Raw genomic sequence first — 60,948 nt, forward strand, 5'->3', positions numbered from 1 at the left:
ACAAGGATGCCAAATCATCTTGGATCTGCTTTAGCCAGATCTGCTATGCTACGGCCTATTACCTTATTGCATAGGATTTAAGGGCCATCGCATTTGATCTGTTTCCCTATTGCTTAGGGGGTTTTGATCCGTACATTCAACCTGTTACCCTACTGCTTAGGGATTTAAGGGCTGTAAATTTGGCTTGTTACCCTACTGCTTAGGGGGTTAATCCCGTCATCTTCGATCTATTTCCCTACTGCTTAGGGGGTTAAGATCTATAAATTCAGTTTGCTCTACTGCGGCTTCAGAGAGATGAGACTTGCTGGATTCGATCTGTTCCACTGTAACTTCAGAGAGACAAGATCTGTAATTTTCAGACTATTACCCTACTGCTTAGGGGTTTATGGTCTGTTTCGATCTGTTTCCATACTGCTTAGGGGGTTAAAATCTATAAATTCAACCTGTTACCCTACTGCTTAGGGGGTTAAGGCTTGGTGAATTCACTGATTCTAGGAACATGACCTGTAGAATCAGTTTCATGTATTTATGCTTATGCCAAAGAATTAGGATGCTATGATCAAAATGAATCAAATGCTCCTAATTAGATGCATTATGAATGATCTTTGAATGTATGGGTGCAACATGTTGTAAGCGTGAATCCTTTTTAATGTTTAGATGGCCATTGCTCTTTGTTCATCAAGGTTCTTTCACTGAAATGGTACTCTATCTTCTTGTTCAGCTCAAAATTTGAACAGAAAACCCAAAGAGGCAGTCCCAATTTAAACTCTTTCTTCTCACATGCTTCGAATCTTTGAGTTTGGTTAGTTCTAAATAATAGTCCTGTTCTAGGTCCCTATACTATTTAGAAACTTTCAGAGTAATATGCAGAACTCTTTTTGCGAAAATGGCTTTTAGTCCATTAATCATCATTTCAATGCAAAATGCTTGAAAAATATTATAATGATAGAACTGAAATTTATCAGAAACAAAATTTGAAGGGAGTAGATTCATCACGGTCAACAAACATTGCTGGAATACAAAATGAATAAGAAGGGAATAGGTGCCCCAGATATCGCAGCGTGAGCTTCTCTGTGCTAACTTCTTGAGGACTCCCTTTTTGCCCGACATGTGTTTAGGGGATCTAGAGTACCCTTGTAGATGCCCCAAGACGTAACATCTCTCTTCCTTGTTAATTTGGGTATCATTAGACCATCGCATGCTCCACTTTTGATCAAAATTTGAATCACCCTTTACGGGTTTTCAATTCAAAATCCCTTTGGTCCCAAGGTTCTCTTTGCGAGTTTTCACCCTGGCCTCTCCTTTTTTTTTGGGTAAAGTATTTTTTAACCGAATCTGAATTCACAGGATTGGGTAAAGTCTTGCCATCCATTTCGGCCAATATCAATGCTCCTCCCGAAAAGGCTTTCTTTACCACATAAGGTCCTTCCCAATTCGGCGTCCATTTTCCCCTGAAATCCTTTTGTATGGGGAGGATCTTTTTCAATACTAGGTCTCCCTCGTGGAATTCTCTAGGACGGACCTTTTTGTTGTAAGCTCACATCATTCGCTTTTGGTACATTTGACCATGACGGATAGCCCTTAGCCTCTTTTCTTCAATCAAATTCAACTGGTCATATCGGGACTGGATCCATTCTGCTTCATCCAACTTTACCTCTGACAAAACTCTGAGGGAAGGGATCTCGACCTCGATAGGTAAAACTGCCTCCATTCCATAGACCAATAAGAAAGGCGTTGCTCCGGTGGAAGTCGTGACAGACGTTCGATAAGCATAGAGGGCGAATGGTAGCTTCTCATGCCAATCTTTATAAGTTTCTGTCATCTTTCCCGCGATCTTCTTGATGATCTTATTGGCTGCTTCGACTGCACCGTTCATCTTCGGGCGATACGGTGAAGAGTTGTGGTGTCTAATCTTGAACTGACTGCAGACCTCCGCTATCGTGCTATTGTTCAAATTCAATGCGTTGTCAGATATGATCCTTTCTGGCATTCCATATCGACAGATGATTTCCTTTTTCAGGAACTTGCTACTGCTGATTTAGTTACATTGGCATATGAAGCGGCCTCCACCTATTTGGTGAAATAATCGATGACCACAAAGATGAAACGATGCCCATTTGAAGCTTTTGGCGAAATTGGCCCAATCACATCCATGTCCCACATCGAGAAAGGCCATGGCGAAGTCATGACATGCAGAGGTGAGGGAGGTACATTAATCTTGTTTCCATAGATTTGGCACTTATGACATCTTTTAGCATAGTTAATACAGTCTCCTTCCATGGTGGACCAATAATAACCGAACCTCATAATTTGCCTGGCCATTGTAAAACCATTAGCGTGTGTCCCACAGACGCCCTCATGGACTTCTTCCAAGATTTTCTTAGCGTCAATAGCATCTACACATCTCAACAGTACCTGATCCTTCCTTCTTTTGTATAGGATCTCCCCGTCTAAGACATAATCACTGGCCAGTCTTCTCAACGTCCTTTTGTCATTCTCAGTAGCTTGGTCGGGGTACTCACGATTCTTCACATATCGCAGGGTATCGTGGTATTAAGGGTGATCATCATTTTCTTCTTCTTCTTCGAGGTTGTAGCAATAAGCCGGAGCTTCATAAATGCTCATTTGGATTGGTTTCACATCCTCTTGCTTGTTCACCTTGATCATAGAGGCTAAAGTTGCTAGGGCGTCAGCCATATGATTTTCCTCTCGCGGGAGGTAGCAGAAGACAATATCATCAAATTCTTTAATTAATTCAAGGATCAGCCTTCGATAATTGATCAACTTGGGGTCTCTCGTCTCCCATTCACCTTTGAGTTGATAAATCACTAGGGCAGAATCTCCATATACCTCTAACACCTTGATTTTACGTTCTATGGCCGCACATATTCCCATGATGCATGCTTCGTATTCTGCCATATTATTCGTACAGTCAAAATCCAATTTACTAGTGAAGGGATAATGATCTCTGCTCGGGGATACCAGGACTGCCCCGATTCTATTGCCCACGACATTTGATGCTCCGTCAAAGTTTAGCTTCCAAGGATGACCTTCTTGAGGGTCTTCTTCAGTGGTTGCTATGTACATTAGATCTTCATTTGGGAAGTTAAAGTTTAGAGGCTCGTAGTCCTCTAGGGCTCTGCTGGCTAGGAAATCTGCTATCACACTCCCTTTTACGGCCTTCTGGTTTACATAGACTATATCGAATTCAGAAAGTAGAATTTACCATCGGGCCATTCTCCCGTTCAAGGCAGTCGACTCCATCAAGTACTTCAGAGGGTCCATTTTAGAGACTAGCCAAGTTGTGTGATACAACATGTATTGTCTCAGTCTTCGGGTTGTCCAGATTAAGGCACAACACAACTTTTCAATGAACGAGTATCTCGCCTCACACTCAGTAAACTTTTTACTGAGGTAATATATCGCTCTTTCTTTCCTTCTTGATTCATCGCTTTGGCCAAGCACGCATCCCATAGAATTTTCAAATACCGTCAAATACAGTATCAGTGGCTTATCTGGACTAGGTGGTGTCAACACTGGAGCATTAGACAAATATTGCTTAACTTTGTCGAACGTCTTCTGGCATTCCTCGTCCCAAACACCAGGGTTGTGTTTTTTAAGGAGACAGAATATGGGGTCACATTTCTCGGTTAGTTGTGAAATAAACCGAGCGATGTAATTTAATCTTCCTAGGAATCCCCGAACTTCCTTCTAAGTACGTGGTGGAGGTAACTCTTGTATGGCTTTGACTTTATCTGGGTCAATCTCAATCCCTTTTTCACTGATTACGAATCCTAGTAGTTTTCCAGACCTGGCCCCGAAGGTACACTTCGCTGGATTGAGTTTCAGCTGGAATTTCTTTAACCTCAAAAATAATTTCCTCAAGACTTGTACATGCACTTCTTCAGTCCGAGATTTGGCGATCATGTCGTCGGTGTAGACTTCAATTTCTTTATGCATCATATCATGGAATAGGGTTACCATAGCTCTCTGATATATTGCTCCCGTATTTTTCAATCCGAACGGCATCACCTTATAGCAAAAGGTTCCCCACATGGTCACAAATGTGGTTTTATTCATGTCTTCAGGATGCATCTTGATCTGATTGTTCCCCGAGAAACCATCCATGAAGGAGAAGAGTGAGTAGCCTGCCGTGTTATCCACTAAGGTGTCAATATGAGGCAACGGGAAATTATCCTTTGGGCTAGCTTTGTTTAAGTCTCTGTAGTCTACACACATCCGTACTTTTCCATCTTTTTTAGGGACGGAGACGATGTTGGATACCCATTCCGAGTACTTAACTACTTGTAAGAAACCAGCATCAAATTGCTTCTTGACCTCCTCTTTTATTTTCAACAAAACATCGGGCCGCATCCTTCGAAGCTTTTGCTGGACTGGTTTGTATTCTTCTTTGATGGGGAGCCTGTGTACCACAATGTTAGTACTTAACCCAGGCATATCTTGATATGACCATGCGAAGACATCCTTGAACTCTTGGAGTAACTCAATAAGGTCCCGCTTTGTCTCTGTGGTAATGCAAACTCTGATCTTTACTTCTTTCCTTTCTAGTTCATCTCCAAAGTTCACGACTTCTACGGTCTCTTTGTGGGGTAGAATCTGTTTCTCCTCGTGTTTTACCATCCTTAACAAATCAGGGGATAAGTTGCAATCTCCGTCATCCTTAAAGTCCTGAGATCCCTCTAGACACATATCCCGCTCAAAAGAAGACTCTGAATTAGTAGCAACGTCACTCACATCATTGATATCTGGAGACCTCTTGTAGGTGTGAAGGAAGATACAAAGAACAAGAGAATCTAAGAACAATGATATGTATGGTATGATCATGAATGAAAGAATAAAAGAATATTTGCACGGAATAAGTCAAAAGGATGCATTTTATTGAAATAACGATTTCGAACATAAGCCTATTTCACAAAAGGACACTTATTACTCCTAGGCCTAGAGCAATAAGTGTGTTTTGGACATTACCCTAAGTTAGTTCTAAAGATTACAGGAATCTCTTTCGCAGTCTAATTATTCAGAACACTTCCTGGCTCATAGGGGCGAATGCCTGACAAATTCTCTACCCCCGTCCCTTCTTCATATGTGGCATTGATGTCCAAACTCTCCATCATTTCTTCCAAGATTTCCTTTTCCGACGTCTTCCGCTCGGAGTGAATGACCCCTCCAGACACAAAAGTCTTCGATATATAGGGGAAGATCATTGGTTCCCATTCGATTTCTCCTCCGCTCAATCGTGCTCTCCTTCTTTCTTTCTTATTCTCAAGTTCCTTCTTTCTTTGTTTCATGTCCGACTTAAACCCTAACCTAAAACGGTTTTGTTTGTCCTTCATCATTGGTACATTAATCATTCCCTGGAGGTATCTCCCGAGTCCTCTTCCGGGTAAAGCCCCTCTTCCAATAGTTAGCCGTAGTCCCATTCTTGTAGTCTTAGATAACCTGGGCATTGGAATCTTATTTCCTTCGGTGATGAACGTCGCGTTCACAAACTCCAAAGATCGAAAAGAGAACTCGATTGCTTCATCATTTGCCTCCAGATATGGGGCGTCACTGGTTTTGCCGCGATGATGTCCTCTTCAGTATTGATCGTTACTAACCGACCTCCGGTCACTAATTTCAACTTTTGATGCAGCGATAAAGGGACTACCCTCGCCGAGTGTATCCACGGTCTCTCTAATAGGCAATTATACAAAGACTTAATGTCCATGACCAAGAAATCTACCTCGTATGTGCTTGGCCTGATTAAGAGGGGTACTTCAATTCTCCCTATTACCTTCCTTTCTGTGCCATCAAATGCTCTCACTACACTTTGGCATGTCTTCATATGGGAACTATCCACTGGCAACCTACTCAGCGTAGATAGGGGTAGGACATTCAGTGCAGACCCATTGTCAATCAATACCCCCGGTAATGTGTACCCTTTACAGCGGGTCGTGATGTGCAAAGCTTTAGTTGATCCTCGACCCCCTGGCGGTACCTCATCTTCATTGAAGAATATGAAGTTGTTGGCACTTATATTGTTGACTAAGTGGTCCAGTTTGTTTACAGAGATATCGTTAGCAACATAAGTTTCATTCAGCACCTTCATCAATGCGCTGCGATGGGTTTCGAAGCTTAAAAGTAAGGCCAGTACCGATATACGCGTTGGCTATTTGTGCAACTGTTCTACGACACTATATTCGCTGTGCTTTAGAAGTTTTAAGAATTTCTTGGCTTCTTTTTCAGTCACTGATTCGTTAATAGTTGGTTCAGGCCCCGCCGGCTTCTCTTTCTTTTGCTCAATTGCTAATGATTTTTCTTTAACCTGCTCGGCTTTTGTATTTGGGGTATAACGCCTTCCACTGCACATATAAAAACCTTCGTCTTGAACTTCCTCTGATGCATTAATCGGGGTCTCCTCTCCCAGGAATGTCACATTATAGCTATAGTTCCACGGTACCCTTTTGCTATCCTTGTAAGGGAAAGCAACGGGCTTCCGGATTATGACCTTTGGCGCAACTTGTGCCCTGGCTTCATTCATTCTCAGACATGATATGATAACCACTGGGTGGTTGACTTTGTAAACATCTTTCATCGACCCCTCTTCAGAGGCACACACATCTGCTTCTTCTGGGCTCCCGACATATTCGAAGAATTCCAGCTCCTTATTATCCATCAATCCTTGTATTAAATCCATAAATTGGCTGCATTTCTGAATCTCGTGATCCTCTTGATCGTGGAACTCACAATAATTCTTCGCTTCTCGAGGTCTGACCCTTGAATTTTGTGCTATCAACCCTCTTTCCACCATTTTCTTCCAAACTTCCTCCAACGGGGTATTCACTTCTGCAATACTTACCTTAATTTCTTTCCCCAAACTCTCGATTATTGTATTTATTCTCTTATCCCCATGGTTAGGTAATGGGTTCTCTGTATTGGATGCATCATCAAATTTCACAATCCCCATGTTGATGAGTCTTTCAACCAATTTCTTGAAAGTGGTGCAGTTTTCTATCGAGTGTCCTGTGGCTCCCGCATGGTATTCGCATTGGGCATTTCCGTCATACCATTTGGGGTATGGAGGTTGCATTGGCTTCAGATAGAAGAGAGACACGACATGTGCATCAAATAAACTCTGGTATAACTCCTTGTACGTCATTAGAATGGGCGTAAATTGAAGTTTCTCCCTATTCTGTTTTGTGTTGGGCTCTTGTCTGGGTGGGCCCTGCTGTCCAGTAGTTGTCGACCTTGGTTGGCTTACGGTGATCGATTTCGAATATGAGCTCACATTATTTACCTCATGCTCTTTCTTTCTCGGCGCTGATCTCTTAGCATTTTCCCCAGACTCTATTTTCCCACATCTTATGGCATTTTCTATTATTTCTCCAGACATTACTATGTTTGAAAAACTCTTGGTTGCGCTACCCAGCATGTGGTTAATAAAAGGTGCCTTCAGGGTATTGATGAAAAGCATAGTGTTTCCTTTTCCAACAGAGGGGGTTGGACTTGTGTGGCCACTTCTCTCCATCGCTGGGCGTACTACCTAAAGCTCTCATTATGCTTTTTCTCCATATTCTGTAAAGTGATTCTATCAGGGGCTATGTTTGCCACATGACCGTACTGCTTCATGTAGGCTTGTGCTAAATCTTTCCATGAACTGATCTGGGCGCGACTCAGCTAGTTGTACATCTAGAAGCAGCCCCAACCAGACTTTCTTGGAAGCAGTGAATTAATAGTTGGTCATTATTGACATGGCCTACCATTCGTCTGCAGAACATAGTGATGTGAGCTTCGGGACAGCTAGTCCCGTTATATTTCTCAAATTCTGGAGTTTTGAACTTGGGAGGGAGTATCAGGTCCGGAACCAAACTTAATTCCTTAGCATCGATTCCACCACAATAGTCAGTGCTTTTCATTTCTTAAAATTTTTCTTCCAACCATCTACACCTTTCTTCAAGCTCTCTCGGGAGTTCTACCCTTGTCTTTTCTGCTTCTATTACTTCATCGAGATTGAGGACCATAGGATTGGTCGGGTTATCCCCCGGATTAGAGCCTGAGCCGGCCTGATAATTTATCGGTGTCGAAACACCAGCCTGAAATGGTTGGGGCCTAATTGTGACTGATAGCCTTCTTGGGTACATATCAAGTTGTGTCTGGACGTCTACTGGGGCAAAACCCGGAGGGTAAGTAGGATCTTCATTATCTTCTCCCGCATTGATCAAAGGGCTTTTCCCTTTTTCTAATCCGCCAGCCAATAGACAAGTTAATTGGTCCATCATGCTTTCCTGGGACTCCAACATATGGTCCCTCATATCTTGCTAGATTTTGGCAAGTTGTTCTTGCATACGTGCTTGTAATTGATCCTGCATCTCTTTTTGCATTTGTTTCAATCTCTCTAACATTTAGTCCATTACCCTTGTTTTTCCCCTTGTACCGTAACGATGTTCCAGGGTAACTGCCATGATTTTTAGGGTTTCTTGTGAGTTTTAGTGCGTATGATGCAATGCTGATACATGAATGCAATGAATGCGATGAATGCAAAAAAAAAGCGTTGATTCCAATTCGATTTCATTAGAGTAACTTTTCTAGAAAACAAGTTTCTTTACATAAAATAGATTACATATAAGGCTTGGCCCTGATACTTAAGGGCTTGACCTGCCTAAGAAGCCAAGCTAGCTCTCGTCCTCGGTCCGATTCTGACTCGTATTTTAAACTCAGCACATCGGCTTGTACTGCTAATATTTTCAAGTGATCAGCCACTTCTCGCACTTGAGTCAAAGCTTCGCCCATGACGTAGTCCCTGCTCCTGACTTGGTCTTGAGATTGATGAAGTTGCTCCTTCCATCGCTCGTTATTTACCTCGAGGAGTTCTATCTGAAGTTCACGATTTTGCAGCGCTGTTTTGAGTTCTTCTATATTCTCTTTTAATTCTTCGATTCTGTTCTGACTAGCTTTCAACTCGATTGCAGAGTTACGCGAGCGATACTAATACAATGACCTCTCTAACTCTGATACCCGGATCTTTAACCCTTCTTTCTCATTCTGGCTTTCTACCAAACTTCTTTTCAGTGCACCTTCTCGAGCTTGAGCATCGCGAAATTTTTCTTCCCACTGGTTGGCTTTGCTTTGTTCTTCTTTAACTTCATGTCGCCATTGTTCGGATGTTTTTCCTAACCCAGGGGTTATCATTGATCTGCACAGTTTCTTATAGTCCATTTTCAAACTATCTAAGTCCTCTTCAGCCTTGTTTTTCCCTTTTCTGAGTTTTTCAGCTTCTAGTTTCTGGACATCGACATCTAACCTTAACTGCATCTTTTCTTCTTCCAACTGCTCGATCCTTTTTTCTAGCTCCAGACTCTTTCTCTCGAAATCTTGCCTGATGATTTCTAGCTCAGATGAGATTACTTTCAAGTGCTCTTCTATCGACTGAGGATTCCCTTGATCTGATGTAGGGATGTTGTCGTTAAAACACTGATTCCACCATCGATTGTACTCAGGAGTAGTCATGGGATTGGCAGCAAACTTCTTCATTCTACGAGTTTGGTTCCAGGCATTTGATATCTCGTGAACTTTCTTTTTGTAATTATTCCCTGTGAACACAAACTCGAACTGGGCTAACCCGTATGTTGGTGGTGTAAACTGTCTGGATCTGTATTGTCGCAATGCAAGTAGAGGAGCATACCCGACAGCCCCCCATACTCCTAACAAAGGAACCCAATCAAAGTCTCCGCATCGGTATAATATTTCATCAGGAACCATCCACGCGGCTCTCCATTCAACATCTTCTTCTTGCAGATTTTGGAGAACTGTCATCCAATTTTCTTCTGTCACATCATCTTACCTCGGTGTAGCCACTAACTCTTTCAACGAAGAGTAATTTTCAGAGAAGATACGATACGAGACCTTTTCCACTTTCCAAAAATGGCTATGGAACCAGGATAGCAAGAGCTGTACACATCCAATAAATCTCCCTTCACCCACTCTTCTACAAGTATTTAATGATCTGAAAGTTTCAGCCAAGATTGCGGGTACAGGTGTGGTTCCTTTACCAAGCCTGTCAAAAAGGTCAGCAATAGCCTCGTCTACATGCCCCAAAGCTTTGGGGAAGATAACCAGTCCATAAATGCTCAAGGTGAAGACATCTACCCTTTTCTTCACGTCGGGGTGCGCTAAGACTAGATCCCTCAGGTTCCTCCAAGGAATGCATTTACAATCTTCTTTTTGCTTGATCTGGGTTATCACCCACTGTTCGCTCATCCCTGTGATGTTCATCAGCTTTTTTGAAAATGCTGGGACGTTAGCAGGTCTGGCATAAATTCTGTCAACCTGAATCTTTGGGCAATGAAGCAAGGTCGTGTATTCTTCTATAGTAGGTACCAAATCTACTTTCCTGAAAGTGAAGCAACTGTAAGCAGAATTCCAATATTGGGCAAGGGCTCGAAACAGGTGTTCATCTACCTTGACATCGAGCAGATAAGGTAAATCACCGTAATGACAATAGAATAGCTGTTTGACCTCATCATCCCACTGACCCCAAATTTCTTTCATCTCTTAGAGATTATTCTAAGTTACGGTGATCCGAGTAAAATTCCATAACTCTGACACGTGCCCCTCGATTAGACTGTCACTTTTCTCTTGTTGTGTTGTCTCAGCCCATATCCGGACAGCCGCGTTGTCTTCTACTTTATCAAAAAACACCTTTTCCATGATAAGCTATCTATTTAGGAACCGAATGTGAATCAACAACTTTTATAATGAAAATGCCATGCAAATACAATCAAAGTAAAACAAAGCAAGTCAGTAATTTATACACAGTTCAAAGTAAACAAAGAATAATAAATATAGCACTTGCTGAGGTGATCACTAGGGTTTTGGAGTGGCTCTACGTAGGGCAGGTTTTTAAGGCTCGCTACATGGGGTTTGGTTCTAGAGTAAGGGTACCTGAACTAGCAGATTCCTCGATCTTCACCCATTATAGGCTCATACAGACCGAGTTCAGTTTAGGGGAATACATTTCCCTATGGCTGCACGGAGATGAAAATCTCACGAAGACATAGGTACAGATGTATCCCGAAAGCGATCCACTATCCTGCACGGAGATGAAAACCTCACGAAGGAGTAGTTTCTCACTCCCACTTAAAGGGGTGTGACCACAGCGGTCATGCAATGCAATATGCAAAACTATTTAAAGACTCGAACCAATACAGCAGGTATTGTACCACAAAAATAGCTAATGAAATGCAATGAAAGTATCGTATTTCAAAACCAAGTTTTCAATTTTCGATAAAAAGACAAGAGTTAATCAACTTGTGGCTTGACTCTCTCATTCGTGTCCCCAGTGGAGTCGCCAAGCTGTCGTAACCATTTTTTGGAAAAAAGGGAAATCGACTTAGATTTTGAAAATGAAAACTAATAGAAGAGTCGCCACCAATCCTTTTTTGATGAGGTGTGATCGGATCACTTTAAATTAGTCATTTTAATAAAAGTTAAAATTTATCAAAACGATAAGTTTTGGTCTACGAAAATCAGAAAATGAGTTCGGGAGTCGGTTACGCACGAGGAGGGATGAGCACCCTCGATACGCCCAAAATTGGTACCTAGTTGATTAATTAGTGTTTTAGTGTCGAAGACTCAAAAACTTGAAAGAATTTAAAACACAATCCCTCTTTGTATGAATGCTAATTTAAAAATGATCGGATAAGTTAAAATGGATGTTAAGGATCCTCTCGTCTCGAAGTAATAAAATGTCACGTCCAGTAAGTTAGGACGTGGCACCTCGAACTTTGAGAATGAGATTGCCCTTTTTTTTTTTAAATGCTCGTATTTTAGCTTATAAAAAGGGTATTTGATTATTTAGAGTAAACGAGAGAAATCGAAACCCAGTAAGTTAGGGCATGTTTTCTCGAATTCTCAAACATCGATTATTGCCTTTATTTTAAAATCAATTCTTATTTCGAGGCGACTAAATGTCATACCCGGTAAGTTAGGGCACAACGCTTCGTACCTCCGAGAATAAGCATTTTTCAAAACTCGTATAACGATTTTAAAGAGTATTCCGTTATTTAGGTTAAATGAGAAAGATCGAAGCCCAGTAAGTTAGGGCACGATTGTCTCGAATTACCAAATGCGAAATATCACTTTTATGAAAGAATTGAGTAAAACTTAATTTGATTTATAGATTATGTCGTTACTTAGATTAAACGAGAAAATCCGAAACCCATTAAGTTAGGGCACGATTTTCTCGAATCGTCTAAATACGAAACTTGTTTTATTTTAGAAAACACAATTATGTGCATCGAGTAAATGATCAACGTAATCATTATCACATGGTGAAATGAGAAACGAATCGCAGGATTAACATGCATAATAATAATACAGAGGTGGTGATATAAACAATAATAATGACGAATAATGTAAATTTGCAGAATTACTGAGACACATATGAATAAACGGACAAACATGATGCCTAAAACGTAATAATAGCGAAAATATGAATGAATAAGAAACACAAATAACTAAGTAATGAGAAAATAAGTAAAGATAAAAATAATAACAATAATAATGATAATAAATATAGTAATGATAATAGTAAGAATATATTGTATAGTATTAGAGGTAAATACATAATACATACATATTAGAAACAATCTTAATATAAAAAAAACAACCATTAATAACTATATAAATAAATATATGGTAGTAATATATACATGATATAGCTAAAAAAACATAAACATAAGATAATATGAGAAATAAAAAAATATAAATGATATAATATTAAGGTATATGTATAACAATAAAAATACAATATTAAAAGATATATACACGTAATATATAAAAAATGTATTCGCATTAAAATATATATATACGTAATAAAAATGCAATATTCGGAATATTTACATAGTATATACATGCTAAAAATGAAAATAATGTTTAAAAATAAATATTAATGATATTACCTCGATATATACATATATGTTAAAATGAGTACATGATAATATTAAAAGTATGTACACAATATGCATAATATATTAAAAATGTATATATATACATATAATATTTATAAAAATATATACATAATATACATAAAGTATACATATATACATATATATAATACTTAAAAGGAACAAATGTACATAATAATGCTAATACATATATGCGTAGTGCAATGTATATACATCAAATGAATATATATAACATAAAAATACATTAATAAAAAACAATAATATTAAACTATTAATAATACTGTATAACATATATACATAAGTATTAAATAAAGGTGGGACGAAATTGGGTTGAAAGCAGAATCTTAGAGGCAAATTTTAAAATAAATAAAAGGGGAAGGGGACTGATTTGAACAAGCGAGCAATCAGGAAGGCCTAAAGGACTAAATAGTCCAACATTTCCAGACGACGCCGTTCAAATGTCTCTCCTTCAAACGGTCAGAGGATTAAATTAAAACAGAATTAAAATTTCAAAGCTAAATTTAAAAACATGAAAAGACCTGATTAAAATAGAAAAAATTGCAAAAGGACCGCATATGCAATTGTCCCAACTATAAAAAACGCGCGGACCCTTCTGTGGAGCAAGTCGGTTTTAGGTCAGATAGGGCGAAACGGCGTCGTTTTGGGGCTTATGGGTGCCGACCAAAACGACGTCGTTTTATAACATCTATATAAGTTAAAAAATCAGCCTTTTAAATCATTTCTACTGTCTGTTAAGAAAAAAAAACTAAGCTTTTTATTTTCTCTGCAGGTCCATATGCTGGCGAGGACTCCGGCCATCGCTCCGCCGTGGCTCCGTCGCTCCGGCCACCGTGTCGCCTCAGGTATAATTTTTTTTTATTTTTTCCCTTGTTTATATATTTATTTAATGATGCATGTTGTTTTAATAAACATAAATAATATGTGCTAATAATGTTCAAAGAAAGAGTAAAAGAAAGGGTAAAATAATAAATAAAAAAAACAGTAGATAGGCCTTTAGATCGGTCTTCGAAATTCTTTGCTGCAAGTTTGTGTTTTTTATTTACTAAACCCTTTGATGTGAATCTCCTTTTCTTTCTGAAAAAAATGAAAAATCCCCCCTTTTTGAATATTGAAAATCCCTCCTCAAATACAATCAGTTTCCCCCCCTTCAGTACAATCTATCCTCTTTCTACAAAGATGAGATTTTGGCTTTTTAAAGCCGATCTACAAAACATTTCTTTCATTTTTATTTTGTTTTTGCTCTTTTGTTTATTTCTTCCCCCATCATTCGCGTGCTTTCTTTTGTCTTTGTATTTGCTTTCATTGCAGGTGCTATGCGACGCGTGGAAGAGGCGACGGTCAGGGGCGTGGTAGCCGAGGTGGCATGCGCGGTGGTTAGCATGCGTGGGGTGAGCGGCGGCTGAAGAAAGAGGCTAGGGTTGCTGAAACAATTTGGGTAGTTGGGCTAGGGTTAGTTTTAGGCCTATTGGGTCTGGGCTTGTGAAATTATTTGTTGGGCTATTATATTTTATTTGTTTATGGGCTCGGGCAATATTGGGCCTGTACAACTGGCATTTTGGAGGATCAATATTTGGTATTGAAATGTACTTAATGTTGAAAAAATTGAGATATTTCAAAAGAATCAATTCTCACATTCCTAAATAATTTTTTTGTGACACTTGTTTATAAGTCATATTACTTCATTGGACTAGTAAGAACCAAGTTGAGAAGGTGGATTTGTACATTGGGCCTAAAAGCATAGTTTAATGTATATATGAGCTCTTTTATTTTTGGAATTATTTTCTATCGAAATTTTGAGAGTATAAGAAAATTGAACTTCTTAACTTGTAACACATATATTTAGCTAAGTTTAAAATAGCTTAATCAATAGAAGCTATTTTTAGTTAAGTCCAAATTTATTGAACCGTTTTCAAATTATTTTTTGCTAATTCAAATTACTTACCTTTCCTGTTTTTAGCTACTAAAACTTCTACATATACCATTACCCATTTTCACTCTCAACACACCTTAAGAAAATCATTCCCCTTGCTCCTTTTCTTCTCCTTTTGAATTTACTAAGTATTTTTTGTTACAATCTATTGTTAGATTATTGTTTCTCGTTTTATAACGAAAAAACTTGTTGAATTTTAAGGGATACACTATATAACGAGATATCTTTAAAAATAATGTCTAACACGTCTCAAATTATTCAACTCGTATTCTTGGTTCATTAAATCGATAAATACTTACAATACTTAATATATCACTATAAATACAAAAGCAATGTTGATTGTTTAAAATAATGCTATTATAGATGGAAATCCAAGATTGAGAAATGGTAACCAGCTTTTAGAAGCTTTGGAAGGAAACAAAATGTGTTTGAAGTTTGAACTTTTTCCATTAATATAGTGTTTGGAAAGTTACCTAGTAATTAAGTTTGGGTGTAATTGTTTGTAATTACACAATAGGGGCATGTTTGGGTAACTATTGTAATTGATGGATCCGACTAAATTGGGTGTAATTGGAGCACTTCAATTATGCAGGTAATTACACCGAAATCAAGTTTTAAAAAATTATTTTTATTCAAGTTATAAAAATTAATATGAACCCAAATGAGTGTTTGGAATGATTATGGTAAAAAAGTTCTTATATTATAAATTCTAAAAATATATATTATAAAAATAATTTATGTATTTTATAAATTTATAACAAAAAAATTATATTATTTAACCCTAAAAAATTTCTAAAATTATGGAAAAAAAAATACATGTTATAAAAGTGTTATAAAATATTGGGTAATCTACAAAAATAGTCACTTTTGTTTGCCTCAAGTTACATTTTAGTCACTTATGTTTAAAATGTTATGTTTTAGTCATTTATGTTATTATTTTGTTACGAAGTGATCACTCTACCGTTAAGTTCCGTTATCTCTCTAACGGTAATCCTAGGTGGCAGTCCAACTAGATATTAGGTGCAAACTTGGATTTCTAAATGGGATGAAAATAAATTTTTAATTAAAAATATTTAATTAATTAAAATTTTCAAACCTAAACCTTAATGTTCATCTGCTCTTTTTAATTTTTCTTCTGTCTCTTATTTTTTCAATGGTTTTTTTTTTCATTTGACTGGAAAAACTATTATTAAGATCAAAATAGTTGAAATCAGCAATAAGAAAGAATAATCTGGAATACCCACAAAGAGATTGTGAACATACAAGTTAATTCAGATAAAAAATTTGATTGAGAAACCAATTATTCAAGAACTGTGAAAGAACTAGAAAATATAATAATTAGGAATAAGAACAGTGAAAGTAACAGCCCTTTTCTGAAAATTTTAAAATTAGCTTGGATGAAACATGTTCATGAAAACATGTTTCTGGTTGCATTTTATGGGATGTCTACTGACGCAAAATAAAATATATGTTTACAAACAATTTCAAAAAGTAGAAGAAAATATCAAGAATTTTAATTTAGGGTTTTCATTAAACAATAAAAAATCTAATCTTTTGTTTTTCAATGTTGAATAAAAGAGATAGAGGAATGCAAAGAAGACATACCTGAACCCTCCATTGAATCCATCTTTATGAAGCAGTCAATTTAATTTCAACTATTTTGATCTTAATAATAGTTTTTCCAGTCAAATGAGAAAAAAAAAAGCATTGAAAAAAAGAAGAGATGGAAGAAAAATTAAAAAGAGGAGATGAACAAATTTTTTTAGTTAAGGTTTAGGTTTAAAAATTTTAATTAATTAAAATTTTAATTAAAAATCTATTTTCATTCTATTTAGAAATCTAAGTTGGCACTTAAAATCTAGTTGGACTGCGACGTAGGATTACCGTTAGAGAGATAACGGAACCTAACGGTAGAGTGATCACTTCGTAACAAAATAATAACATAAGTGACTAAAATGTAACATTTCAAACATAAGTGACTAAAATGTAACTTGGGCAAACAAAAGTGACTATTTTTGTAGATTACTCTAAAATATTTATTTATAAAAAATTATTACCAAGTATGAATATAATTTATTTACGTGTCCATGTTATATATTATAAAAATAATATACTTATTCATAAAAAAATATTATAACTTTTTTCTCACTTATTTATAAAAAAATAATATACTTTTTTTTATGGGCTAAATTCTAATAGAAAAAAGATTCTTGTAATATATCATAGCCAAAGATATCTCTCTTTTTCAAGTCGAGACAATTAAGTCCAAGAAACAATGCTCTACATCTTCAATAGGTGGAACTGAAGAAGGATTGTCATGCACTATTCACAAGGCCATACAACATCAACCAAAGGTGAGATCCTTTCTGGTTAGCCCTACTAGACACAGAGGTACAATCCTATTGAACAACGACTCTAGCTCTGTCCTATAAATTCCTTGGACAGCTATTATTTTTAAAAGATGAAATGGCAGAGCAGGTTTAATGAGAGCGAGCTTATTTTTTAATGGCTTTGATTGATGGTTTTTTTTGGACTATGATTAATGGTGCAAGGCAAATACCAGTTGGTTTCGACACAATTATAAGTATTTACCTCCATAGGGTTTAGAAACTCTTATATGAATAAACAATTAATTAATTTAAAAATTAGTGTGACATATTAATTCATAAGATGTTTTATTTACGGTAAATGTAAAATATAACATATTTTAAGAAATTATGGACATCAACAATTCCCAAAGTAAAGATAGAAACCTTTGCAAAAGTATACAAACAGAAATTTCTTTCATGTAATGTAAACCTTACAGTTTGCGAATTCTTCTGTAGTATTTAATGGCTTAGCTACCAATATTGCATAGTTGGAAAGACTGATTGCTTCATCTTTTGACCAATATCAATCTGCAACAAGAGGACTAGTGTTATAATATCCAAAAAATTTCACCTGCAAATTCACCAACATGCAATGTTCTTTGCAGGAAAAATTATACTAATTTTGTCCATAGCAAACTAAAAGTTCCTTCTGACATAGTCCAAATCCCATATCGAGAGCGCCAGCCAAGGCTAAGGCATAGATGCATTATAAAGGAAATATCAAGATGAGCTTAAGCTCATACCTTTCTCGGCCTTTTGGCTATGATCAAGTTTAGTATCTGCTCTTATCAGTTTAATATCTGATGTGTGGATCATTGATCCACATGATATTAAATCAACCTTTTTAGGGGGAGAGCTCATTGACAATAGCTTGCTATTGGGGCTCTCGAGTGTCGTCTTTGTTTTGCACTACTGCATTGTTGTGGCACACCCCTCCGATTGTAGTTTTAACCTTTGGAACCAATAGACAGTAGCTTCTTATTCGGATTCTCTATTATTAGTTGAGGTGTAAATCTGTTTAAAGACACTATTTCAAAGGTATAGTCCAAACCATAGGGCTATAATTTCTAATTTTCAACTGCATTCCTTAAATTACTGTTTGCCCTCCTAGATTAGGTTAATTGTTAGAAGGTATTTGATTTTAATTTTTCACTTTATGTTCCATTCCCAAAACCCCTTGATAGAAAATAATATGAGATAAATTCTTAAGTTGTGTCTAGCAATATTTAAAAAAGCATTTTTGAAAGAAAATTTGTGTTAAACAAACAATTTTTGGCTAAAAGAAGTAGCTTTTCAAAAGCATTATTACTCATAAGCTAAAATTTTTAGCTCTTCTTGAGCAAAAAAAATCTAGAAGCAATATTACTTTTTTATCCCTCCATTTTTCTTCTCTTGTTTTTCATTCACTTTGAATTGCAAATGTTAATGTAATTTTTAACTCTTTTTTGAAATTTTAATCTAAATACATGTAATATTTTAATTTGTTAGGTTTATGTTTTCTATACTATGTTAATTTCTAATATATGTTATATATTCAAATTAAATTTTAAAATAAACTCATTAATTTAAAATAAAAATGTTTATTTTATTAAAATAATACAAATGTGTTAATATCTAATTACGAATATTTAATGGTTATATTTAAATATTTAAAATATATTTTATATATTCTAATTAAATTTTATTAATAATTAATATTAATTGCTTAAAAATATTTAAAATTTATATTTCATATATAAAAATATTAACAATAAGTTATAATAAATTATTTTTATATTCTTGCTAAAATATCAGAATATTAACTAAGTTGAATATTATTTAAATGCATATTTGTTACTTTATAATACCATGTCTAAAATGAACATTTTATTTCTCAAAAACACTTTTTTGATAGCAATACTAAATACTTAAATTATCACATCCCAAAAATTGGGTTAGAAGAAATTGAGATAGTGAGATAATGAAACCAAGAGTGGTCACGTCCTGATTTTTAAGTTAAGATACTAAAAATTATGTAAAGCAAGAATTATTTTTGTTTTAAACTCTGGGGAAAATCTGATAAGAATAACTAATTAGATTTGGTGGGAGTTAGTAGGGATATGGTTGGTTTTAAAATAATTATTAACAATTTTTCCCTAAAATTGCTCCTACTCAACCGTTCACATTTTCTATTTTTCCCAAAACACCATTCTATTTTTCACGTTAATGATTCTTAGGGAAAATCTTCTCAGTCTTCTTCCTTCTTTCTTTTTCTTAGATACAATAATTAACTTTGTGTTGATTTTGTCTTGTTTTGTTTCAAAACTATCTTAATCGATTGTATTTTCTTTTGATCATTTGTTGATGCTCTTGTTTCGTGGTGTCACTCTTAATGCATGAAGTGGTTCGGTAAGGTTTTGTGTTTTTCTTGTGAATTAACATTGTTGTTTTTAAAAGTGAATTCTTTGGTCTAATTGTTTCATTTATTGTTAGCAAAAGTTGATGAGTGATCGACATTTGCAACGATTTAAATGATTTGTAGGGCTATTGTTTCCGTTTAGGTAAGTGATCGATTGTCGAAAGGTTAATTTCCATTTGTTAAGGTTTTGTATTAGTGGTTGCGGTCAAGTTAGTATTTGAAATTAGTGTTTTGTTATTGAAATTGATCATTAGTTGTTGGTTTTAGGTTCTGGAAACCTTGAAGTTGCATTCACATCAAAAAACAGTAAGGTGTGTGAATCTTGTAAAAACAACAAACGACAAAAAGCCAAAAAACCCATTGTCAATATCATAAAGCCATGTGGCAGACCGTGTGAGCCACACGACCGTGTGCTAGACCATGGTTTGGGCTATTTGGGATGTGTGGGCCACACAAGCATGTGTGAGGTAGTGTGGGCCACAGAGGTGTGTGAGCCCATTCTTTGAAAATTTACCCTAAAGCCGTTTATGATGTGCAATATGTAATTAGACCTTTTCTGGGTTTCGTTTGGCTTAAATAAGACTTGAAATGTGATATTTGTAGATATATGCTTACGTGTGCCATGAGTTAGGTACACGAAAAATACATTTACGTTCTCTGTTTTGATAACTCCAAAAGCTTGATTTTGTATGATAAACATGACTCGGTTTAATAAACTCTATGTAGGCTATAAGATATAATCTATGTTAATAACATTTACATAAGCATGTCATATTTCTGATTCATTATGGTTGTATGTTAGCATGTTAATGCATGTGCATATGGGGTGGGTTTGGATATGATGGAGGAAGTGTTTTTGGCAGTACCACTATAATTTTGGCGGTTTAACTGCAAATTATCTGTCTGGAAGCATAGCTACATTTTAATAGTGACATACCACCACTTTCTGGTGTGATTGGATGGGGTTTGGATATGATGGAGGAAGTGTTTTTGGCAGTATCACTATGTTTTTGGCGGTTTAACTGCAAATTATCTGTCTGGCAGCATAGCTACATATTTAATAGTGACATACCACTACTTTCCGGTGTGATTGGATGGATGGACTCATGTAGTCCTAATTGGTGTGATTGGTTGGTTGGAGATATTGTGTTGTGGATGAGGGTAGGATTTATTTTGATATGTTATGACATTTTGATCTGATATATATGTTTCTGAAATTATGACACTCTAATATGATATACGCTTTTGGATATATGTCATTCTGATATGTTATTTGTATATGTGAGCACTATAAGTGAAACTCTGTTTTGATATTTGCAATTGTGCATGTTATAGTAAGAAAATTTTTGTATGTAGACTAAGCACACACCGAGTGTCACACCCCAAAATTGAACCTAGAAGTTTTGAGGGTAAAATAGGGATTTAAGCTCTAGTGTGCTCGGGAATTTTGTAGCACGGTAACCTGAAATTATTTTTTATTACAACTTTTTGAAAATTAAATCAATTTCTAAAAATGAGTTTCAAAAGACCTTTAATTTTTAATAAGGACTGTTTTGTAAAAGGGTTCAATTTAGGAGTAGTTATAAAGCAATTATACCAATGTTTAAAAAATACCCTATTTTCCCTGTCCATCTATATTAAATTAGTTCTTCCCCATATTTTTGGTTTTTCGTCCCTTCCTTCCCTAAACTCCTCCATTTTAATTTTATTTTTCAAGCTTTAATTCTATTTATTTCTACCATCACCCAAGCCATAAATCTCTATAAAATTTCAAGAAAAACACTAAACACCATTGATTTTGTCATCTCTCATACTTGAGTGTTTTCTGGATTTTCAACCAAAAGCTCGCTTTTCTGCCATCGAAGGTAACAATTTGATTCCTTATTAGTTTTTAATGTTATCTCGTCTTTTAAATAGAGTTTTTAGCCATTAGATTGCATGTTTCAAATAAAAGCCGAAAATTGAGTCGTTAATGGCGGATTTTGGGATTTTTAAAAAAATATGGTTTCAAAGTGTTTTTCAATTAGTTTAGATGTGATTAGAAGGTTTCTAAACTTACTTTAAAGTTTTGTTAAGGATTTCTAAGGATTTAATGAATTTTCGTGAAAAGTGCCATAACATGTCGAAAAATTTTGATACCATGAATTGGGTAGTTTTGTGTAGTTTAAAGGTGGAGAATCTGTCGTACGTGAATAATTAGATGAATGAAATTTGTTTTAGGAAAAAACTATTAAGTATAGACCAATATATTTGAATTTTAAGTTTGCTATGTCGAAGGTTTTGATTATAGGATAATTTAGCATAGGCTTGTGTTTTGATTGTTTGAAGTGAGTCTTTGGCTAATTGTTTATTGTGTTGTTGTGTGATTTACCTTATTGAAGCTTCAAAATCGATAGGACCTTCAACGAGTAAAGATAAAGGCAAGGAAAAGCTAGTTTTAACTTTCGGCGATTAGGCAAAAATGTGAATAGTAAGTGTTTGGAATCGCTACATGTAGACACGATTCATAGTGTTAATTGGGAACTTAGGAATAGCCTAAACCCCTATCCTAAGTCATGAGTTTAAGCTTACTATTTCCCTTGCTTTATATTGGCAAATTATGTGAATAATTGTGGATTGATTATTATGATGTGATATTGTGATATGAGACATGTGTAATAACTATTGTGAATTGTGTTGTGTTGTAGGCATGATATACATACAAATGACAATGATAATGATATGCTAATAATGCAAATATGTAGCGAAAGCGAACGAAATATTGGTAAATATATATGTGTTGAATTGTGGAATGTGATATTATTATGACAGGTAATATGTGAGAATACTTGTATGTGATAAACGATGTACTTATTTTTTAATGCACACACATGTGGTCAGATATGTGATGGCTCAATGAGCATCATTATGGCACTTAAAGCGTAATTAAATTTGAATTCGATAAGCATGTAATGTGTACAAGTTTGTTATGTAAATTGATGAATATGAATATAGATGATGTGCATTAAATCAGTAATTAAAAGTGGGTAATTGTGGATATTTTGGCCTTGTGATCTCTTAAAGCCGTTGGATATAGTTGGCATGTCATAAGGTTGTGAATACTCACCTTTGTGTTTTGTGATTTGGGCATTGAGGCCTTGGGATAGTTTGGAGAGATCAGGGAATATGAGCCGAGCTCCATTCACCAATACATGTTTGGTGTGTTGGAGAATGTTAGCTTTATACTTCACTTTTTGGGATATGTTTGACTCTATGAGTCAATTGGTGTGTTGGATATCCGTGTATCCGATGTGTGGTGATAGAGCCCACTTTTATGTTTCATAGCCTCAAGTGCCAAATTATTATTTAAATGTAATCTTATGTGTTATGATAATATGGTGAGAGACGGATGCATAAACATGTGAATAATATGCTAAACGAGTTGATTTAAGTTTCATGAAAATATTAGTATGTTATTATGTTAATTGTATTTGTATTTGTGGTTTGAGTCATTTTCATTTAACTTGTGAATGCATGTGAATATATGAGCTAGACTTATGAGTTATTAAAGCATGTATACGTTGTTTAGTCTCAACGAATTATTGTTAAATGAATTATATATATAAGCGACTTGAGAGTAATTGCATGTAAGAGTATATGCTAGTTTTATGGCTTAATGAAACATGAATATGTTATTTTGACTTGGTTAGAATATGGTTGTGAATGTGTTGTAATATGCTCTTGTTTAACCTTTGATATTGTGTATACTTGGTGGTTACTTCGACATTCACTGAGCTTGTTGAAGTTCACCCACTCTCTCTAACCATTGCAAATATTTAGCATTCGCGGTGTGAGTGGTGCGGGGATACCAAGGAAGTGATCCAAGTTAGGCTTTATTATTTTCGTAGATGGTATTAATAATATTTTTTTGAACTATGGGGATAAGGCAATATGGTTAGACTTCGATTGATTATTATTGTGGTCCTCATAATATTTTATGAGTTTAGTTTTCGTGCACTTTTGATGGATGTCATAATTATTTCATTGGTATTGTTTTGGTTTGAATATTTACTATGTTGAAATGTCATGAACTATATGTATGGCCAATAGACGTTGAATAATGTGGTAGAACTATTACATGATATTGCCATAATGTTTTGGATATTTTATAGCTTAATTATTCCTAGGAGCTATAGACTTGGACCTTGGTATGTTGATTCTTGCTCAGACATGTTTTTGATGTTTTGAACTGTTATTTTGGTCATTTTGACATTAGTTTAAAAGAGTTAAATGATGCATGTTGATTAGATATTTGTTGGCATGGATTAAATGCTTAGATGTGCTGTATTTTTATGGTTTGGAGAATAGGTATCGATATTCGGGTTATAAAAACAATAACTCTGTGATATGTCAATGTGCAGAAAGTCAATAATGTAATTTGGCATCAATACCTTACCACGAGAATCGATACTCGAGGTAAAATAATCCATACTTTAATAAGGATACCGATAATTTTCGAGACTTTAATTTTAAATGAAAAACAGAATGCTATTTTGGTACCAATTTTCTAATCGATATCGATACTTTATAAGAGAAATATTGATACCTTTGTTACAGTATCGCTACCATTGTACTTATTTAGGAACTTTTGCTAAGTGGCTCTAATGCATGTTTAATTGATATAATAAGTTTGTTTGAAGTATACTGAGCATGTTTTAATGTTGCTTTAATGTATGTTGGACTTAAAATTCGCACGAATGCCTTATAATAAGAATGATTTATTAATGACGTGATAAATTACTATGAGTTTGATGTATGACGGTGGTGTAGCAACCTGTTACTCAGGCTCGGCGACCAGATCGGGTATAGGGTGTTACACTGAGCTTCTAGCTCACTCGTTTGTTTAATATGCTTCTAGATTGTTTTATCAGCTAATTAAAATATAGTGATTTTCATAATTATCTATTTTGGACTTTTGGGACTGTAATATGTTTTTTTAGTGGTGTTCTAGTTTTTGTTTAACTTGTCGGTGATTGATTTTTTTAACGTGAAACTGCAAAATCACACGAGTTAACAAAATGGATTTCGATTTTCAAAACTAAAACTCTGAGATTTTTTTGCTACAAATTAAGTAATTTCTTAAGCCTTTTTTTTTGTAAATAATTAAATGGTTTTTAACGAATGTTTACCTTAGTTTTGAGAATTCTGCCAAAATTTAAGTTTTTGAAATGCACAACTAAGTTTGATTAAATCGAAAGTTTTTAAACAAGATCAAGTTAAGAGCTATTTTGTAAAATAAATAAGTTCTATGAGTAATTTTTCCAAAACAACATGTAAGTGTTTTGCTAAAAATATTGTTTTTAGAATTCTCGGTTTCTAAAGCTAGGATTTAACTTCTGGTTTTTAGACAAACTAATGTAATTTCTTCAAATTCGACCATAATGTCTAGGCTAGGTTTGGGGTGTTACATAAATCTTAAACCAAACTTTTTAAAAGTACTTATCCGAAACACTTTTCCATAATACTTTTTAAAAGTACTTTTCAAAAGGAATGCTAAACTAGTTAGTGAAATAAGATATAAAGAAGGTAAAGGATAAGGGATGTTAGAGAAAAATGAAATAAAAAGTATGTTGTAAAATACTAATTTGAGCTAGGGACTAAATTGTAAATATAAAAAAATTTGTAGTCCAAGTATAAATACTTAAAATGTGAGAGGTTAAAGTATAAATATGGAAAAATTGAAGGGCTAATAGTGAAAATATATTAAAGATGAAAGAGTTTAGAAAATAAGGAAAATGGATCAATAAGGACTAAATTGGATAAAATAAAAATTATGAGGGACTAAATCATAATTTACCAAATTAAGTGATTATTCAAGGATGAACTTTTTAAGGATTATAAAGTGTTAAATGGTCAATTAGCATGAGAAAGAATTCTAGAGTGTATTGATGACATGAGAGATATTTTAATGATATTTAAAATTAAATAATTAGATAAATGTTATAATATTAATATTTTAATTAGATTTTTGTTAATATTTTATTATGAAATTGATTGGCATAAAAAGAGAGGAAATATGAAAAGAATTCATCATCTTTTCCCATTTCAATGTGAGAGATAGCTAGAGAAGAGAAAGTTTTATTTTTCTTACAATTTAGTCCTTTGTCATGAAAACTCACTTTTTCATATTGAAAATTTCCTTAGACACCAAAGAGAAAGGATAAAGTAGAGATTCTAGAGAATAAGTTCATCAATTTAGAAGCAAAAAGAAAGTAGATGAAAGTGAATAAAAGGAGAAAAAAAAGGGAAGGAAAGTGGCGAAGCTGATGAAGGAAGGGAAATGATGAAGAGAGGAAGAAATTCTTGACAAAGGGGGTAAGTTTCATACTAACCCTACTTGTATTTCAATAGATTAAGTTAAATATGCTGTAAATGAGATGTATGAAACATATATTTTAATTTAAATACTAGAAATAAAAAGTATTTGATAAAGTATAGAGATTTAAAATGCTAAATTGGTAAGTAAGAGAAAATGTGATTTGTATTGTGAAAAGTATTGAGATTAAGAAATGAATATGTAATCTACACATAAAATAAGTGATTAAATTGAATAGTAATAAAAATGTGGTGATTATGTATGATTGAATTAAAGATAGTGCAAAGAATAAACCTGTTAATTGGTTGGGCTAACCGCCAAGGCCTGAAGGTCTGCTTAAATTTTGGGGTGGTTTGGGTAAAAGTATTAGGCTCGAAAAATGAGTTTGGGCAAAAAAATTAGGGCCGTTTAAAATATGAGTCGGGCTTGAGCTTGAACATTCAAGCTTGAGCCCGACCCAGCTTGACCCGTTTTTAAGTTTACAATACTTTATATTATGTTATTTTTATATATTATATAATTTAAAACATATTAAAAAAATAAACCTATACTAAATATATAATACTACTCTAATGTAAACATTCAAATAGTGTTAAGATGACTATATAAAAAATTCAATAAATAAAAAATGTATAAAATTATTAAATATTAAAATAATATAAAATAAATATATTTTTTTTAAAAATTAAAAATAATATGGGGAACTTAAAATGGGCTTGGGTTAAGTCTTTTGCAAATATAGGCGAGTTTGGGCAATCAGGCCTAGCTTAAGCAAGCATAAATTATATTAATATCATGCTTAGGCCCGACCCAACCCACGAGCACCTCTAGTAAAGAACCATGGAAAGGAAAATATTTCCATTAAAACAGTTTGGACACCAGCTGTAACACCCTTAACCCGTCTCCGTTGTCAGATTAGGGTTACGGTGCATTACTGTATAATTGGAAAACATTTAACATCATAACATTTAAATAAATTAAACGTATTATAAACCATTCAATCATATGCGTTTTGTCCCTAAATGGAGCCTTCAAGGCCCTAAAAGTAGCTTAAAAGTGATTGAGGACTAATTTGAAACAAAACAGGAATTTTAAGAAAAAAGTTACAAAAATTGGAAAATAGGGTCACACAGCAATACGACATAGCCCAGACCGTGTAATATTTGAATAAGGGACACACAGCCGTGTCCCAGCTCGTGTCCTCACCTACGTAACTTACTGTTTGAGTTTCCATACACGCCTGTGTGTCAGGTCATGTGTTAGGTCGTGTGACTCACTGACTTGAAACATTAAAATTTACAAGAGACACATGGTCGTGTCGTCAAGCCGTGTGTGTCACATGGTCGTGTGACAGCTCGTGTCCCAAGCCGTGTGGACCTAAAAATTTATCTAAAATCAAGTCATTTCAAGTCCAATTCATACTTAACCATTCAAACCATTTATGCACACATTCAAGAGGTTCAAACATCATTCAAACACACATAAACATGCCATTTCAAACATCCTAAATCACCTAACAAATATGTCTTTCAAAGACACCACAATTGTATCAAACATTAAGAATCAAACCAAAGCAATTTGACCTTATCTCAAACACACAACCTAGTTCACTTAACTACCATACATGACCATTTGCAAGCCATCAAAACATACCAAAAGAACCTTATTTACAAGCACTTAAAAGTGACTAATATGACATAACTTGATAAGGCATTAAAGTGCACCAAACCAACATAACCTCAAAAGCTTAAACATACCAAAACATACATTACAAAGATCCTATACATGCCATTATTAGCCTTGGAAAAAATACACAAAATCTATAGAAATGATTGTTGGATAGTGTGATAGATCTTCGACGAGCTTCCAACAGATCGAGCTTTCGATAATCTATAAAACAAAAGAAAGTAACTACGAAAGCAACGAGTGCTTAGTAAGCTCGTATAAACTTTAAACATAACATACCATTGCATTAATACAATTTATAGATTAGGCATAAATCATTACCACTACCATAGACTTTGTATAAGCCTATACAACATCATCAAACTCACAAGTTAGTACACTTGTTCATGATACAAATGAGTTCAACCATAAGATAAGTAGATTTACATATGTAAATACATCATTTAGCTCATAAACATTTTCGTAAGATCATGATTCAATTCATTTGCATACTTACCATTTCATTTCCTTTTCTTACTCATTGAACCATTTAGAATTACATCGGATACTCAGGAATGCTCACACATAGTGTGCTTTTCCATATAACCGTAACCTTTCCTTTACATCAATGCTCACGCGAGCTGTGAAATGGGCTTGCTCACACGAGTTGTAGGTCGAAATGTAAGCTATACGATGCTGCTCACACGAGTTTTGGAGAATCCGCAACAAATGCAAGACTTCAGCCATCAATAGGACATTCAAGACCAGTACCTGAAACATGAAATCCTTAATGAAATGTCATTTGTATCCTAAGAATTCTTAAGGTTAAACCGAGACTCTTTATCCATCAATTCATCATAGCATTGTTACATATATGTTCAAATCCATTTACAATTAACACAATATAATATATAATCAAATTAACTAGCATTAACACAATTACAGTTCATACGAACTTACTTTAATAACTAAGGTCGTAGTAGTAGAGTCGAACTAATCTGAAGCTTTCGTTTTTCCTCGATTTAATTTTGAATATCGTTTATATTAATCTAAATAGATAATTTTAATCAGTTAATTACTTCTAGTATTGAATTTAATCCATAGTTCATATTTATGCAAAATTATGAATTTTCACCCTAACATTTTAACTTTTCACAAGTTAGTCTTTAAGCTCATAACTTGAATATAACTCATTTTAACCTAGACCATGTAGCACCCCAAACCCGGCCTAGAAGTTATGGCTGGATCCGGCATGCCACATCAAAAACGTAAAAAAAAAATTCATTCTAAGTCCAGAAAATCGTACTTGATGTTCAAAAGATTAATTCATTAAAGGTTAAAGTGAATGGAAGCTGTGCACTAGGTAGGAAACCGGAAAAGAGGTGGTGAGTCCATTGGACTACTTAAGTACCAAGCTCCCTTCGGATCCAATCCTAGACATGCATACCGCCATTGCCACACCTTAACGTCATGGATATTTCTAGGAAACCGATTTGATTAAGTCGTTTTTAGGAAAAGTGATTAATTTTGGAAAATACTTTCATTGTGGAAGCTTTGCTTGTTGTCGTGTTATTTTGAAATCAACTGTTGTTTTTGAAAACGCGCCCTAAAGCTATCCAATTTCAACAGTTAAAATAAGTATTACCTATCTTAGAAATACATATTAAAAACCATCAAAAATAAATAAGCGGCCTTATAACATTTAAAAACCCAAAACTTCAAACGTAAATAAAAGGATGTCCAGTTCACCAGAAGAAAATCAAACTTTCAGAACAGGTGGCCACTCCGAATTCCCTCACAGCTCCAAGCCCACTATGGTTGGGGATTACCTGCGTGGATGAAAATAAAAGGGGTGAGTTTGGGGAAACTGAATGTGTAAATTAACCCAACCATAGCCTATATCAGCTCAAACCACAGAAATAGAATAAGTTGGCCTTAGCCCAGAACAGAATTCAGAATAAAGCCCATAGGCCCATAGCAGAACAGAACAGATATTACATGTTTATGCAGAAACCCAACCATATCCAACCGTATACACCCCCATACCAACCTTACACCGTGTGGGGAGACAACTCGACCCACCCAACTGCTACACACCACAGAATTTGCAGCATGGCTGCCAGAACAGATAATGTGACAGGGTCACTAGATACAGATAATCGTGGCAGAGCCACCAGAACAAATATATGTGGCAGAGCCACCAGATCAGATATTTGTGGCATAGCCACCAGAACGCTTCCTCCATAATATAACCCATGTCCCCATGCAACAGATATATAATCATGGTATACATCATACAGAATCAGATCGCTATGCTTTTCAGTCAAAATTAACCCTATGGGTATAACGGTAATTTTGCACCTAGGGGTATAACAGTAATTTTTCATACATAGGGGTATTATAGTAATTTAGCTACTTTTAGAGTTTTCATGCATATCCTAACTATTTACGTACTATCAGAAAACTTACCGCGCATACTTACCGAATTGGGCCCGTTGGACCATGAACTCGATCTTTAGCCCATTAAGCCCAAATTATCAAAATGTACGAAATCGTGCGTACTGCAGTTTATTACTTTAGATTACCAAATATACAAACCCAACTATCTTACGAGCATTCGCACACTCGCAAATTCCCAAAATACCGACATTTCGGCATTTCGGCTTTTCGGCTTTTGCCAATTTAGTCTATGAGAGGGTGTCAGTTACACACCTGTTTGCGACGATATGCTGACGAGATCCACACACGAACCGCCTACAATTGGATTACTAACACGTTAATCTAACTATTCAAATACAAACTACGTATTAACCCCTTACAATATTCGGCCAACCACACCTACAGATCATAGTAAGCTTATAAGAAATCAATAAGCAACTCATTAACAAATTTTTGTCAATGTTTACCACATAATCATAATTTCACTGCAAGCTGTCTTCCTGAGCAACAGTCACTAAATTATTTATAACTGGAGCTACGAAACTCCAAATCAAGTGCCGTTAATTTTCCCTGAAAATAGACTCATATATATTTTATCCATAAAATTTTCAGAATTTTTGGTATCGCCAATCAATACCAGATTTTTCTTAAAGTTTCCCATGTTTCACTGTTTGACTAATCTGACCACTCTTCATTACGAATCAAATTTCTCATTGTACAGAATTCAAAATATGTTCTTGTTTATTTCATTAGAAACTAGACTCAATAAGATTTAATTACATAATTTATTCAGCTTCTAATTCATCTCCCACAATTTATGGTGATTTTCCAAAGTCACGTTACTGCTGCTGTCCCAAGCAGATTTATTACCAAATCACACTTTCACACATACCTTGCATGCATGTTATTTAAACATGTATATCACCGATCAATCATCACATATCTATGATTTTACTTAAGTATAATCTCCATTTCATCATTTTAAAGCACAACATGTTAGCTGATTTTTCCCTTTAACATCTAAGGCACATGCATGCTCATTTGTTTGGCTCAACTTCACCTATCTTCCATTTTTCATCAAAAGAACATGAAACAACAACCATTTCCTTCATTTTAATTCATGACTAAATGCTCACAACACAAATAAAAATCAAAATATACTTCAAGAGTTAAGGTAGAATCAAGAAGAACTCATGAACCTCAAATAGAAGCAAGGTACCAAGAACTTACCTTCAATTTTCCTCCTCCTAATGACCAAATACTCAAGAGCTTTCTCCTCTCCTTTCTCTTCTCTAACTTTCAGCTATGATGAACAAAGATGGACAAAACTTTGTTCTTTTCACCCCTTTTTCTTTTAATAAAACTTCATATTTCATCCATTTAATTCTTTAATACAAAAGACATGAAATTCTTATCATGAAACATTTACCTAACCCATTATCATGAAACATTTACCTAACCCATTATCATGGAACATTTACCTAACCTATTATCATTGAATATTTACCTAACCTATTATCAATTTGTATCAATTTGTACCATAAATTATGGATATCAAGTGTACATTTTGTCTACAACAACATGATGACCAGCCACTACATGTAAAATGGGAGGTTTGTCATGCAAATCCTCCTATTTTGCACTCCTATTTATTTGGCCACTTCAATTTAGCCTATAGCATTTTCAAACATTTTCACATAGGTCCTATTTTATAATTTCACCCCCTTTTTCTTATGGAACAAAAATTAACTAAAATTGTCGGGTTCTATCTTAAGCTTGGGCTTTCTAGAGGCCCTCTAATATAATTAAACCTATGCCAACATTCACAGGATTCCCGAAAATTGGGGCATTACAGACCATGTTAACCAATGTTACAAGAGACCTTAAAACAACTCATAATTATCAACAATTCATAATAAAACCCATGGATTTATACTTTTAACAATTCAATCCCTATTTGCAATTTCGTCAAAATCACTTAACAAAACATGTTTATTTTACAAAAAAACGATTAACAATCTATCAAAAATTCAAAAACATCTATGGAAAGTCCCTCAACCTTCAACATATTTGCAAATTAACCCTCAGTCTAGTTAGATTAAGCTAAAATGAACTCAAAAATATAAAATCACTAAAAACGAGCTTGAATACATACCATGCAAGGGGAAATAAATCTTAGCCAAACCCTAGCTATTCTTCCATGGATGAATAGATTTGAAGAAAACAAATATGAGAAAGATGATGATTTTTAGCCTATTTGATTTTAAGTTTATTAACCATTTTACCATTTTACCCTTAGTACTAAACAAAATTTTCAATAAAACCTTGTCCACAACTATCCACTAACTCACTAAATAGTATATTTACCATCAAGTCCATTAACTTAAAATTCCATAGACATTTGACTCCTTTAACTAATAGAACTCAACTTTTATATATTTTTCAATTTAGTCCTTTTCACCTAATTAACCATTTAAACATCAAAATTTCTTAACAACATTTTAAAAAGACCTTAATATAATCTTGTAGAAATTAAATAAATATTAAAATAATAATTTACTCATCAGAATTGTGGTTCCAAAACCACTTTTTTCGACACCACTAAAAACGGGCTATTATACTAGCAATGACTCAACTTTGAAAATTCACCAAAAAAACAATGGAAATTTAGTTAGAGGTTTAATTAAAGATGTAATTAAAGCTTATTGAGTCTAATTTTGTATGGAATAAATGGTGTAAGCAATAGAATTGTAGATTTTGAGATATATTAGTTTTTGCAGGACAAGGTTAGAATGGATTTAAGTTCCCCTGTTTTGACTTAGAAAAATCATCAAAAATTTTACAGAACTTATTAAGGAATTAAATTTATATGTTTAAATTTTTAACAAGTATATTTTCAAGAGAATCAAACACAAACGTTATTTGAACCCCGTAGATAATTAGTTTTCAGTAAAGAAAGGTTAAAACTGTCAAGCAACAAAACAGGGGAAATTTTGAAGAATTTACTGTATTGGCTACAGTATAAGATTTAAGATTTTTATGGTAAAAAGATATTTGAGTTGAGTTTCAAAAATATTAATCAGATTTTAATTTTGAAAATTTTGTAGCTTAGACTCAAAAAATAAATAATTTAGTGATTATAACACAAGTGGACAACTTTGATATGAACACATAAGTAAATTGTGGAACTATAGTTAATGTTACGTATAAGCATGTTATACTTAAAACTAAACATTCTAATCTATACATAAAGGATGTGGAATGGAAAGGAGGAGGAGGAAAAATTAATAGGAGAGTTATAATGTTAAGAAATTATTGTAAAGGATAGATTTGCTAACATGTAGAAGAACATCAAATTTACTTTTAAAGTATTAAGCGAGTGAATGTTTTAAAATGAATTAAGGAAGTCTTAATTGAAGAATTAACTGATAAATGTTGGCAATAGTGGTGGTATGTGGAAAAGGTTAACTATTTTTGATGATACAAGTCCTTTAAATGACTTATTTGTATCAATTGAGAAAATATCATATATATTTAAGAATTGAGTTGTTGGATGATGATCTTGGATGAAAAACCGCATATTTTGAACATATTGGGCTAATTTGAAATGACTTAGAAAAGTTAGGGAATAAAGGTGTAAATTGTGCCATAATGAATTTCTCTTATTTCCGAACATCGAATCAAGATTTGGTATCGATACCAAGGGTAAAATATCGATACCTTAAGGAAAGTAACGATACTTGAGTCAAAATATTAATGCTATAGTAAAGATATCAGTACTTCAATATAAGTATTGATACATGTTGGATTTTGTTTAAATTTTCTGAACTATGTATGTATTGTTCGTCCGCTCCTCTTTTCCTTGGTTGAGCACATCTCCGTACAAATTAAACTTTCAAGGAGAAAATGGCCAACTCATGTCTTATGAATACCATTTTTTTATTATTATGTAGACTTCACTTCAATAAAATTTGTGGATATGTAACAAATAAAGTTCAATCAATGTGTTCTATTAAGTACTTTATCTTGAATCATGACATACACTAATTAGGATAATATAGGCTTTCGGTTTTTCTTTCTTTGAAACAGATACTGGACGATGGATTTATAAATAAAAGATATTGTTTATACACTTAAGAATCCTAAATGGAATCATAATGTTTCAATCCTAAATTAGTTAATATGAAAATATCACTTGCATTCAGGTGTATTATACATGGCAACAATGAGCATGCTTTTTATATTTATTGGTATTTTAAAGGATTGATATTTGATATTGAAAAGTATTTAACATATTACTATAAAATTAAGAACAATGTTGACAAAATAAAACAATATTATTATTGACAAAAATCGAGATTGGGGAATGTTAATTACTGCTTAGAAGCATTGAAATGTAAAAATGTTCTATATCTTTATGCCCCCAATGCAACTTGAATCCCACATTGCTAGCATATGGTAAACAAAACATAAGAGGCGGTGTATAAGGAGAGAGGATAGGGCAACATTAAAACATACTTACCTGGACAGGGTCAATGAGTGATCAAAAAGACTCATGGCCTCGAGCAGTGACCACCATTGCACTTCGGTGGGGTGCAGCTTTAAGGTCTCCCCAGGAGGGAGAGCCTATGTCATAATTTGTGGCAGTGGGGCTTGCGTACGCGCAGCCTCTACCAATTTCAAGTTGTAAAAAGTTGTTGGTAACAAAATATAGGACAGAATTCTTTGTTACCTATGGGTAAATAGCTTGAAATGCTCGCGGGAGTTAAAAAAGTGTGAGAGAGACAACCTTGTGACCATTCCATGATAGTTAATACCAGCAGGGAAGGGTGAGTTGATACCAATTTTAAGTTAATAAAATAATTGTATGTCAATCCTTGGATTTAATAATGAATATGACAATTTTTATGAAGCAATCGCCAAGTATGTTTAAAAGCATATTTTTCAAGAAGCTCGCAGAAATAGAAGTGTGGCAAAGTTCATCAGGCAATTTTGTGACCATTTCATGCTAGTTGATTTACAAATTAAAATTATATCAACGGAAACAAACCTATTAAGATTGGATATGTCAACTAGTAGAACTAACGTTTCTAAAATACCGAATAAATTTAACATTATACATTTATTTTGTTCATAAGCAATAAGCATTGGAAAATAAAGTCTAGCTCACCATGTTGTAATCCCATAAAGCCAAGCGTCAAATAAATTATGTCAAATATATTAGAATAACTTAAGTTATTAATCACTTAAGTTATTAGTCACTTAATTTTTAGTGTGTTCCTATTTGATCATTAAATTATAATTTTTTTTAATTTCATCAGCAACGTTTTTAATTGAATCTGTTTTAATCACTCTTTATTAAATCTTTTAATAAAAATGATGATGTGACATTTTTAATGAATATAATAACTGAATTAATCCACATGTATATGATGAACAAAACATAAGGGTGGGACATATAAAGAGAGCATATCACAACGTTTAAACATCCCTATAAGGGGTGCGGCATATAAACGAAGTCGATGGGCGATCACTGAGTCTCATGGCCAAGGGTAGTGAGTCGTGACCATCCTCCACACAGCTTCAGTAAGGTTGTGACCAGAGATTCGTGCCTATTGAACAGATACTGTTCAAGTAAGATTATGACCAACGACTCTTGCTCCGTCCTATAAATTCCTCGGACAACTCTTATGTTCTTCCGATGTCGGTGTCCATTGTTTCCAAAGATGAAATGCAGAGCGGTTTCAATGAGAGCGAGCCTATATTTCAATGGCTTTGATTGATGGTTTTGTTTGGACTATATAATTAACTGGGCAAGGCAAATATCAGTTGGTTTCGACACAATTATAAGTATGAACCCCCAAAGGGAGCCTCCTAGAAATTCCAAAATGGTCACAGAAAAGACTAGAGGAGATAAAGGAAGGCATAAATTGTTTTTAGCTGAAAACAGAATAAATCTAATAATTCAATGTAGTCAAAATAAAGAGATTTTATGTTGTTAACAACATCAGCTTCCAACTGATGAGCCACTCCATTTCCTATGAAGAGGCTACCTGTAACAGCGTTTTGGACTCAAAAGGAAAGTTGATAGCTGCCGGTTTTGTGGAACGTCACTGGACGGACGAACTAGGCCTGCTCATTTCTACAACTTTCCTTGAACTGCTGCCAATACCATATCCGGAGGAACTGAGTCTTCTCCTATCATATCCATCAAAGCAGCTACATATCTTCCTATTCAAAATTATGTCACCTGCAATTGGGCTTTGAAACTCTTTTTCTGAATAAACAATTAATTAATTCAAAAATTAGTGTAAGACATTAATTCATAAGATGCTTTAATTACGGTAAATGTAAAATATAACATATTTTAATAAATTGTGGATACGTCAACAATTCCCAAAGTAAAGATAGAAACCTTTGCAAAAGTATACAAACAGAAACTTCCATGTAATGTAAACCTTACAGTTTGCGAATTCTTCTTTAGTATTTAATGGCTTACCTACCAATATTGCATAGTTGGAAAGACTGATTGCTTCATCTTTTGATCAATATCAAGCTGCAATAAGAGGACTAGTGTTATAATATCCAAAAATTTTCATGTGCAAATTCACCAACATGCAATGTGCTGTGCAAGAAAAGTTATACTAATTTTGTCCATAGCAAACTAAAAGTTCCTTCTGACATAATCCAAATCCCATATAGAGAGCGCAAGCCAAGCCTAAGGCAGAAACGCATTATAAAAGAAATATCAAGATGAGTTTAAGCTCATACCTTTCTCGGTCCTTTGGCTAAGATCAAGTGTAGTATCTGTTCTTATCAGTTTATTATCTGATATGTGGATCAATGATCCACATGATATTAAATCAATATTTTTAGGGGTAGAGCTCATTGAAAATAGCTTGCTATTGGGGGTCCTCGAGTGTCGTCTTTGTTTTGCACTACTGCATTGTTTTGGCACACCCCTCCGATTTTAGTTTTAACCTTTGGAACCATTTGACGGTTGCTTCTTATTCGGATTCTATTTATGATTGAGGTGGAATTCTGCTTAGACACTATTTCAAGGGTTAGTGTTCTTGAGTTTTAGTCCAAACCATATGGCTATAATTTTTCTTTATTTTCAAATGCATTTCTTAGTTACTGTTTGCCCTCCTAGATTAGGTTAATTGTCTGAAGTGATGGATGGGTATCTAATTTAATTTCTGAAGTTCATTGAAAAATTGCTGATTCAATTTGTAGTTGGCGCATAGATTGCTGTTCAATCATTTAATTGGCTTTTTAGTTCTACGTTCCAATCATTTAAATTGAACCTAGAAGCTATTTGATTTTAATTTTCACTGTTTTACGATCATTGATTGTTAGATACTTCACTAATTCATTGAAAACAAAAAACAAATTGAGACAGAACAAATTAAGAGAGATCAATTTACTGAGAAAATTACTTAGTATTTTTATCTACTTGAATTAATACACTGTTGATGTTTATATACTTGAATATGAGTAACTGCTCCTAACCAACTATTACTAGACTAGTTAACTAAATGCTAACAGACTAACAGTCTTTAACCTCTATACTCTATCATTCACCCGGCTTCTCAGTATGTAACACCCGACGTAAACTTCGAAACCGAGCAAAAGTAGAGACAAACAATGGTTTAGTGAGAATATCTGCGACCTAGTCACAGGCTGGCACTTCACCGACAAGTAGTGAACCACTAGTCACCTTCTCGCAAACAAAAAATAAGTCAAGTTCGACATGTTTGAATTTGGAGTGTCAGATCGGATTAGCTGCAACAGAAACTGAGCTGGAATTGTCTCACCAGGCAGTAAGAGGATCAACAGAACAAATATGTAATTCTGTTAGCAGAGAAATTAACCAAGCAATATCACTGGTAGCTACAGCTAAGCTCCGATATTCAGCCTTTTTCGTGAATCGAGAAACAAATTGTTGTTTCTTAGAGCATCATGAGACAAGTGTATGACCAAAGTAGACACAATAGCCTGTCGTAGAATTGCTGTCATCAAAATCTAGACCCCAGTTGGCATTAGCATAACCAACTAAAAAGAGTATGTTGGATCGATGAAAACTAGCCCATGATTAATAGTGCCATGTAAATACCTCAAGATATGTTTTAATACTACCAGATGGATTGTAGTAGGGGCATGCATGAACTAACACACATAATTTACTGCATACGCAATATCCGGTCGAGTTAAGACCACATATTGAAGAGCACCAGCAAGACTTCTGTATTCAGTAGGATCAGTAAGACGATCACCCTCATCTTTAAACAGAGTTGATGAACTAACCATCGGCGTATAAGCACTCTTTGCATTAGTCAGAGAACACCTATCAAGGAGGTCTCGAATGTACTTGCACTGGCATAAATGGAGACTTCTAGCAGAGGACCGATTGACTTCAATACCTAAAAAATTGTGGAGGTCGCCCATATCCTTTAGAGAAAATTCGTTATGTAACTGCTGAACAAAATAGTTTATTTCTGCAGTCGAACTTCTAGTAATAATAGTATCATCCACATAAACCAAAACATAGATAATGGACTTGGTTTTAATTTCAACAAATAAGGAAGCATCAGATTTTGCTAAGACAAAACCAGTAGAAACAAAGAATTGTTTCAATTTATCAAACGAGGCACGAGAAGCTTGCCGTAATCCATACAACGCCTTTGTCAGACGACATACCAAAGGCTCACTATGTGGTCTATATTGAACATAGCTTGGAGGTTGCTGCATAAACACTTCATCAGTGAGATCGCCATTTAAAAAAGCATTGTTGACATCAACTTGACGGTGTAACATCCCGAATTATGGCCTAGTTAGAACAGAGGTTTCAGGACCACGAATCTGACGTAAGAAAATTTATATTTATTATATTTTTATGGTCTACAATTTCACGAAATGATTTCGTTAAAATTTTGTTCGAAAATTTCGACGTTTGGGCACTCAATTTGATCAAAAGGACTAAATTGTAACAATTGAAAAAGTTGAGTTCTACATGTTAGAGGTATCAAATTGTTATGAAATTGTAAATGGGAGGTCCTTAAATGGTAATTATACCATTAGTTAATTGTTGGACAAAAATAGACATGAAATGGGTGTAATAAAATATTTTTAAGCTAGGGGCATTTTGGTAAACCAATAATTAAAAGAATTAAAAAGCCAAAATAGCCAAAATTTGGTCATCTTCTCCATGTATCAGCCGAAACCCCCATGGAAGCCATGGTTAGGGTTTGGTTCAAGCTTCCAAGCTCATTTGTAAGTGATCCCGAGTCCCGTTTTTAAAGTTCTTTACATTTTTGAAATCCCGATAACATATTCTAGCTATTTCTACCATTATTTTGAGCTAGAGTTTATGTTTAAAAATTTACCCATGAATAATATGCATGAATTTTGATGTCTAATGGTAGAAAATGAGTGTTGGGTGTTTAATAAACGACTTTTACTAAGCGGTTTTCGATGAAAACGTCCGAAAGGACCGTTTTATAAAAGTTGTAAAATTGGTCATAAATGGGTGATTTAGCGGAAATTGCAGGCTGTTATAGTTATGAAAAATGACCAGCATGTCATAAAACATAAGAAAATAGGATGAAGTTTAATTTCCGAGTATTGGGGAAAAAGTGCAAATATGCAAAAGTTTAGGGGTCAAAATGAAAAATTGTAAAAATATGAGTTTTCGACCCCTATGAATAATGTGACTAATTAGTAGGCTAAATGTGATATTATAGATCAAGGAAAACAAGATTCGGGCTTAGAACGAGGTTGAACAAGGTTAAGCACAACTCGAAATAAACAGTCGTACTCGAAACTGAGGTAAGTTCATATGTCAATGATAATGCAATAATATTACTGTTCATACTTGAACTTAAATTGATGTGTGAACATTGTGTGATGGATATTTGTTTAGTTGATATGAAGATTATATATTGTAATAAATGCCAAATTATAATTATATGTAATACCATGTTTATCTTATGGACTAATGTCTAAATAAACAAGGAAATGTGTTGAATTAGATGTACATGGCATGAGCAGCTATGCATAATGAGATACTTGATGAAAAGAGAAAAATCTCAGTTGACTAAAAAGGGAAATTCGATGGACAAACTTGAGATCCTGCATGTGTTGCAGAAAAGGATTTAGCCCGGACGGGTAATCCGTTGATCTCAAATATAGAAAGGATCTAGCCCGAACAGGTGTTCCTTAAGTGATCTAGCCTCCCGAAGAATCTGTATATTAAGGATTTAGCCTAGACGAGTAATCAAATTGGGGTCTGAATTTAGCCTGGACTGGTAATTCAGATCCGAGCTCATTGAGAGTGCTTGTTATTACAAGGGATTTAGCCTGGACTAGTAATCCCGCCGTAAGATGTGAGGTTCGCGGGAGTGTGCACGTGAAATGATCACTTGTATGAATTGACAGTGAATGGGATATCCATCAAGATTCTGAGAAATTCAACGAGATTAATATGAGAAATGAAATAAAAGGCTCTTGCCATGATACATAATGTATGTTATATGATAATATTATGATGCATGTGAGTTGTCATGTTTGGACGAGTGCGGTGCTAAATGATAGCACAGGTAAGTACTCAAAACCCATGAACACGACTTGACATGTGAAATGAAATGGACTTATGACGATGGTGCAAATGAATGAATGATATTTATGAGAATAATTTCTATGACAAATTGTAATGGTTATTATCTTGTTGCACTAAGATGACTTGGTACAGCAGCATTGGTTTGACTTTGAAAATCCACTAAAAATTGTGAATTGAATTAAAGACTGAATAAAAGATGGAATTAAAGCTTAATGAGTCTAGTTTCACCTAAAGGAAATGATGAAAGCAAAAGAATTTTGTATCATGAGATATTTGAATTCTTATGAGACAGAGCCGGAGTGATTCCAGACTCCCCTGTCTTGACTTTGGAAAATCACTAGAAATTTTACAAAAGTTATTATGAGTTAAAATTTATATGACTGAAATCTTTAATGAGCCTACTTTCAGGAGAAAGAGACAGGAACATTATCCAAGTCTCGTACTAGGAGATAAATAAATTTTAGTGAAAAAAAGGTCGAAGCTGTCAAACTACAAAATAGGGGAGACTTTGAATAATAAACTGTACTTATTGGCTAGACCAAAAATTCTGAAAATTTTATTCTAAGAAGATAAATGAGTCTAGTTTCTGGGAAAATTTATGGATATTAATTTGGGGTGCTGTAGCTTGAGTTATAAATAATTTATAGACTATGACTCGAATAGACAGCTTGACCAGAATATGAATAAAAGCATAATTATAGTTGTTTTACCTAAGGAAACATGTTATTATAATGCTTATTATTTTCATATGGACTTACTAAGGTAAAGCTTACTCCCCCTTTTCATCTTTTTAGTTTTGACAGGTCAGCTCAGGGTTGGAGACCGTTGGAGGCAGCATCACACTATTGAGCCTTTACCCTAGGAGTATTGACATGTATATGTTAAACTTGTTCAAGTGAGTGGCATGTATAGAGACTTAGTTTTTCTATGATCGATGTCGTTGTGATTAACCAAATGCATTGGATTATAATGATTTGTTGTATGCAGCCATGAGATGTGGCTTATAATGATTTTGGCTTGTAAGCCTATTCATGCATGATATGTGTAAATGTCTTGTGATGTGGGTATGTGATTATGCTTGTTCACTATGTATAAGAAGTATATGGCATATGTACATGGTGAGTGCCTTAGGACCATTTGAGGTGGTCATGGCTATGGAATAAATGTGTGATATAGTAATAAGTTGTTAGTGCCCTGAACATGGATGTTTAATTTATAAGCTAGTAAACATAGTATAATGGTATAAGGAGTAGAAAGGAGTGACTTAAGGCTTGGAAAATAACCTATTAAGGTCCACATGGTTGGACACATAGGCGTGTGTCTAGGCCGTGTGTGACACATGGTTCCCTCCCATGGGTGTGTGCTATGGCCGTGTGTCCTCTGCATTTGAAATTTTGAGTTAGTATAGGACACGGGTAAGTCACACGGGCGTGTCCCATAGTCGTGTCCCAAAATCAGTATTGAACACGGACAGGCAGCATGGACGTGCGCTATGGCCATGTTTAAAAGTCAGTGTTGCCCACGGGCTAAGGGCATGGACGTGCCCTAGGCCACACGGGCGTAGGAGTCCACACGGCCCACCTACACGGGCGTGTGGCAGTCCAAAGCTAGAGATTTATTAAATTGCCCAAAGTTTACCGAATGTTTTCAGTTTTGTCCCGACCCGCCTTAATATATGTTATAGGCCTCGATGGTCTGTTTAAGGGACCATAGCATATGTTCTAAAATTTTTAATTTTGGGCAAAATTTAGTGACCCGATTTTGTATGTTTATGAATGTTTAAGTCTGGTAATGCCTCAAGCCCTGTCCCGGTGTTAGATACGGGTGAGGGGTGTTATAGACGGAGTTGCCACCCATTTGATACAGCAACAGATAATATGGTTCAGATAGTAGTAGGTTTGACCATCGGACTAAAGGTTTCCTTGAAGTCACATCTAGGTACCTGTGAACATCCTTTAGCTACCAACCGCGCCTTTCGTCAATCAACCGACCCATCAGGGTTCTTTTTTTATTTTGAAAAGCCATTTGCACCCAATTGCTTTACGACCAGGAGGAAGAGGAACAAGTTCCTAGGTAGAGTTGGCCATTAAAGTATCAAATTTAGCTTGAACTGCTAATTTCCACTCCTTATGAGTAAGAGCTTCCTCAACAGAGCGTGGCTCAAAATCTACAGTATTTACTAACAAAGCTTTAGGTTTAAAAATTCCTGCCTTAGACCGAGGAACCATAGTGTGAGTATTTCCCAAATGAAGAGAAGAAATATTTAGAGACACACTGGTTTGACCGAATGGACTAGCTTCTGTAGATGGAATTGGAAGACAATGCTCTCCATGATCAATTCCAAATTCAACCGACGAACAAACTGAGACGGGCTATCTTGGATGGCACATAGCTGGCGACCCAACTGAGACAGATTGTACGGGATTGCAACTTGGAGCAGAGGCAAAGGTACACCAGGTGCGAGACAGTAGTGCTGCTTGGTTCTGCAGTGGACTGGACAGAGGAGGGCCGAACAATAGGAACATATGTTGGAATACTGGAAGAAGACTAAATAGTGGCCAGAGTAGGCGAAGGAAACAAGAATTGAAGTTCATTAAAAAAAACCTGGCGAGAAACAATAACCTAAGCATTTGGTGTGAGACAATGATAGCCCTTATGTTGAGAGCTATACCCCATAAATATACATAGCTGCGAATGAAAATCCAGTTTGTGTTGCACAAAAGGATGCAAATACGGAAAGCAACAACAACTAAACACCCTTAAATGATCATACGTAGGTTCACAACCATGAACAGTCTGATACGGAGACTGACCTTTTAAGACCAGAGTGGGTAGATGATTGATAAGGTGAATAACACTGCAGAACGCATATCCCTAGTAATCCATAAGTAGATTGGCCTGGGCCAAGAGTGTAAGACCGATTTCCATAATGTGCCTGTGCTTACATTCAGCAACCCCATTCTGTTTTGAAGAATATGGGCAGGAAATACAATGAAGAATCCCTTGACTGGCCAGAACCAATGTAAATGCTCGGAACTCACCGCCCCATCACTTTGAAATTTTTTAATGTTTTTCCCAAACTGAGTGACAACCATCTTCTGAAACTGAAGAAAACACTCAACTGCTTGAGATTTACTTTTAATCTGATAAACCCAAGTAAACCGACTACACGTCTACAAACGAAACATAATACAGATTACCCCCACAGGCAACAGGAGCTGGTACCCACAAATCATAAACAACCAATTCAAAAATTCCATAAATTCAGTAGCAAAATGTGAAAAATGCAATTTATGTGATTTCCCTTTCTGACAGGCAATACAAACATTATCAAGACATTTTTTATTAGAAACAATTCGACACTTGTTAAGAACAAGTTTAACAACTATAGTAGAATGGTGACCAAGTCTTTTATGCCTCAGAGTAAAGACATTATCATCTGAAGGACAATCTTGAATCCTGGTGTTGTGAATAGTAGGACTTGAATCAGATGGAACTGACTGTTCAGTAGAAAATTGATAGAGACCATCACGAACTTGGCCCCGCATCAAAGTTTCATGTGTCCGGATGTCCTTAATAACACAATAAGATGGATGAAATTCAAGAAATACATTATTGTCAGTAGCAAACTGAGAGACAGACATAAGATTTTTTCGGATGCTCAGCACGCACAAAACATTAGATAGATGTAATAACTTCTTCTTTGTAGGCAGAGTTGTATTTCCAGTAGACAAAATTTTAGCTGGAGTCCCTGAAAAAGCTAAAATAGAAATTTGGTGTACATTATATGAATTGAGATGAGTTAATACTTAGTCCACTTATTATGTTGTTCTTACCATTTTCACTATGTATGTATTGTTCATTCGCTCTTTTCCTTGGATTGAGCATTAAACTAACAAGGTGAAAAGGGCCAAATCATATCTAATGAATACCATTTTTACTATGTAGACTCTACTTCAATAAAATTTGTTGTTTAGTGAACAAATCCTTTTCAATCAATTTGTTCAAATAAGTACTTTTATTATGAATTAAGTAGGATTAGATAGGTTTTTGGTGTTTCTTACCTTGAAATGGAGGTTGTATGATGGATTTATACACTTAATAATTTTAAATCAAATTTTATTTAAAAAGGTATTTTAATTGTAAATAATTTAATAATTTTAAATTGAATTTGATTAGAAAAATGTATTTGAATTTTTAATTAGCAACGAAGAAGATATCACTTGAATTCAAGTGTATTATACACAGTAATAAGGAGTATACTATTTATATTTATGGGTATTTTAAAAGACTGATATTTGGTATTGAGAAGGATTTAACACATCACCATAAAATTAAGAATAATGTTGATAAAATAAAACAATATCATTATTGACAGAAATCAAGATTGGGAAATGTTAATAGTTAGTGTTTAAAAGTATTGAAAGGTAAAAATGTTCCAGATCTTTATGCTCACAATGCAACCTGAATCCTACATCGCTAGCATATGGTAAACAAAACATAAGGGTGTTGTATAAGGAGAGAGGATAGAGCAACGTTAAAACATACTTACCTGGACGGGGTCAATGGGTGCTCAGGAAGACTCATGGCCTAGAGCAGTGACCTGCACTGCACTTGGTATGGGTGCTACTTTAAGGTCTCCCCGAGAGGGAGAGCCTATGTCATAATTTGTGGCAGTGGGGGATTGCATTCGCGCAGCCCCTATCAATTTCAAGTTAAAGTAATTGATGTCAAATTTTAGGATATAATTCTTTGTTCTATATGGATAAACAGCTCCAGAATCTCAAAAAAGAGCGTAGAAAATGTGTGAGTGAACATTGTGACGTTGATACCAACAGGAAACGATCCTGTACAGCTTCAGTAGGGTCAAAGGCAAGCATACTTAAGAACACCAAGGTAGCCTCCCAAAAATTCCAGGCGGGCAGGCAAGAGGAGACAGGCATATTATCTTTTTTAGCTGAAAAAAGAATTAAGATAATAATTCAGGTCAGAATGTTCACAAATAAATATGTTTACAAATCTACCTACTGAAAATTATGTCATAGTAACGATGCCACTGCAATTGGGCTTTGAAACCCCATTTTTTTCTGAATAAATAAATAAATAATTTTAAAATTTCTAAAGCAAAGATTGAAGCCTTTGCAAAACCATACAAATAGAATCTAATCCTTTCACACATTACATTTTGCAAATTGTTGTTTTATTTAATGGCTTACCAATACCATTGCGTAGTTGCAGGTCTAATCTACATGCTTCTCCAGCTTTTGATTAGTTCAATATTTTCGATCAATTTAACTTGTACTACGGATAACTTTAGTTCACTCGGTTTTTGTTAATTTCTAATTAACCAAATTTAATCATTGCAGACTATTACTTACGGAGGTCTGATTAGAGCGGAAGCCAAATAGTGTGGCAACAGAAATAAGCTGTTGTGCGAAAGCATGTGAAAGAGTAAAATTATTGGACTAAAAATCACACTAAGTTCAATTCCCAAGAAAGAGAGGTGGATCACGAGGATCACTTAAGTACCAAGTCTTTCCTAGCCAGAATATCCCTCTATCGTAATTTAATAGCACAATAAATCACTAGAATCACACTCACAAAATATGAACAATAAATAGTAAAGAACACCAGAATTTTAACGAGGTTCAGCAAATCTTGCTTACGTCCTCGGGCACTACCAAATATATTTCACTCCAAAACACAAGTGAAACTTTACAAATAGGGAGAGAGAACAATGCCTTAAGTAGAGAATGGCAAATGTGGGATGATTAGAATGAGCAAAGGTTAGGCCTATTTATAGTTGAGGTTCAAGGGCCACCTTGCAAAGTCCCTATTCACTTAGGGACCAAAAATTGCTATTATTCCATGCCCAACACTAAATAAATATTTGGTGCCCATAACTTTGACCTTTCCAAGGTATGGGTAGGTATGGGAAAGGTATGGGCAAGGGATGGGCAAGGGATGGGTATATTCTAATAATCTCTACCTTGAAGATTTGATTAGGATAACCTTATCTTCACACAATTCTTTCTGCCTTTGACAACAATACTTGATAGTGCCTTCTTCAACTGTTAAACTTGCAGGATATTGATCAAGTTCAAACAATGTTCGAACTTGGTTGCTGTTACTACCTTGGTCATTATATCTGCGGGATTATCTGTAGTCTTGATCTTCTGAAGATAAATTTTCCCCTCTTCAATAATTTCCCGCACAAAATGGAATCGTACGTCGATATGCTTTGTACGTGCATGATAGACTTGATTCTTTGCTAAATGAATAGCACTTTGACTATCACAATACACGTTAATATGCTCCTGAACCAAGCCCAAGGTTTTAGCCATACCTTGTAACCAAATAGCCTCCTTTACAGCCTCTGTTATAGCCATGTACTCGGCTTTTGTGGTTGACAACGCAACTGTAGACTATAATGTAGACTTTCAACTTATTGGTCCTCCAGCATGTGTAAACACATAACCGGTGGTTGATTTTCGCTTGTCCAAATCACCGGCATAATCAGAATCAACGTACCCAATAACACCTTTACCAAGTGGATTATCCTGCTTGAACAGTAATCCAACATCCACGGTCTTCTGAATATACCGTAGAATCCATTTCACAGCTTGCCAATGTCCTTTTCCAGGATTATGCATATACCTGCTCACTATACTAACTTCCTGTGAAATTTCGGGTCTTGTACACACCATTGCATACATCAAGCTACCCACTGCATTAGAATACGGAACTTGCAACATGTATTCTCGTTTTGTATTCGTCGAAGGAGATAGTTGTGCAGAAAGCTTGAAATGAGAAGCCAACGGGGTACTTACAGGTTTTGTCTGCTCGTTCATGCCAAACTGCTGTAGTACCTTCTTCAAATACTGCTTCTGAGACAAGCTAACTCTATCATGAGCTCTATCTCTCCATATTTCCATGCCAATAATCTTTTTAGCTTCTCCTAGATTTTTTATCTCAAACTCTAGATTAAGTTGAGTCTTCAATCTTTCAATCTTAATTTTGCTCTTAGATGCTATTAGCATATCATCAACATATAAGAGCAAGTATATGAAAGTTCCTTCTTGTAGCTTCTGAAAATACACGTAATGATCAAATTTACTTCTTGTGTACCTTTGCCTTTTCATGAACTGATCAATTCGCTTGTACCACTACCTCGGAGATTGCTTCAATCCATAAAGCGACTTTTTCAGTTTGCAAACCCAATTTTCTTTTCCAGCAACTTTGAATCCATCTGGCTGAGTCATATAAATTTCCTCTTCCAAATCACCGTGTAAAAACACGATCTTCACATCAAGCTGAACTAGTTCAAGATCATATTGCGCAACCAAGGCTAGCAAAATCCGAATAGACGAATGCTTCACAACTGGAGAAAACACTTCATTGTAGTCTATTCCTTCTTTCTGAGCGTAACCCTTTGCTACCAATCTAGCCTTGTATCGAATTTCATTTTTACCAGAAAATCCTTCCTTCTTTGCATATACCCATTTGCATCCAATTGCCTTCTTTCCCTTGGGTAGTGTCACCAACTTCCAGGTCCTATTTTTATGAAGAGACTGCATTTCTTCATTCATTGTTTGCTTCCACTTTACACTATCAGGGTTACTTATTGCTTCTGTGTAAGTAGAAGGAACATCATCTTCTGCAATTGGAAGTGCATAGGCCACTATATCATCAAAGCGAGCAGGCTTACGAATCTCTCTTCTTGGCCTCCTATATGCAATTGAATCTTGTTGCTGTAGAGGTTCTTGGGTAGGAACCTCTTCATCATTTGTCCCTTCAATATTAGCTGGATCATCGTTAATCTTTTCAAGCTCCACCTGCTGCAAAGTACTACTGGTTTTGTCATCCTTTTGTGAATCCTTGTACTTCAACATGGTTGATTCATCAAAAGTCACATCTCTACTGAAAACAATCTTCTTTGTATCAGGACACCAGAGACGGTATCCTTTTACTCCATCAGTTATACCTAAGAATAATGCTTTCTTCGCTCTTGGGTCTAACTTAGATTCTTTTACATGATAATATGCAGTGGAACCAAATACATGTAAAGAATCATAATCAGTAGCAGATTTACCAGTCCACATCTCCATAGGATTTTTTCCATTTATTGCAGCTGATGGCAAATGGTTAATTAGATGGCACGCATATGTAACTGCCTCAGCCCAATATTCCTTGCACAATCCAGCATTGGACAACATACATCGAACTTTCTCCAGTATAGTTCGATTCATGCGTTCTGCCACCCCATTCTACTGTGGTGTATCCCGAATAGTGAAGTGTCGCACAATGCCCTCATCTTGGCATACTTGTAGAAATGGATCGTTTTTGTACTCAGTACCATTATCTGATCGAAGTCGTTTGACCTTTCGACTAGTCTGAGTCTCCACCATCTTCTTCCATTTCAGAAATGCATCCAAAACTTCACTTTTTCTTTTCATTAGATACACCCATACTTTTCTTGAATAATCATCAACAAAAGTAACAAAATAGTGCATACCTCCCAAAGAAGCCACTTTGGTAGGTCCCCACACATCACTATGAACGTAGTCCAGAATTCCTTTCGTATTGTGAATTGCTGGACCAAATTTCACCCTCTTTTGCTTGCCCAGAACACAATGTTCACAGAATTCCATTTTGCAAGAATTTGCACCTTTCAACAAGCCTTGCTTCGCCAATGTCTGCAAAGCTTTTTCACCAGTATGTCCCAATCGCATATGCCATAATCTGGTAGCCTCTGAATCTACATCTTTTGTAGAAACTGTTGATGTTGATCCAATAAATGAACTTTCATTTAAAAAGTACAAGTTATTTCTTCTTGTGCCTTTCATCACCGTCAATTGCCCAGCTACTACCTTTAGTAATCCATCTCTCAAAGTGATTGTGAGCCCTTTAGATTCTAGGGCCCCTAATGAGATGAGATTTTTCTTCAGGCTAGGTACATAGCGAACATCTGTCAAGACTTGGATTGAGCCGTTGTGATTCTTCAATTGGACTGTACCCACTCCCATTGTCTTACAAGCACTATCATTGCCCATAAGAACAATTCCACCTTCTAGCTCTTTAAGACTAGAAAACAAGTCCTTATTAGGACACATATGGTAAGTACATCCTGAATCCAAAATCCACTCATCCGTTTGACATGCCAATTCCATGCCAACCAAGCTAAAGTCTGACTCCTCATCATTCTCCGCTACATATGCATTAGAAATAGCCTTGCCCTTTTGTAGCTTAGGATAATTCTTTTTCCAATGCCCCTTTTCACGGCAAAAAGCACATTCATCTTTGGCGGGTCTCCTTTTGGACTTTCCCCTTCTACCAGATTTGCTGCTGTGTGAACGACCTCTTACTGTTAAGACTTCTGCAGTTGTATCTCTGTGATCTCTTTTATCTTTCTTTCGAGTCTCAGATCTATACAACGCACTACAGACTGCATCAAATGTGATCGTGTCCTTCCCATGAAGCAATGTGGTGGTAAAATGATCATATTCATCAGGAAGGGAATTCAACAACAATAATGCATTGTCTTCATCTTCAAATTTCTCATCCAAATTTAGCAAGTCTGCTAAAATTTTATTGAATGAGTTCACATGGTCATTCATCGACATACCGGGTGTATACGTGAATCGATAAAGTTTCTTTTTCATATAAAGCCTATTTTCAAGACTTTTCGTTAGAAACTTTTCTTCCAGTGTATCCCATAACTTCTTCGCTGATGTCTCTCTCATGACAGAGTACTTCTGCTCTTTGGCCAAACATAGGCGGATTGTACCACACGCATGTCTATTGATCTTGGCCCACTCCTTGTCATTCATCTTGTCAGGTTTTTCTTTAAGGGCTATATCTAGCTCTTGCTGACATAAGACATCCAGGATCTCACATTGCCACATATCAAAATTATTGGTATCGTCAAATTTCTCTACTTCAAATTTTGCATTTGTCACAGTAGTCCTTGCTGATGACGATGCTGCTGCCATTTTTCTCCTCAATCCCAACTACTGTATACATGAACAGTACCGTATACGTGAATAGTGCTGTATATATGAATAGTACTGTATACATGAATAGTACTATATACGTAAATAGTACTGTAAACTGTCATATTCCCCAAGTACGAATCTGGCTCTGATACCAATTGTTGTACGGAAGCGTGTGAAAGAGTAAAATTATTGGACTAAAAATCACATTAAGTTCAATTCTCAGGAAAGAGAGGTGGATCACGAGGATCACTTAAGTACAAAGTCTTTCCTAGCCAGAATATCCCTCTATCGTAATTTAATAGCACAATAAATCACTACAATCACACTCACAAAATATGAACAATAAATAATAAAGAACACCAGAATTTTAACGAGGTTCAGCAAATCTTGCTTACGTCCTCGAGCACTACCAAATATATTTCACTCCAAAACACAAGTGAAACTTTACAAGTAGGGAGAGAGAACAATGCCTTAAGTAGAGAATGGAAAATGTGGGATGATTAGAATGAGCAAAGGTTAGGCCTATTTATAGTTGAGGTTCAAGGGCCACCTTGCAAAGTCCCTATTCACTTAGGGACCAAAAATTGCTATTATTCCATGCCCAACACTAAATAAATATTTGGTGCCCATAACTTTGACCTTTCCAAGGTATGGGCAAGGTATGGGCAAGGGATGGGTATATTCTAATATAAGCCAATACAGAGAAGAGAAAAAACCAAAAGCAAAAAGTTCTATTACTTGGAATCCGAATCTCTTAAAAATAAACCAGTTTTTCGAGAAATACAAAGTGACGTAATAAATTTTTAGAACAATTTATCAATAAAAGGCATTGCGGTTGGTTTGCAAGTTCAATGAAAAGTTATTGGTAAAAGGTTATTTTAGTATCGAAAATTATAGGAAAACAGAAAGAGCTTGCCAGGGATATCATACTATCAGTGACCACATCTCCGCAACTAAATTAGCTTGACGCAATGTATGTTTTTTTGAACCACGCGTCTTTTTTTTTGTCCAACTTAATTTTTGAGGTCTGATTTTCTTTTTTAAATGTTGAAGACCTCTAAAAATGATTGAAAGAACGTTTGTATAGCCTGACAGATTTATTTATTCCTTCTCCTTATTTTGAATTTTTTAAAAAATTTAACATAATAAATTATTATAAATATAAATAATTAATTACATCAAAAGTTAATACTTTGTAGGGGCAATTTTTTTGTGTGTAAAAAGAAATTAAATAAATTAGCTACAAAAAATTAAAGCATCCCCTCCAACTAGAAGGTTTCAAGCAAGCTTAAACCATTTCGTTTGTCTTGTACCAATTTGACCAGGTTGTCAACATCCTGGGTATCTTCTCTAGAGATATGGCATATACCCTAATGCCCAATTTGTACCAAAAGCTGATGAATTCTTCTAATCAAAGTAGATTTGGAACTCTCAAAAGAATTCTCCTAAATGGCTTTCGTCGCCTTAAGATTATCAATTTTAATCAAGACATTATCATAACCCCGATCGATTAAGAGTACCAATCCATCCAAGCTGCCTCATAATTCAGCATCGAAAACAAAGCAATTCCTCAAATACTTGTTAAAACCAAGAATCTACCTCCCATTTTGATCACAAACAATCCTCCTGTTGCAGCAAAACCTGTTTCATTTTTGACTAACCTATCAGTGTTTAAACAAACCCAATTACCTGTCAAGTATGGGGTTAGAATCGATCTTTGTGTCTCAAACAATGAATCCCTTTTAAAAGAGACATATTTGTTTTGCCCAACTATAGGACACCTTGGTAATATCACTAATATTTCAAGACACACCTTGAAAAATAAAATGATTTTGATTCTTCCAAATGTGTCAAATGATGATTCCAAAAAGACAATTCCAATCCACATCTCCCCAGCACTAGCCATGTTGATTCTGTAAGTTGGATATAAGCCATTCATGCAAATTACCAAAATAAAACCAAGCTTGTCGATCTATTGGAATTAACTGATCCCAAATACTCCTTGTTGTAGAACAATCCATAATGACATAAAGTATATATTTGAAACCATGCCCACAAAGACCACAAATCGTATCATGCCCAATTCCCCGATGTACTCTTTCCACATTATTAAGCAAACGTTACTTGAAAGCAAGCCAAATAAAGAACTTAACTTGTTGGGGTCCTTGAAATTTCCAGGGAATTTTCCACACCGTCTCTTTCGGGTTCCACAATCTTTCCCAAATCTTCCCATAAACACTTTTAACAAAAAAAAAAAGAACCTGTCGATGTACCAACCCTAATAATCCTATCTCCCCCTGCAGCCGAATGGGGTGGAGGAATTGTGTCGCAAGATAAATTTTATTATTGAGATTAGTAATCATAAAGTTAAATTCAGCAACACATTTAAATGCATTTGCAAATGTTTCATAATGGCATTTAAAACTGATACGATTAATAAACAAAAAGTTAGATTATATAACGATATTTTATATTTATGGTAAATATTATAACATTTAATAATTTATTTTTCTTGAAAAATAGCTTATTTTATATTTATGGTTAATATTATAACATTTAATAATTTATTTTTCTTGAAAAAAATAGCTTATTTTGTCGTTATGTATAAAATTTAAAATGTGTAACGACAAAATTTTATGATTGAGATAAACACCCACAAATCATATCTAGCAGCAGCATCTAACATCTACTACAAATATTTCAGTTTTACATAATCACAACTAATATTGTTGAAATAATTCACAATAGCAAGAAATGTGGTTGCGAAATTTGGATTTTCCCATTTTTCTTGTAAGGACAAGTTCCAAAGAAAATAAGTATAACTGTGTTAAAAAAATCTTAATGGTGAGTTAAATGCCAACCGGTTCAAAATGGGTGTCGTGTTTTTATAGATTATAGGAAAATTGAATTCATTAATGAAAAAAAAATGTCATTTCGCTTTTCTATTTATCGATCAGATGTTTGAAGGTTTAGCAGGTCGTGATCACTACTTCATTTAGAGGGTTACTAAAATTTTCACCAGCTTCCGGTTGATTTGTCTGTATGTTATTTATACTACATGTTTTACGATTTCTAATCTTAAATTGAATATATTAGAGTTGTGTGATCTGAAACCCGTTTGATCCGATTTGAAAAGTTTGATATATAACTCACTTATTAAAGAAATAAAATAGATGCAAAATTGGAATTTGTGGTGGGCTATGGCCTTGAGTCGAACCACTAATCTTGACCGAGGGTGCGGGGGCAGAGCCCTTGCGGTACATACCTTGCTGCACAAGTTAAATTTGTATAGGACTATACTTCTTACCCTCAAAAATTGTGCCTAGCCAAAAACCTCTTGTATTTTTTTTTTCAACATTAGTGAATTTCTCCTCCTCTGCCCATGGTTTTTCCCGAGAATAATTTTTCAAGTAAAATCCGCGTGTTCTTATTTTTCTTTCTTATTGCTTTGCGATATTCCTACCGTTATTATCGACATACGATATAACAAAATATGATTAAAAAAATTAATTAAATCTTTCAAGAATTATATAAGAACAATCTATTTAATTATTTAAAATGAAAATACCATTTAAATTCAATTGTATTATACATAGGAACTATGAATTATATCTACAGATAATTTTGAAGAAATTTAGGGTAATTTATTTACTAGTTGAATCAACCAGTTGCAATTTAATTTTCGATTATTTTAAAAAAATTGATTTATTCAATTAATGAAATATATAATTTCTATAAATTCAGTGTTTAAAATTTCTAGCTGAATAGGAGGAAGAAAATGTACAACATGATAGAAAAGATAGGGCGGAAGCCAAAATTTAATAAGAGAGCAATAAAATTTTTGAATTGAAAACTAAGAAGGAAAAGGAGTGTTAAATCGATATTTGTTTTATGGGCTGAAATAAGAAAGTTGTGAGCTGGTTAAGTAAGGTTATGGCAATGAAATGTAAGAATACACATTCTGAGTTTGATGATAGTTGGGATTTGTGTTGAAATCTGTTTTTACAAAAGCTTGGTTTTAGTTCACTTTCATACGAGTCACAGCCTCTTTTCCTCTCCATGGCTTCAATTTTTCGACACGTTTTTTCTTTAGGGAATATAGGTTTTCTTCTTTAAAACATAACATTTCAGCCTTGACGAGATCCCTAACCTTGTATTTCAAACTACAACAATTCTTTGTTGAGTTCTGATAATTTCTTTAACGATGGCTACGATGCTAATTAATTATACTACCTTTGATGGAACAGGCGTTAAATGGCAGTTCTGAAAAAAATACCGTAGAAACTCTATGTACGTCATAGGAATTTAGATGACTTGATTCGTTATCCGCTTATTATGTCATTCGTATCAATTTTACTATGTATATCTTGTTCATCTACTCTTTACTTTCTTTGGATTGAGCACAAAATTATATAGTCAATGCAAAAATAGACAGATCGTGTCATATGAATACTATTTTTTTATTATACCAACTCTACTTTTAACAAAATTTGTTGCTCATGCAATAAATCTTCATCAATCAATTTATTCAATTATGTCCTTTGTATTATGAATCATATGACTCATACTAAATAAGATTAGATAAGCTTCCGTTCCCTCCTAAATAGATGTTGGAAGACAGATTTATATATATAGATATGACTAAAAAGATATTTTGATTTTTCAAATAAGTAAAGATCAATCCATTTGATAGATAAGATGAAAATACCACATAAAATGGGGTGTATTAAACATGAAAATAATGGGCGCAATTTTTATATTTACTAGCACTTTAAAGGATCAATATGTGATACTGAAAAATGTTTAATACATCTTTACAAAATGAAGAACAACGCTAATTGATCAAAATAATATTTATTATAGATAGAAATCGAGATTGAGAAATGTTAATTAGTGTTTATAAGCATTAAAAGTTTAAAATGTCCTAAGCCCTTATGCCCTTAAGCCCACAACTTGAACCTACATCCCTACAACAAAAAATACCAAAGGGTGTTCTGTAAGGAGAGATCATATAATAACAGCTTTTGAAGCTGCTTACCCGTATGGAAAAAAGAATTATATCCTACAATTTGGTACCAATTACTTTTTACTTGAAATTGATAGGGGCTGCGCGAACGCAAGCCCCCCACTGCCACAAATTATGACGTAGGCTCTCCCTCTTGGGGAGACCTTAAAGCAGCACCCCTCCCAAGTGCAATGGAGGTCACTGCTCTAGGCCATGAGTCTTCCTGATCACTCATTGACCCCGTCCAGGTAAGTATGTTTTAGTGTTGCCCTATCCTCTCTCCTTATACACCACCCCTTATGTTTTGTTTACTATATATTAGCAATGTGGGATTGAGGTTGCATTGGGAGCATAAAGATCTAGAACATTTTTATCTTTCAATGCTTCTAAACACTAATTATTAACATTTCCCAATCTCGATATCCTTCAATAATAACATTGTTGTTAATTTTATAGTGATGTGTTAAATACTTTTAAGTATCGAATATCCATCCTTTAAAATACCCATAAATATAAAAGTCTGTCCATTGTTGCCATGTATAATACACTTGAATTCCAAGTGATATTTTCATCTTAAGTAATTTAAAATTGAAATATTTTTTAAATAAAATTCAATTTAAGATTATTAAGTGTGTAAATCATATTTATATTTATAAATCCATTGTACAACCTCTATTTTGAAGAATGAAAAATCAAAAGCCTATCTAATCCTACTTAATTAATAATAAAAGTACTTATTTGGATAAATTGATTGAAAAAGATTTATTTCCAAGACAATAAATTTTATTCAAGTAGAGTCTACATAGTAAAAAAAATTTATATTCATTAGATATCATTTAGCCATTTTCTCGATAGTTTAATTTATATATGGATGTGCTCAATCCAAACAGAAGAGTGGATGAGAAATGCATACATAGTGAAAATGGTAAGAACAACATAATAGGAAGACAGCATTAACTCATCTCAATTCCTATAAAGTACACCAAATTTCTACTTTAGCTTTTTTCAGAATTACCTCCTTATGCTTATTCTATCAAAGCCTTGTAAATTTTTTCTATCCATATAAATTGGTTGACTGAGTTGGTATCACGATTCAACTCGAAATCAATTTAGTTGTGAAAGTACTAAAATACCCTTATTTTAAAGGGTAATTAATTTATTATAAGGATATTTTCATATTTTCATACTTTTATATAATATTCAAATAAAATAATTGAAAAACATTATTTAGGAATTGAACACAAGACCAACAAATTCATATAAAAAAAGTCCTTGCTGCTCATTAATAATCGTTTGTTGATATATTCTTAGGGAAAATATTTGGTACACTTCTAATGGAGTTTTTAGACTACACAAGTAAGATCAGGAGGTTGACAAGTGTCCTATAGGGATATAGCAAAATATTTAAAAAATATTTAAAAAAAGAGACACATGACAACTTTTTATGGCTACTTGTAGAATATAAAAAAGGACACTGCTAGTGTACAAAATACTAACCCATATTTTTATAGTAATGTTCTAATTATCAAATACTTTTAGTCATCCACATTACGGGTGAGATAAAATCTAATAATATTAATGAGCATTGTAGCTATCATTATGAAAATTATTGGAACTCAACAGATAATCATTCTATTTTGGAATACAAGGTTAGGAATCTTATCGAGACTAAAATGTTATCTTTTTAGAAGAAAGATCCAAATTCTCTAAACAATCAACCCAGAGGAGATTCTAGGGGGTGGCATGGGCCCCGGCCCCCCTAAAATGAAGAATTGCCATTTAGGCCCTCTAAATTTTTTTAAAATTTTAAATTAGTAAAGGTAAATTTGTACTTTGTCCCCTTAAAATTATAAAAATTCGATTTAATCCTTTAAAAATTATAAAGATATAAACTATACAAAATTAAAATTTCATTTGCCTACCCTAAAAGATTGTTCTGGCTTCGCCCCTGAATCAACCTATAGAAGAGTTTGAATACTTATTATTCTTTTTGTTGTTATGTTTCAATTCTCAATTTTTATTGCTCTTTTACTAATTTTAGTTTCTACTTTTTCTATTCTATTATGTTGTACATTTTCTTTTTATTATTTCTCTAGTAGATAGTAATTACCTGATGTACAGTTAATTAGTTCAATTAAAAATTTTAAACTTATATATTTCATTAATTGAGTAGATCGAATTTTGTGAAATAATCAACAATTGAATTGTAAATGGTTGGATCAATTAGTTAATAAATTACCCTAACTAATTGTTGCAATGTATAATACGCTTGGATCAACAAGTTTCAAACTCTCACCTCTCATTATTGTGTCGAACACTTATCAAGAATTTTTTGTATGTATTTTTAAATACAAAAATCTCTTACAAATAAAATAAATGTTACAAATGCTAAATCCTTCAAATATTTTGAACACCTTAATTTCATAAACAAACTGTTTCATCTTAATTTTAGGGGAAAAAGAAGAGCAAACTAATTAACTATAAATTGTAGAGTTTTACCCCGAAGGGAACCCTTCCAGAAATTCTCAAAGGCCAGGGCAGAACCAAGGCCTAAGAGGGGGTTTGGAAATAGTTTTCAACCAGCAATAGACGCGCCTCGGTTAAAACCTCACTAGCTGCGTCATTGCCCCAAGCGCAAAGATGGCTTGACCAGACCTTTTTAGCTCCATTTTATAGCAGGTGCATGATTTGTCTGAGTTATTGTCCAGTACATGTGGGATATAATAGCCTAATTTTGTGTATTTTGTTGTAACCTTGTTTAGCTTCCAGTGTAGTTATTTTTTTTGTTTAACTTCACAATAAAATTAAATGAATAAATGTGTAATTAAAACTTTTTACCTATATTAATTAATAATACTATAAAAATACGATACATATGATTTTTTTTTACTTGTCTTCTATTCAACTCAGCCACTTTTAATTTTTCAGATTAATTTGTAAAATGGTGGTTGAATTATTTTGAAGTTTCAATTTTTCTAAATAATTATAAGTTACAAAGTAAAATGCAAAAAGATGATTTAAGTAAAAATTAAATTTAGCCATGCTGTTGGCGTTGCGGAACAACACCATAAAGACACCATGACACATTCACAAGAATGCCACCATAAAGACACTCGTTGCCTTCAAGTCTTCCTCTGAGATTAGTCAAGCATTTATCCAACTCCAATACCTCCGAGTTTAGAACCCTAAGTTCACTCAATTGATGAAGATCCTCCATCAGCTTCACCAAGACAACAGCCTTAGTGTACAAGTTCCAAACTCCATCTCGATTACGTGGTATTTAATTGAAGAACATGGCACCATGTGTGTGAAGCCATGTATGTTATATACAAATATTAAGCATTGTTTCTATGCCTAGAACTTCGAACAGTAGATGCTTATAAGATTTTCAATTATCGTAAAACAGTGAAAAATTAAAATAAAAAAGCTTCTAAATTCAATTTAAATGATTAGAACGTAGAATTGAAAAGCCAATTAAATGATTGAACAGTAATTCTATGCGCCAACTACAAATTGAAACAACAATTTTTCAATGAACTTCGGAAATTAAATTAGATACCATCACTATTCGATGAATTATTTTCGTGAATACAAAATCACAAATAATTATGTGAATTTTTGCGTTTAAAGAGGAGTTTTTTAGGCAAATAATGGAAGGAATCTCTCTAAACCCTGTTAGCACTTCTTCGCATTCGGTTATAGATGATGGAGATAAGGCTCGGTCAGATGCCGACAGGACAACTAAGAAAGTTCATTTCAAGGAAGGAAATGGTGAGCAAGATACTGACATGGTGGTGGATTCTGGCTCGAGTCCAATGATATCATGGAAGGATAAACTTCTGGGGGTCAATCCTGGAGCGATCGATAATGAAAAGTTGGAATCTCCTAGTGCCGTCACTGATGTTGATTTGGAGTTTTTTGAAGCAGACATTCGGAGATCTATTGTTAATGGTATTCCTGCCATTGATTTTTCTGAGAGGATCCAAAAATCCTCTTCAAAGAGATGGAACTCACGGTAATGATTAAGCTACTTGGGAGAAACATTGGATATGGGGTCCTGAACAACCGAATTAGCAGTCTTTGGAATCCCATCAAGCCGTTCCATCTCATGGATATTGAGAATGGATATTATCTGGTTAAATTTCAATCTATTGATGATTATACTAAAGTTTTGTCCCAGGGTCCTTGGATGATTTATGGCCAGTACTTGACAGTCTAACCCTGGACAAAGGATTTTAATTCCTCTCAACCATACACAAGCAATTGTATTGCATGGATTCGGTTAGCAGGCCTTCCTGGTTTTTTATATAAGAGAAAAATTATTGAAGAAATGGAGGCACCATTGGGAAGGTAGTTCGGCTGGATTTCAATATTGATAACAGGACAAGAGGCAGGTTCGCTAGAATGGCAGTATATATTAATCTGAACAAACCTTTGATTGCTCAACTTCTTGTTAATGGCAGAATTCAGAGGGTTGAATATGAAGCTTTACCGACTATTTGTTTCACCTGTGGGAAGTATGGCCATACAAAGGAGATATGTGGCTTGATGAAACCGATTTTTGGCCAGGAGAAGGTTCAAACTGATGGCACGTCAACAGAGAAGGGGGAAGAAGGTGAATTGATGACGTACGGGCCATAGATGGTGGTCGAAAGGAAAAATCGGTGAAATTCCAGGGTCAAACAGGATACCAAAGAAAAAGGGAAATCGGGGTCCAGATTTGGTGCTTTGGCTAACATGGAAAGTATGGCTGGTTTGGAAAAAGAGCAGAATATAAGAGAGGAAGGGAAAGTGGCTGATTTCCAAGAGAATTTTAAAGCTGAGTGTAATAGGCCAATTTTGGCCTGGGCCGGAAAAAATAAAAACCAAAGCCAAAGGATGCAATCGGTCGAAAACAAGCCAAAAAGGGCCAAATTGAAAGATAGTCATTAAATTGTGGCCAAATCAAAAAGATGGAGAAAGCCAAGGGGTTATCAAATTTTGTTGACTTGGTAAAAGGCTAAAAATAGAAAGATATTATTTTTATTTTATTTTATTATTGAATTAGTTAAGCTATTTTTAGTAAACCACATGTATATAAATAGGGGTATTTTGTTCTTTGAAAGGGGAACGAATTACTTTTGGAGGACTTTTGGTATTCCTACTTCAATTTAGAATTGGATTATTCTCTCTTTTCCTATTTCTATTG

General features: G+C 34.6%; 1 long non-coding RNA gene and 6 other non-coding genes across 7 annotated transcripts; 5 read left to right on the top strand and 2 right to left on the bottom strand.

Moving 5' to 3' along the window:
* The first annotated feature begins 13,703 nt into the window (after positions 1-13,703).
* On the top strand, positions 13,704-14,630 carry LOC107896084 (uncharacterized). Its single transcript, XR_001683585.2, has 2 exons — positions 13,704-13,828; positions 14,295-14,630. It is a non-coding gene; the product is annotated as an uncharacterized lncRNA (long non-coding RNA).
* A 3,394-nt stretch (positions 14,631-18,024) lies between these two features.
* Positions 18,025-18,221, top strand: LOC121208791 (U2 spliceosomal RNA). Its single transcript, XR_005903915.1, has one exon. It is a non-coding gene; the product is annotated as a U2 spliceosomal RNA (small nuclear RNA).
* A 16,435-nt stretch (positions 18,222-34,656) lies between these two features.
* Positions 34,657-34,816, top strand: LOC121209152 (U1 spliceosomal RNA). Its single transcript, XR_005904269.1, has one exon. It is a non-coding gene; the product is annotated as a U1 spliceosomal RNA (small nuclear RNA).
* Positions 34,817-36,909: 2,093 nt separating this feature from the next.
* Positions 36,910-37,107, top strand: LOC121208843 (U2 spliceosomal RNA). Its single transcript, XR_005903967.1, has one exon. It is a non-coding gene; the product is annotated as a U2 spliceosomal RNA (small nuclear RNA).
* An 8,197-nt stretch (positions 37,108-45,304) lies between these two features.
* Positions 45,305-45,465, top strand: LOC121209264 (U1 spliceosomal RNA). The gene has a single exon (XR_005904380.1). It is a non-coding gene; the product is annotated as a U1 spliceosomal RNA (small nuclear RNA).
* Positions 45,466-55,854: 10,389 nt separating this feature from the next.
* On the bottom strand, positions 55,855-56,016 carry LOC121208620 (U1 spliceosomal RNA). The gene has a single exon (XR_005903749.1). It is a non-coding gene; the product is annotated as a U1 spliceosomal RNA (small nuclear RNA).
* A 2,235-nt stretch (positions 56,017-58,251) lies between these two features.
* On the bottom strand, positions 58,252-58,402 carry LOC121208875 (U4 spliceosomal RNA). Its single transcript, XR_005903999.1, has one exon. It is a non-coding gene; the product is annotated as a U4 spliceosomal RNA (small nuclear RNA).
* Between the last annotated feature and the right edge of the window lie 2,546 nt (positions 58,403-60,948).

Source organism: Gossypium hirsutum, chromosome A10 (assembly GCF_007990345.1).
Source record: "Gossypium hirsutum isolate 1008001.06 chromosome A10, Gossypium_hirsutum_v2.1, whole genome shotgun sequence".
NCBI lineage: Eukaryota > Viridiplantae > Streptophyta > Magnoliopsida > Malvales > Malvaceae > Gossypium > Gossypium hirsutum.